Here is a 72,089-nt window from a genome sequence, read left to right as displayed (position 1 = left end):
TGTATATATATATAATACAGTGCCTACAAGTAGTATTCAACCCCCTGCAGATTTAGCAGGTTTACACATTCGGAATTAACTTGGCATTGTGACATTTGGACTGTAAATCAGCCTGGAAGTGTGAATTGCACTGTAGCAAAAAAGAATGTTATTTCTTTTTTTATTTTTTTTTTAAATTGTGAAAAGTTTATTCAGAGGGTCATTTATTATTCAACCCCTCAAACCACAAGAAATCTGTTTGGTTCCCCTAAAGTATTAAGAAGTATTTCAGGCACAAAGAACAATGAGCTTCACATGTTTGGATTAATTATCTCTTTTTCCAGCCTTTTCTGACTAATTAAGACCCTCCCCAAACTTGTGAACAGCACTCATACTTGGTCAACATGGGAAAGACAAAAGGAACATTCCAAGGCCATCAGAGACAAGATCGAGGAGGGTCACAAGGCTGGCAAGGGGTACAAAACCCTTTCCAAGGAGTTGGGCCTACCTGTCTCCACTGTTGGGAGCATCATCCGGAAGTGGAAGGCTTATGGAACTACTGTTAGCCTTCCACGGCCTGGACAGCCTTTGAATGTTTCCACCCGTGCCGAGGCCAGGCTTGTCCGAAGAGTCAAGGCTAACCCAAGGACAACAAGGAAGGAGCTCCGGGAAGATCTCATGGCAGTGGGGACATTGGTTTCAGTCAATACCATAAGTAACGTACTCCTCCGCAATGGTCTCCGTTCCAGACGAGCCCGTAAGGTACCTTTACTTTCAAAGCGGCAGTCAAGGCTCGTCTACAGTTTGCTCATGATCACTTGGAGGACTTTGAGATAGACTGGTTCAAGGTTCTCTGGTCTGATGAGACCAAGATCGAGATCTTTGGTGCCAACCACACACGTGACGTTTGGAGACTGGATGGCACTGCATACGACCCCAAGAATACCACCCCTACAGTCAAGCATGGTGGTGGCAGCATCATGCTGTGGGGCTGTTTCTCAGCCAAGGGGCCTGGCCATCTGGTCCACATCCATGGGAAGATGGATAGCACGACCTACCTGGAGATTTTGGCCAAGAACCTCCGCTCCTCCATCAAGGATCTTAAGATGGGTCGTCATTTCATCTTCCAACAAGACAATGACCCAAAGCACACAGCCAAGAAAACCAAGGCCTGGTTCAAGAGGGAAAAAATCAAGGTGTTGCAGTGGCCTAGTCAGTCTCCTGACCTTAACCCAATTGAAAACTTGTGGAAGGAGCTCAAGATTATAGGCCACATGAGACACCCAAAGAACCTAGATAACTTGGAGAAGATCTGCATGGAGGAGTGGGCCAAGATAACTCCAGAGACCTGTGCCGGCCTGATCAGGTCTTATAAAAGACGATTATTAGCTGTAATTGCAAACAAGGGTTATTCCACAAAATATTAAACCTAGGGGTTGAATAATAATTGACCCACACTTTTATGTTGAAAATTTATTAAAATTTAACTGAGCAACATAACTTGTTGGTTTGTAAGATTTATGCATCTGTTAATAAATCCTGCTCTTGTTTGAAGTTTGCAGGCTCTAACTTATTTGCATCTTATCAAACCTGCTAAATCTGCAGGGGGTTGAATACTACTTGTAGGCACTGTATATATATATATATATATATATATATATATATATATATATACTGTAAATGTGCGTGTGTATAAATATATATATAATATATATATATATGTGTGTGTGTGTGTGTGTGTGTGTGTGTGTGTGTGTGTAAACAACTCTAGTCCCGGTTTAAAAAGAATAAATAAACAAAAATAATAATTAAAAGGGTGTGAACAATAATGGCTTAAAGGGAACCTGTCAGGGGCAGTTCTGGGTGCATATTGCTAATCCCTGCCTAGCCGTCCCAGCATCTTGTAGCATAGATAAAGAGATCTTTAGAAAAAGTATTTCTAAAGACCTTTTATCTTATGCTAATGAGTGCAGGGACTAGTCCCAAGAGTGTTTCTCCTCTTAGCTAGTCGGCCCAAATAGCATGCTAGCACGCCCCTGTGGGTGTACTAACATGCTAATGAATATGCAGCGGTGCCACACATACTTCACTGTTCATGGCTGTTCAAGGATGGATGCGCCCTGGGCATGATCCGGAGTCCTCAGCACTTCTGGTCATGCTCACTGTACCTCACTGAAGCTGGGAAGCTTACACCCGGAATTAGTTTAGTGCTCATGATCGGAAGCCTCGGGTAGTCCGGCTCATGCGCATTGCTCATCCAATCTCCGCCGGCCGCCATGAACAGTGAAGTTTGTGCGGCATCGCTGCATATTCATTAGCATGTTAGTATGCCCACAGGAGCGTGCTAGCATGCTATGTGGGCCGACTAGCTTAGGGTAGAAACGCTCTTGGGACTAGTCCTTGTGCTCATTAGCATAACATAAAAGATCTTTAGAAATACTTTTTCTAAAGATCTCTTTATCTATGCTAGTGTATACAGGGACAGTTAGGGAGGGATTACAAATATGCACCCAGAACTGCTCGTGGTTCTGGGTGCACATTGCACCTGACAGGTTCACTTTAATATAGTGCCAACAGAGCCTGTAGCATTTTATAAAGTGTCATTACACATAACGGTTCCTGTCCTCAATGGGTCTCACACTCTAAACTCTAATTTGCTCCGACAACCGCTTTAATGTCAGTAATTATAGTGCACATGCACAGTTATCATATATAAAACTGGATGCTTCGAAAACGGGAGTTTTGCTGGTTGACTTGACTGGCCTCGTGCAGACGACCATTCTTTTGGTCCAAGTGCAGACTGACAGAACATTAGATCACACTTGGACCAATGTTATTCAATGAGGCAGTGCACATGTCCAATTTTTTTCTTTGGACTGAGTGGTCAGAGGAAAAACAAAATCACTACATGCATGAATTGCCTCCATAAATTGGATTGCACTCAACCATTCAAGTGTTTGGGTCCATGAAAAAAAATGGAACTACACTCGGATGACATCTAAGTGGAGTCCAATTTTCATGGGCTGACAGGAAGGAGAAGATGGGAAAAAATGTTTTTTATTCTCCTAGAAAAACGCACCCCACTGTGATCAGATTCTGATTAGCATAATCACACCGTTTTTCTCAGATGGAGAAAATACAGTTGTGTGACCCTAACCTTATTGGTAGAATTTCCTATAAAATTGGATGTAGAATGTACGTGATGTTAATCAGGACAGACGAATGGAGGAACATGGATCTCAATGGATCAATTTGATGGTTCAATCCAAGTCTATAGTTATTGGATGCTAGCCATAAAGGATTTAAAAATGTGGGGGAACATAGAGCAAACCCTGATTTTTGGTTTAGTTTGCTGTTATTTAAACCACTTAATTAATGCATTTTTGCAGCCTACACCAATCACTAATGAGTCGTATTAATTATTGAAAAGGGAAAATGACAGAATTATTTTTTTCCATAATATTAAATATTATATTATTCTACTCCACATTGTCCAATGTTATGTGCAGGAGACTATATAGTTGTATTCATAACCTCTAAAGGCTCCATACTGTGGTGCAGAAACTCCATATGCTTTGATATTGGACCCTATGTATCACTCTATGTTGGTGACATACAATCCATCAGAGGTAAAAGTCACATAGTGGTACAGAAGGGCTTCCTACAAGGACCATATCAGACGTCCTAAGGTGACTATATTCATGAAGCCCTATACTGCAATGTCCTGTCTTTATACCTTTTGTTGGCTCAGGACAGGAATGGTTCCAATTTTTTTTGTGTTTTCTGAAAAACTTAATTGCAAATAAAATAAAAAATGCACCTAAAACCAGGAGGGTAAACATTTTAAAAGAAGACAAATGGAATACGGCACATAGTACTTTCTAGTTAGAAAAGTTAATTAAGGTAAAAGCTTTTTTTGCCTAATTGCTACAGTCACCTATATAGGAAATACAATGCATTGTGATCATCAGAACGAGCTATCTAGGGTAGAAAGGCTAAAGTCAGAAGAGTTCAATTATAGTAATCAGATTTCTGTGAACCATTTTAACATTTGATCCTCTTTAAATAATGTATTATACAAAAATGATCGCCTGTGTCATGAATCATATGCAAGTTTTTTCATTATTGCAGATAACGTGATTTGTTCTAATTTGTACTAATTTGAAACATAATGGCATTTTGTCTAGTTTCCAGTCTAAAAACAAGTCAAAGCTGAATTGCCATCAATTCAGTAACAAGATGAAACAGAGGTGGTGCTAGGGACCAGGACTTTGTCTCTAAACACCAATATTTTTAAGCATCATCTCTATTCTGCATATGGTTTGTTTTACTGTGCAATGTTTTTCTCATTATAGACATTCTGTATGTCTGTTATAGAGTTGTAAGCATAATCAAGCATAAATTGAAAAAATCTAGCTCCTGATCTAAAACTTCCAATTTGTTTTCTTAAAAAAAAAAAAAAAAAGATATATATTGTGAGAAGGCCGGTATGTACTACATAAGTGGTGTGATCCTCAGGGGTTCTGGTACTTTTAGTGCCACATATTTAACTTTAGTGTTCACAGGGTGAGGATTACAGGTGGCTGGAGAGATGGATGGGTCTGGCCACCTACATACCCCGCCCGTGGGTGTGTCACATGACAGGTCACATGTTATCTATAATAGAGTCTTTTGTTTGGCACAGCCCAGAGTGTATGGAGTCTGAGGAGTCACTGTGAGGAAGCTGACAGGCTTCTATGAGGAAAACCTCCTGGAGAGGAGTGTGAATACTGACCAGGTTCAGTGAGTGGAGGGAGAAAGCTCTACTGGGATACTTCAGCTGAGTGATATCCAAACTTGAGCGGGAGTACCCTGACCGGAAAATCCGGGTTCCTGAGGAAACAGCCTCTGAGAGATAAAGAGGTTGGTAGACTTTATAATTGAGGCACAGGACCCTCTCCGGAGATAACGGACTGGTATCCGTGTGTGTATTTTCCTTTTATGCCAGAAGAGGCTATGTGTTATATTGTTGAAGTGCAGTTTATAAGGTATTTAATAAACTGCTGGACTTTTTAATGGACACTGTTTCCTGTGCTACCTCGCCCCGCAACAAGTGAGCGAGTTCAACCCTCATCACATACTGTGTGAACGGTGTGCAATGTCACTACACATATATATATATATATATATATAGAGAGAGTTAGGTCCAGAAATATTTGGACAGTGACACAAGTTTTGTTATTTTAGCTGTTTACAAATACATGTTCAGAAATACAATTATATATATAATATGGACTGAAAGTGCACACTCCCAGCTGCAATATGAGAGTTTTCACATCCAAATCGGAGAAAGGGTTTAGGAATCATAGCTCTGTAATGCATAGCCTCCTCTTTTTCAAGGGACCAAAAGTAATTGGACAAGGGACTCTAAGGGCTGCAATTAACTCTGAAGGCATCTCCCTCGTTAACCTGTAATCAATGAAGTAGTTAAAAGGTCTGGGGTTGATTACAGGTGTGTGGTTTTGCATTTGGAAGCTGTTGCTGTGACCAGACAACATGCGGTCTAAGGAACTCTCAATTGAGGTGAAGTAGAACATCCTGAGGCTGAAAAAAAAGAAAAAATCCATCAGAGAGATAGCAGACATGCTTGGAGTAGCAAAGTCAACAGTCGGGTACATTCTGAGAAAAAAGGAATTGACTGGTGAGCTTGGGAACTCAAAAAGGCCACGGATGACAACAGTGGTGGATGATCGCCGCATACTTTCTTTGGTGAAGAAGAACCCGTTCACAACATCAACTGAAGTCCAGAACACTCTCAGTGAAGTAGGTGTATCTGTCTCTAAATCAACAGTAAAGAGAAGACTCACATCTAGATGCAAACCATTCATCAATTCCAAAAATAGACAGGCCAGAGTTAAATTTGCTGAAAAACACCTCATGAAGCCAGCTCAGTTCTGGAAAAGTATTCTATGGACAGATGAGACCAAGATCAACCTGTACCAGAATGATGGGAAGAAAAAAGTTTGGAGAAGAAAGGGAACGGCACATGATCCAAGGCACACCACATCCTCTGTAAAACATGGTGGAGGCAACGTGATGGCATGGGCATGCATGGCTTTCAATGGCACTGGGTCACTTGTGTTTATTGATGACATAACAGCAGACAAGAGTAGCCGGATGAATTCTGAAGTGTACCGGGATATACTTTCAGCCCAGATTCAGCCAAATGCCGCAAAGTTGATCGGACGGCGCTTCATAGTACAGATGAATTTTTTTAGAAGGATTTTCTATCTCAGGGAAGGAATTTTTCCATGTCGATATTGAATCCTTGGACATATGAAATGCAACATTATATAGTAAGTTACCGTAGATGTATCATGTTAAAACAGGACAATAGCGACAGTAGTGAGGATGAAAAATGTAACACCTACCTCCATAGAAGTGAGGGAACTAGTTTCCAATAGGTGAGAGGAGTGAGTGCAAAAAGGAATAGAGTAGAGGGAACACTCTGGGTATTGTTTTTTCTCTATTGGTCACAGAAAGCAATTCCTGTAAATAAAGGTAAAAGATTGAGTAGGTAGTAGACCAACATATAGGTATAAGGAACCCATGGCGAAAGTGTGTACATCTGGATTAGATTACCTGGTGGGAAAAGTATCTCAGGGTGCGTCTGCTCTGGAGAGGTCTAATGGGTATGTCCGCAGAACATTTGGGATTGTGGTCCCTATAGTATAGAATAAAGAGTCGTGATGGGTTTCTCCAGAAAAGGTTTAGAGTAAGTATCTATGGGATATGTAGTGGATAAACCAGCTACCTCGTAATATTGTATATCCTTATTCCAATAGTAATGAGAGTAATGCGGAAACCTGTTCTGGATGTGATATTCTTAGTTACAGTGTCACGCTTTTTGTCCTATAAAACAAGGGACGTGTATAGTCAGACATTCATTGGAGCTATGGTGAAGGTTATATAGCAGCAGAAAAAAATACCTTTTTGGATTCCACATATAAGGTATAGTTATTTGGATGTCCTGTGGTAATCCTTACAATATGTAGTTCCTTAAAAGAAACATGAGTAGAGCTTATTTAGGATTATTATACATATGTGTGGTCATACATGTACAATGTAGGACAACGGTACCTTGGAGCAGTCTAGATTATTTACCACCACTTGTTGCAGGGAGTAGTTTGCCAACAGAAACTTGCTATAATCTAGAAGAGGTAGTATGTGTCAGGATTGGAAACAAGTACCAGGTCATATAGTGGAGCTACTCAGCATAGTGTGCATTACCTGTATTGTCCTTACGCAGGAGGTATATAGTTACATAGTTACATAGTTACTTAGGTTGAAAAAAGACCTAGGTCCATCTAGTTCAACCTTCCTCCACCAGTTCTACATTTAGTCACTAAGTCATTTATAACCAACAATGTTTTGTGTACTGAGGAAATCATCCAGCCCTTTTTTAAAAGCTGTTATAGTATCTGCCATTACTACCTCTTGTGGTAGGGCATTCCACAGTCTGACCGCTCTAACTGTAAAGAACCCTTTCCTATTTAGGTTTCGGAATCGCTTTTCTTCCACTCGCAGTGAGTGCCCCCTAGTCCTTAGTACTGTCTTTGGAAGGAATAAGTCATGTGCCAGTCCTTTATATTGACCACACATGTATTTATACATATAAATGAGATCTCCTCTGAGACGTCTTTTTTCTAAGCTAAACATATCTAACTTTTTCAATCTGCCATCATATGGGAGGCCTTCCATTCCTTGTAATAGTCTAGTTGCCCGCCTTTGAACTGACTCTAACTTCTGAATGTCCTTTTTAAAATGTGGAGCCCAAAACTGGATCCCGTATTCCAGATGTGGCCTTACAAGTGATTTATAGAGGGGTAACAATACGTTGGGATCACGGGATCTAATCTCTCTTTTTATACACCCTAAAATCTTGTTTGCTTTAGCAGCTGCTGCTTGACATTGAGTGCTGCTGCTCAGCTTATTTGTAATGAGAATACCCAAGTCCTTCTCCTGTTCTGTAGTCCCGAGTTTACTTCCATTTAATGTATATGCAGCTATAGGATTACTCCGTCCTAGGTGCATTACTTTACATTTATCAACATTAAATCTCATTTGCCAAGTATCTGCCCATTCTGACATCTTATCCAGATCTTTTTGTAATATTGTACTATCCAGGTCAGTTTTTAATATCCTACATAGTTTGGTGTCATCGGCAAAGACTGACACTGTACTATCAATTCCATCCACAAGGTCATTAATAAAGAGAGTAAAAAGAATCGGTCCAAGCACAGATCCCTGCGGCACCCCACTGCTGACTACAGCCCATTTAGAGAATGTACCATTTATGACTACTCTTTGTTTCCTATCTTTTAGCCAATTCCTTACCCAGTTGCATATTGTGTCCCCTAGTCCTTGCTTCTGGAGCTTTAGTATAAGGCTATTATGTGGTACAGTATCAAATGCCTTTGCAAAGTCCAAATAAATCACATCAGCTGCATTACCAATATCCAGGTTTGAACTTACCCCCTCATAGAACCCCAACAGGTTGGTTAGACACGACTTATCTTTCATGAATCCATGCTGTTTGTCAGTTATCATATTATTTTCTGCAATATATTTTTGCATGTCATCCCTTAAAATGCCCTCAAAAACTTTGCATACTACTGATGTCAGGCTTACTGGACGGTAGTTTCCTGGATCTACCCTCTTACCTTTCTTAAATATCGGTACCACATCAGCAATCCTCCAATCCTGAGGCACAAACCCTGTTACAAGTGAGTCTAAAAAGATGAGATACAGCGGTCTGTCGATTACGGAGCTCAATTTCCTCAATATTCGTGGATGAATGCCATCTGGCCCTGGGGATTTGTCAATGTTTAATTTACTCAGACGTAGGCGTACTTCATCTTGTGTTAAATTAATTATATCGGGTGGTGGACTTTGATTTTTCACTTGTTGAATGATCCCTGGTACAGTCAGTTCCTTGGTGAATACAGATGAGAAATGTCTATTTAATATCTCAGTCTTTTGTTTGTCCTCTATAACTAACTTGTTATTATATTTTAAGGGGCCGATACTATCCTTTGTTTTCCTTTTGGCATTAATGTATTTATAAAAGATTTTGGGATTTATTTTAATGTCATTGGCGATTTTTGTTTCAGTAGCTAATTTTGCTTGTTTGATTTCTTTTTTACATTTCCTATTGATATCTTTATACTCCTGCAATGCTATTTCTGTATTCTCAGCCTTTAAGATTTTAAATGCCCTTTGTTTTTGTTTTATTATACTTTGTACAGTATTATTTATCCATAGTGGTTTCTTTTTATTCCTGGACATTTTATTACCACTGGGTATACGTTTTTTACAGGACTCTAGTAGTATATCCTTAAACTTACCCCATTTATGTTCGGTATCCCCAGTTACCATGACTTTGTCCCAATCTACACATTTAAGCTCTTCCCTTAATTTGTTGAAATCAGCTTTCCTAAAATTCCAGGTTTTAGCATTCCCCCTTTGAAATGTTCTATTGAATATTATGTTGAAGCTTACCATATTATGATCGCTGGTGCCCAAGTGCTCCCGGACCTGTAGATCTGAAATTGTATCTGGTCTATTTGACAGGACCAGATCTAGCAAATTATCTCCCCTGGTCGGTTCACCTACCATCTGAGAGAGGAAATGGTCTTGAATGGTAGATAAGAACTTACAGCTTTTAGCACAACCAGAAGATTCTATGTCCCACTGAATGTCTGGATAGTTGAAATCCCCCATAATAAGAACCCGATTATTATTATTAGCTGCCTTTTCAATTTATTCCAGCATTTCACCCTCTATTTGTTCAGGTATGTTAGGAGGCTTATAGCAAACTCCAATTAGCATTTTTCCATTATTCCCCTCCCCATGTACATTTACCCATACTGACTCTACATTGTTGCTGTTCCCCTCAATGTCATCATACAACACAGGTTTTAGGTTAGATTTAATAAATATACACACCCCACCACCTTTTTGGCCTTTCCTGTCCTTCCTAAATGTACTATAACCCTGTATGTTTGTCACCCAGTCATGGCTTTCATCCAGCCAGGTTTCCGTAATGCCCACCACATCATAATCCATGGTTGACATAAGAGTCTCCAATTCATTCATTTTGTTTGCAAGACTTCTTGCATTTGCCAGTAGACATTTAATCCTATTAACACCTTTATTACTCCTAGCCTCCCTACGTTCCTTGTATGTCCCATCCCCCCCTAATCCTTCATTGACCCCTACCGTCTCCCTGTCTCTATCTGCTCTATCTATCCCCTTATTTGCTCCACTACCCTCCCTCCCCCCCGATCCTAGTTTAAAAGCTCCTCCATCCGTCTGACCATTTTCTCCCCCAGCACAGCTGCACCTTCCCCATTGAGGTGCAGCCCGTCCCTACCGTAGAGCCTGTAGCCGACTGAGAAGTCGGCCCAGTTCTCCATGAACCCGAACCCTTCCTTCCTGCACCAATTTCTAAGCCACATATTTATCTCCCTAAGCTCCCGCTGTCTTTCTAGTGACGCTCGTGGCACCGGTAGTATTTCTGAAAACACCACCTTGGAGGTCCTGGACTTCAGCTTCTCTCCCAGTTCCCTGTAATCATTTTTAAGGACCTTCCACCTGCCTCTAACTTTGTCATTAGTACCAATGTGCACCATGACCGCTGGGTTTTCCCCAGCCCCACCCAGCAATCTGTCTATCCGATCCACAATATGCCGAACCCGAGCACCCGGCAGACAACACACTGTTCGGCATTCACGGTCTCGGCGACAGATGACCCTGTCTGTCCGCCTAATTATAGAGTCCCCTACCACCAACATCTGTCTGGGCTTTGCTGCACTCCTATTTCCCTCCTTCCTACAGCAGTTGTTTTCCTGGTTGCTAGGAGCAACATCCTGCTGTAGTGACCCTAGTCCAGGCCCTTCATTCCTAATATCAGCCAAACAGGCATATTTACCAGGTTGTGCCAGGTCAGGACTAGGCTCCCTGACACTTTTCCCCCTACCTCTTCTTCTAACTGTTACCCAGCTACCTACCTCTGGGTCCTGATCTTCCCCACCTCCACCCTCCTCCATATCACTGGCCCCAGCCAGAGAAAGCTCAGTGAGCTCTAAACTCCTCTCCAGGTTTGCAATGCCCCTTAGTGTTGCAAGCTGCTTATTTAGATCAGTTACCTTGGCTTCCAAACACGCAACATGCTTGCATCGAGTGCAGACATAGTCACCCTCGAACGGCTGCTCAAGGCATGCATACATCTGACAAGATACACACCTGGTAGCATTGTCCATGGAGCACCTATCAAATGGGGATCAACAGTAAAGTAGAAAAACAAAGAGAAAAAAACCCAATGGGAAACGTCTAAGGATAAATTCAAACTATGTTCTTGTGTCAAACTATGTAATTGTGTTGAAACTATGCACTTATCTTAAATTCAGCACTTAGGTTCAGTTCAGCACCTCGCTCGCTCACACCTCGCTCGCACTGGCTGGTTTATATAGATGTACAGAAGCTGCTAGAAGCTTCTAGAAACAGGTGTGACTAATCCTACTAATTAAATCACAAGACTACCTTTTTTTTTTCCCTTTTCACAGAATCACAAACAGACACACAATTCCCTAATGAAATTCAACAATTACAGTTATCACCACTATGTAATTGTGTTGAAACTATGCACTTATCTTAAATTCAGCACTTAAGTTCAGTTCAGCACCTCGCTAGAAGAGGTAGTATGTGTCAGGATTGGAAACAAGTACCAGGTCATATACTGGAGCTACTCAGCATAGTGTGCATTACCTGTATTGTCCTTACGCAGGAGGTATATATAGGAGAGTGTTAGGTGTCCCTCTATGGGATAAATGAATGAAGTTAGTAGATTGTACAGAAGGTGCTCCCAGGTGGAGGGGTGTAGTATCGCATCATACCTTTTGGACGCCGTCTTCCCAGACTGTGGCTGCTGCAATGGAGAGCTGCGTTCACCGGCTATTTACCTCCGAAAACCGGAAGTCACGTCAGACGCCGGTGCATGCGCAGTAGCGCTATGCGTTCGTATTAGTGTGATTAAGGTACCGTTAGGTCTGTGATAGAGGCACCGGCGCCTGCGCAGTTAGTGATTTTCAATACTTAGAATAACTGTACTGGGAAGACGCTTTCCTAGTATGTAGATGTTTGTGTCAGTATAAGAGGAGGTTAGATGTTAAAGGCTGAGAATAGGGAATCAGTAATAATAAGCATTACGCAGAATAGTATGTAAGTATCACACTGTAGATGGCATATATACAATATATAGTATAGGAAACATGAATATATATAAGCACTGTGCACAGGGGCATAATTTAACCATATTGTAGCATGAGTAGTATATCATAATGGTTTAATGCCACATATACGTTATTCGTATGACCTAAAAGGGAAAAGTTATTAATGCATATAATATAAGGGTCCCAATATACTACAAGGTGCGTAAACAGTATAGTGTACATAATACTATGTGGTGGTGCCAGTATATACTTTACCATCTAACAGTGGGTGCGTAGTGGAAGCAGAAATGGTGGTAGAAGTTTTTCTTAATTTTTCTGTAAGGAATTACAAGAAGATTAGTACTCAGATATCCTATAGTTTAAGAGAAATAGATAAACACTTGAAAAGCTATTTTTATTTAATATTAAGTAGGCCAATCAATTTCTCTGTTAAGTCCTTTAGGTGTTAGGGTTTGGAGTTTATATATCCAAAAGCTTTCTCGTTTTTTCAAGAGTTCTATGTGGTTACCACCACGTCGAGGCCTGTGTACTCTGTCTATAACTTGGAACCGCAATTGCGCCACACTATGTCTGGCCTCATGGAAATGATGAGGAATGGGAAGCCATAGCTTCCCACATCTAATGGTAGATTTGTGACTAGCAATTCTGTCACCCACATGTTGAATAGTTTCCCCGACATACAGTAAACCGCAAGGGCACTTAATTATGTATACTACGAAATTGCTTTCGCAGGTAAAATGTTCCTTAATATGAAAGCTTTTTCCAGATCTGGGGTGCACAAAATGGTCACCCTTTATCACATTCGAGCAGGAGGCGCAACTGAGGCATGGAAAGGTGCCAGTTCGTTTAGGCGCTAGAAATGTTTGAGTATTGGATTTATCACTTCCCAAATCGGCTTTGACCAGGGAATCTTTTATATTTTGTGGTCTCCTTTTACACATTAGTGGGGGAAGGGTAAATGATCCTACATCTGGGTAAGCCTTTTTGAGGAGTGGCCAGTGGCGATGAATAATGTTATATATTTTGGGCATAGAGGGGTGGTGTGTATGCACAAACGGAATTCTGTCATATTTGATAATCTCATTTTCCGTAGGGGTAGAAAGAAGTGCCCTTTCCTTTTCTGCTCTTAATAAAGTCTCAGGGTAGTTCCGTACGAGGAACCTCTCAGTCATCTCCTCCAGTCTCTGTTCCCTGATGGTGCCATCTGAAACTATACGAGTAATCCTTTTAAACTGTGACCTTGGTAAGCTGTTCTTTGTGGATTTCGGGTGACAGCTGTTGTATAAAAGCATGCAATTGCGGTCGGTAGGTTTGCGGTAGAGGTCGGATGATAGAAGGCCAGTTACATCTTTTTTAATACACGTATCAAGGAAATTGATTTCCCTTGGGTGATGGTTGAGTGTAAATTTTAACTCCGGCCATATACTGTTGATGTAGTTGTCGAAGGTAAAAAGGCTTGTAATATCACCCTGCCATATGCAAAAAATATCGTCGATGTAACGGACCCATACCAGGGCCAGTTCATCAAACGATGGGTAGGAGTAGATATACCGATTCTCAAAAAAGTCCATAAAAAGGTTTGCATACGCGGGGGCTACATTTGATCCCATCGCGGTCCCGTGGCATTGGATATAGAAGTCATCTTTAAATAGGAAGTAATTCTCATTGAGGACTATTTCTAGAAGAGCCATGATAAAATCGATTGAGTCTTGTTCCAGATTAGTGTCATCTAGTGCTAATTTGGTAGCTTTGATACCTTTTGTATGTGAAATAGAGGTATATAGGCTGGATACGTCCCATGTACAAAGGAGATTGTTGGGGGATACTGAACCTATACTTTTGATTTTTTGGAGAAAACTATTGGTGTCTTTGGCACTAATCCCCCACAGGCTAGGGACCCACAGACACCCCCCAATGAGACTAATATTAGAACACTTGGTTTACACAACCCTAGTTCTTTTATGCCGCCCAAAACCTACCATGCAGTGGAAACTTTTATATCACTGGTTGACCGTGACATCAAGGATAATATCCACGAACATAAATTGGGGTTCTACCCGACACATAGTAATATCAGCAGATCTGAAAAACTAGCTATAACCGCATTAAGGAACAACAAAACGATAACCCTCAAGCCGGCAGATAAAGGAGGGGCAATTGTGATTCTGAACACACATGATTACATAAAAGAAATAAGACGCCAACTCGACGATACTACCACTTACCAAAAAATATCATTTGATCCAGTATTCAGAATCCAACAAAAAATCCAGAATCTACTGACCATTTACCAGGACAAAGGCACTATTGATTCCTCTACTCGCTCCTTTCTAACGAAAACACACCCTATAACTCCCGTCTTCTATGTACTACCCAAAATACATAAATCACTCACAAATCCCCCCGGTCGGCCCATTGTAGCCTCTACCGAGTCCATCCTTTCACCCCTATCCATCTACCTCGAGAAGATTCTTACCCCCCTGACCAAAAAGACCAGGTCCTATATATTGGACACCAATAGTTTTCTCCAAAAAATCAAAAGTATAGGTTCAGTATCCCCCAACAATCTCCTTTGTACATGGGACGTATCCAGCCTATATACCTCTATTTCACATACAAAAGGTATCAAAGCTACCAAATTAGCACTAGATGACACTAATCTGGAACAAGACTCAATCGATTTTATCATGGCTCTTCTAGAAATAGTCCTCAATGAGAATTACTTCCTATTTAAAGATGACTTCTATATCCAATGCCACGGGACCGCGATGGGATCAAATGTAGCCCCCGCGTATGCAAACCTTTTTATGGACTTTTTTGAGAATCGGTATATCTACTCCTACCCATCGTTTGATGAACTGGCCCTGGTATGGGTCCGTTACATCGACGATATTTTTTGCATATGGCAGGGTGATATTACAAGCCTTTTTACCTTCGACAACTACATCAACAGTATATGGCCGGAGTTAAAATTTACACTCAACCATCACCCAAGGGAAATCAATTTCCTTGATACGTGTATTAAAAAAGATGTAACTGGCCTTCTATCATCCGACCTCTACCGCAAACCTACCGACCGCAATTGCATGCTTTTATACAACAGCTGTCACCCGAAATCCACAAAGAACAGCTTACCAAGGTCACAGTTTAAAAGGATTACTCGTATAGTTTCAGATGGCACCATCAGGGAACAGAGACTGGAGGAGATGACTGAGAGGTTCCTCGTACGGAACTACCCTGAGACTTTATTAAGAGCAGAAAAGGAAAGGGCACTTCTTTCTACCCCTACGGAAAATGAGATTATCAAATATGACAGAATTCCGTTTGTGCATACACACCACCCCTCTATGCCCAAAATATATAACATTATTCATCGCCACTGGCCACTCCTCAAAAAGGCTTACCCAGATGTAGGATCATTTACCCTTCCCCCACTAATGTGTAAAAGGAGACCACAAAATATAAAAGATTCCCTGGTCAAAGCCGATTTGGGAAGTGATAAATCCAATACTCAAACATTTCTAGCGCCTAAACGAACTGGCACCTTTCCATGCCTCAGTTGCGCCTCCTGCTCGAATGTGATAAAGGGTGACCATTTTGTGCACCCCAGATCTGGAAAAAGCTTTCATATTAAGGAACATTTTACCTGCGAAAGCAATTTCGTAGTATACATAATTAAGTGCCCTTGCGGTTTACTGTATGTCGGGGAAACTATTCAACATGTGGGTGACAGAATTGCTAGTCACAAATCTACCATTAGATGTGGAAAGCTATGGCTTCCCATTCCTCATCATTTCCATGAGGCCAGACATAGTGTGGCGCAATTGCGGTTCCAAGTTATAGACAGAGTACACAGGCCTCGACGTGGTGGTAACCACATAGAACTCTTGAAAAAACGAGAAAGCTTTTGGATATATAAACTCCAAACCCTAACACCTAAAGGACTTAACAGAGAAATTGATTGGCCTACTTAATATTAAATAAAAATAGCTTTTCAAGTGTTTATCTATTTCTCTTAAACTATAGGATATCTGAGTACTAATCTTCTTGTAATTCCTTACAGAAAAATTAAGAAAAACTTCTACCACCATTTCTGCTTCCACTACGCACCCACTGTTAGATGGTAAAGTATATACTGGCACCACCACATAGTATTATGTACACTATACTGTTTACGCACCTTGTAGTATATTGGGACCCTTATATTATATGCATTAATAACTTTTCCCTTTTAGGTCATACGAATAACGTATATGTGGCATTAAACCATTATGATATACTACTCATGCTACAATATGGTTAAATTATGCCCCTGTGCACAGTGCTTATATATATTCATGTTTCCTATACTATATATTGTATATATGCCATCTACAGTGTGATACTTACATACTATTCTGCGTAATGCTTATTATTACTGATTCCCTATTCTCAGCCTTTAACATCTAACCTCCTCTTATACTGACACAAACATCTACATACTAGGAAAGCGTCTTCCCAGTACAGTTATTCTACTAAGTATTGAAAATCACTAACTGCGCAGGCGCCGGTGCCTCTATCACAGACCTAACGGTACCTTAATCACACTAATACGAACGCATAGCGCTACTGCGCATGCGCCGGCGTCTGACGTGACTTCCGGTTTTCGGAGGTAAATAGCCGGTGAACGCAGCTCTCCGTTGCAGCAGCCACAGTCTGGGAAGACGGCGTCCAAAAGGTATGATGCGATACTACACCCCTCCACCTGGGAGCACCTTCTGTACAATCTACTAACTTCATTCATTTATCCCATAGAGGGACACCTAACACTCTCCTATATATACCTCCTGCGTAAGGACAATACAGGTAATGCACACTATGCTGAGTAGCTCCACTATATGACCTGGTACTTGTTTCCAATCCTGACACATACTACCTCTTCTAGATTATAGCAAGTTTCTGTTGGCAAACTACTCCCTGCAACAAGTGGTGGTAAATAATCTAGACTGCTCCAAGGTACCGTTGTCCTACATTGTACATGTATGACCACACATATGTATAATAATCCTAAATAAGCTCTACTCATGTTTCTTTTAAGGAACTACATATTGTAAGGATTACCACAGGACATCCAAATAACTATACCTTATATGTGGAATCCAAAAAGGTATTTTTTTCTGCTGCTATATAACCTTCACCATAGCTCCAATGAATGTCTGACTATACACGTCCCTTGTTTTATAGGACAAAAAGCGTGACACTGTAACTAAGAATATCACATCCAGAACAGGTTTCCGCATTACTCTCATTACTATTGGAATAAGGATATACAATATTACGAGGTAGCTGGTTTATCCACTACATATCCCATAGATACTTACTCTAAACCTTTTCTGGAGAAACCCATCACGACTCTTTATTCTATACTATAGGGACCACAATCCCAAATGTTCTGCGGACATACCCATTAGACCTCTCCAGAGCAGACGCACCCTGAGATACTTTTCCCACCAGGTAATCTAATCCAGATGTACACACTTTCGCCATGGGTTCCTTATACCTATATGTTGGTCTACTACCTACTCAATCTTTTACCTTTATTTACAGGAATTGCTTTCTGTGACCAATAGAGAAAAAACAATACCCAGAGTGTTCCCTCTACTCTATTCCTTTTTGCACTCACTCCTCTCACCTATTGGAAACTAGTTCCCTCACTTCTATGGAGGTAGGTGTTACATTTTTCATCCTCACTACTGTCGCTATTGTCCTGTTTTAACATGATACATCTACGGTAGCTTACTATATAATGTTGCATTTCATATGTCCAAGGATTCAATATCGACATGGAAAAATTCCTTCCCTGAGATAGAAAATCCTTCTAAAAAAATTTTTTTGAAAATTTTTTTTTTTCTAATGTATATATGTAAATATATGTAAATAATTCTTTTTATTCATGTATGTTGATTCTATCCTATTTTGCCCTCTTTACAGTGTAATACGGCGTGAAGAAGGCCGATGTTAAGGCCGAAACGTCCCACCATATGTATTATTATTACTATTTTTCATCTACCTATAGCATTGAAAAATCACTGAAAAATAAAAATACAAAAAATTTTTTTGAAAAAACAAATTTGTTGGTCTTTATATACCTTATTTTGAGTAGAGAGTGCAGTGTCTATATTGTATATGATAGTCTGGACCTTGGTCCACTCACTAGCACCTCCAAATCCATTTATAGCTGAGTGCACACCATATATTTCTATCATAGTACAGATGGACAATGACCCCAAGCATACAGCCAAAGCTACCCAGGAGTTCATGAGTGCAAAAAAGTGGAACATTCTGCAATGGCCAAGTCAATCACCAGATCTTAACCCAATTGAGCATGCATTTCACTTGCTCAAATCCAGACTTAAGACGGAAAGACCCACAAACAAGCAAGACCTGAAGGCTGCGGCTGTAAAGGCCTGGCAAAGCATTAAGAAGGAGGAAACCCAGCGTTTGGTGATGTCCATGGGTTCCAGACTTAAGGCAGTGATTGCCTCCAAAGGATTCGCAACAAAATATTGAAAATAAAAATATTTTGTTTGGGTTTGGTTTATTTGTCCAATTACTTTTGACCTCCTAAAATGTGGAGTGTTTGTAAAGAAATGTGTACAATTCCTACAATTTCTATCAGATATTTTTGTTCAAACCTTCAAATTAAACGTTACAATCTGCACTTGAATTCTGTTGTAGAGGTTTCATTTCAAATCCAATGTGGTGGCATGCAGAGCCCAACTCGCGAAAATTGTGTCACTGTCCAAATATTTCTGGACCTAACTGTGTATATATATATATATATATATATATATATATATATATATATTAGTGCGCCACCTGCTGACCGTGTGTTGCTAGTCTCATAAAGAAATTTTCAATACAGAAACTTTTAACCCTTGCTGTGATACAGAATTTTTTCTTGTTATTTTTTATTTATTTGTAATGGAATCCAGCTCACCCACGCCTGACCTCACCGCACCTCAGACACGGATCCAGCCCTGCCGTGGCCGCAGCAATGAGAAATGAAGGAAAGCGATCCAGCTGAGTGGCCAGGTGATTTATTCAGTGCAATACAGACATGGCATAGTCGTGGTTAACGCGTTTCTGGCTTAACGCCCTTAATCATAACCATGGTTATGGTCGCTTTTCTTCATTTCTCACTTTTTATATATATATATATATATATATATATATATATATATATATATATATATATATATTTATTAAGCTAACATTGCAGGTAAACAAAAAATACAGTTTATGACAAGAGACACAGGGCTGAATTCTTAACTCTCACAGCATGCAGTCTTCAGATTATATACCAAAAAGCTGCTGACAGAGCTCTTTTAGGCCATGTGCGCACTTTGCGTTGAGTTAGTTGCGGTTCTAAACGCATCCTCTGGCAGAAATTGTCTTTGTCAAATTTGGTTGTGACCACAAAAACGCTAAAAATACGCTTGCGTTTTTACCGCGTTTTGGCCGCGTTTTACATGCTTTTTTATTGCTTAAAGTCAGATGCGTTTTGAATACAAATACACTACTAAATAAAGTTTAAACATTCAAACACTATGAAAAAAAAGAAAAAATGATTACAAATATCATGATTAAAATCATATACAAAATAGCTAATTTTATTAAATTGATAACTGTGTTCTAATATTTATGTATAAAATTACGTTAATTTATTGATTTTCATTAACCCCATAGCGACGGCCTAACGTCTCAAGACGTCAGAAAAACAGGGTACTTATTCTGTTCCGACGTCTTGAGACGTCAGGCCGGAAAAAGCTTGTAGCGCCCCCCCCAGTGACAAAATCTCGAGGGTTTCAGCTACCGGGGGTAGCTGAGACCCCCAAGATTATGAATCGGGGTGTTTTTTTTGGACCCCGATAATGTGATCGCCGGTATACACCGTATACCGACGTACACATAAAAAAAAAAATGGCAAATAATACTGATTTCTTTCTCATCTGACATGATCAAACATGTCAGATGATAAAGAAATATAATCCTCTAGTGCCCCCAAAGCCCCCGGTACCGGAGAAATCAACCCCCACCACCCCCACCCCCACCGGACATCCAAAATGGCGCCGACGCGCGCCGAAAACTGATCCCTCTACCGGTACACTGGAGCTGTCTGGTCCCCCGGAGCACCCTCCGGTTCTCCAGAGCGCTCCCCCTTCCCTCCTCCGGAGCGTGCAAGATGGCGGCGCGCAGCGCACAGTAGCGCGCGGCCGCATTCATCCTGCTTTTTCTGCCGCATGTGACACGTCACATGCGACAGAAAAGTTGTCCCCAGGTCCCGCCAGGTCTCCCGCCGTCACCCCCCCTCAACCCCCGGTCTTCCGTTACCTGGCTGCTGCTCCGTCCCCGCGATCACTCCGCCTCCCTCTGGAAAGCTGGCGGCGCATGTGCAGACAGCGGCTGTCAGCTGGATTCTTGCAAGCAGGGACGCTGACCGCGCTGCTTGCACATGCTGCTGTACTGTGAACCGGGGGAGAGTGAGTGCAGTAATCTGCAGCCACACTCCTCACATGGAGAGCCTGCTGTTCTAGAAGATGGGGGGTACGTTCTGTGAGCGTGCCCCTCATATTCTGTAATGAGGTTACTGCAGGTCACTCTGTCCTAGGTTGGACCGGGGCAGTGTGAGTGCAGTATTCTCAGATTACTGCACCCACACTGCTCATGGAGAGCTTGCTCTTCCAGAAAATGGGGGATACGTTCCCTGAACGTGCCCCCCATATTCTATAAGGTCCAGAGTCGTCGAGGGACCTCCAAAATGGATTACAGTGACCGGAATTTGTTTATTTTCAATAAATTGGAGAAAGACGACATGTTTCGGGGAGTGTTTTTTCAAATAAATTTTTTTTTTGTCTTTGTTTTTTTCTATTACTGACTGGGTTAGTGATGTCGGGTATCTGTTTAGATGCCGTGACATCACTAACCCCAGGGCTTGATGCCAGGTGACATTACAGCTGGTATCAACCCCGTATATTACCCCGTTTGCCACCGCACCAGGGCGCGGGATGAGCTGGAGCGAAGCGCCAGGATTGGCACATCTAATGGATGCGCCACTTCTGGGGCGGCTGCGGCCTGCTATTTTTAGGCTGGGAAGAGTCCAATAACCATGGCTCTTCCCACCCTGAGAATACCAGACCCCAGCTGTCCGCTTCACCTTGGCTGGTGATCTAATTTGGGGGGGACCCCACGTTTGTTTGTTTGTTTGTTTTTTTTTAAAAAAACCGCCTGGGGAGCCCTCCAAATTGATCACCGGCCAAGGTGAAGCTGTCAGCTGTGGTTTGCAAGCTACAGCTGTCTGCTTTACCCTAGCTGGCTATCAAAAATAGGGGGGACCCCACGTCGTTTATTTTAATTATTAATTTTTTGGGGGGCTAAATACAAGGGTAGGCACCCTTTAGTGCCACATGAAAGGCACTAAAGGGCGCCAGCTTAGAATATGCAGGGGAATGGGACGTTATATTTGTTTGACATCTATCCATTCATCCATCGTAGCATTTTAGGCTGTGCGCCCACAATCGGGATTTGCAGCGTTTTGGGCGCAGAGTGTTTTCCCTGCATCCATAGCGCTGCGTTGTACAGTAGAAGCACAGTGGAAGGATTTTTAGAAATCCCGTGCCCACTGTGCTTCTTTTCTCCACAGCATAAACCGACCTGTGGCGCAGCTTCCCGAGCCTCAGCATGTCAGTTTATGCTGCGGAGACAAGAGTGTTCTCTGCAGGTAGCATAGAGCTAAAGTCCACAGCAGCCTGAACCCAAATTGTGGGCATGGGCAGTTGCGTTCTCCCGTGGACAACACTCAGATCTCTGCAGGAAGGCTGACACTGTGTACTAGACGCCATGTCGCTGGATCATGGCCACATAGCCTAAAAGTGAGAAATTTGTTGCTACAGCAACATTTTTGTGAAGTACCTGTGGATTCAAAATGCTTACTATACTCCTGAATAAAATCCAGTTTCCAAAATGGGGTCACTTGTGGGGGGTTTCTGCTGTATAGGTACCCAAGGGGCCCTGCTAATGTGACATGGTGCCTGCAATTTATTTCAACTTTTCCAGAATTCCAATGGTGTTTCTTCCATTCCAAGCCCTCCCATTTATCCAAACAGAGGTTTTTGGCCACATGTGGGGTATGGCTGTGCTCATAAGACATTGGATAACAACCTCTTGGGTCCACGGTTTGTTGTTGCCTCTTGAAAAAGTAAGATATTTGATGCTAAAGCAACATTCTTGTTAAAAAAATGAAAATTTTCAATATGGCAACCTAAGCTTATCAAATTCTGTGAAGTACTCTTGGATTCAAACTGCTCAATATACACCTAGATAAAAGCCTTGAGGTGTCTTGTTTCCAGAATGGGGTCACTTGTTGGGGACCTCCACTGTTTAGGCACCTTAGGAGCTTTCCAAATGCAACATAGCGTTCGCTAATGATTCCAGCCAATTGTGCAGTCAAATGGCGCTCCTTCCCTTCCGAGCTTTGCTGTGCACCCAAACAGTTGATTTCCACCACACATAAGGTATCAGCATACTCAGGAGAAATTGCACAATAAATTTTATGCTGAATTTTTTCCTTTTACACTTGTAAAAAAAAAGCTACCTGGTTGAAGTAACAATTTTGTGGAAAAAATGTATTTTTTTATTTTCACAGCTCAACATTATAAACTTCTGTGAAGCACCTGAGGGTTCAGGGTACTCACCAAACATCTAGATAAATTCCTTCAGGGGTCTATTTTCCAAACTGGGGCCACTTGTGGAGGACCTCCACTGTTTAGGCACCTCAGGGGCTCTCCTAATGCAACATGGCGTCCGCTATTGATTCCAGACAATTTTGCAGTCAAATGGCACTCCTTCCCTTCCGAGCCCTGTCATGCGCCCAAACAGTTGATTTCCACCACATATAAGGTATCGCCAAACTCAGGAGAAATTGCACAATAAATTTTATGCTGAATTTTTTCCTTTTACACTTGTAAAAAAAAAGCTACCTGGTTGAATTAACAATTTTGTGGTAAAAATGTATTTTTTTTATTTTCACAGCTCAACATTATAAACTTTTGTGAAGCACCTGGGGGTTCAGGGTACTCACCAAACATCTAGATAAATTCCTTGTGGGGTCTATTTTCCGAAATGTGGCCACATGTTGAGGAGCTTCACTGTATAGGCACCTCAGGGGCTCTCCTAATGCAACATGGCGTCCGCTATTGATCCCAGACAATTTTGCAGTCAAATGGCACTCCTTCCCTTCCGAGCCCTGCCGTGTGCCCAAACAGTTGATTTCCACCACATATAAGGTATCGCCAAACTCAGGAGAAATTGCACAATACATTTCATGGTGACTTCTTTCCTGTTACCCTTGTGAAAAAAAAGCTACCTGGTTGAAATAACAATTTTGTGGTAAAATTTTATTTTTTTATTTTCATGGCTCAACGTTATAAAATTCTGTGAAGCACCTGGGGGTTCAGGGTACTCACCAAACATCTAGATAAATTCCTTGAGGGGCCTAGTTTCCAAAATGGGGTCACTTGTGCGGGGTTTCTGCTGTTTAGGTACCTTAGGGGACCTCCAAATGCGACATGGTGCCCGCAATCTTTTTCACCCAAATTTCCTTTCCAAAATTCAAATATTGCTCCTTCCGTTCCAAGCCCTCCCATTTGTCCAAACAAAGGTTTCACACCACATGTGAGGTATCACCGCGCTCATAAAAAAGTGGGTAACAAACCTTGAGGTCAAATTTTTGGAATTACCTCTTGAAAAAGTGAGAAAATTGATGCTAAAGCAACATTTTTGAGAAAATTATTAAAATTTTCAATATGACAACGTAACGTTAACAAAATCTGTGAAGTACCTGTAGATCCAAAATGCTCACTATACCCCTAAATAGAAGCCTTGAGGGGTCTAGTTTACAAAATGGTGTCACTTGTGAGGGGTTTCTTCTGTTTAGGTACCTTAGCGGACCTGTAAATGCAACATGGTGCCCGTAATCTATTTCAGCCAAATTTGCTTTCCAAAATTCAAATATTGCTCCTTCTGTTCCGAGCCCTCCCATTTGTCTAAACAGAGGTTTCTGATCACATGTGGGGTATCAGTGCGTTCATAACAAAGTGGGGAACAAGTTTTGTGTTCCATTTTGTTCTGTTATTTCTTCTAAAAGTGAATAAATTTGGGTTAGAGCAACATTTTTAGGTAAAATTTAATTTTTGCTTTTTTTCATTCCACATTGCTTTTGTTCATGTGAAGCACCTGAAGGGTTAATAAACTTCTTGAATGTGGTTTTGAGTACTTTGGGGGGTGCAGTTTTTAGAATGGTGTCACTTTGGGTATTTTCTGTCATCTAGGCCTATCGAAGTCACTTCAAATATGATGTGGTCCCAAAAAAATGGTTTTGTAAATTTTGATGTAAAAATGAGAAATCGCTGATAAACTTTGAAGTCTTCTAACTTCCTAACAAAAAAAAATTTTGTTTCCAAAATTGTGCTGATGTAAAGTAGACATGTGGGAAATGTTATTTATTAACTATTTTGTGTCACAGAACTCTCTGGTTTAACGGTATAAAAAATCAAAAGTTGAAAATTGCTAAATTTTCAAACTTTTTGCCAAAATTCAATTTTTTTCATAAATAAACGCAAAAAATATTGTCCTAAATTTGGTACTAACATGAAGTCCAATATGTGACGAAAAAACAGTCTCAGAATCACCAGGATCCGTTGAAGCGTTCCAGAGTTGTAACCTCATGAAGTGACACTGGTCAGAATTGCAAAATTTGGTCTGGACATTAAGGTGAAAATTAGCTCCGTCACTAAGGGGTTAATTTAATTGTCGGACTGTGTATGTGTGTAAAGGGACATATCATGCCCTTAATATAGTGTCAAAAACGCATGCTTTTATTTTGTCAAAAAAGCATGCTTTTCAGCATCAAAAAAAGCATGTAAAACGCAAGGATTTTGATTTAGAATGCGTTTTGAAACTTCTCATTGACTCTAATGTTAGCAAAACGCTGCCAAAATGGCAAAAACAATTGACATGTTGCTTCTTTAAACGCAGAGCTTTTGAGAAATTTTCAGCATAAAAAAGCGCTGCATTTTTAACAGCATTGTGCGCACAAGAAAGCCCAATTTTCCATAGACTTTGCTTGAAAATCAAAACGCATGCATTTTTGCATTAAAACACTGCAGTTGAAAATGCTGCGGAAACGCATGAAAAAAAGCAAAGTGCACACATAGCCTTAAAGTTAGCGCAGTCTTTGCTTTTTGGGTTTTCCAACTTTCAGTTTGTGGCTAAGGGTATGTACACATGTATTAGGATTTCGTGCAGAAATTTCTGCACCATTTTTGCATCTTCTGGCTGCAAAAATACAGCAGTGCATTTTTGAGTGCACCGTTTTCCCATTCATTAGAATGGGTGAAATCTGCAGCAAAAAAACAAAGAATTGATGTGCTGCAGATTTATTTATGCACCAAATACACAAGCAGAAAATAGTAAATGTGTGCACTACACTTCAGGATTCTCATTGACTTTAAAGTTTTGTTACAAATCTGCACTAAAGAATGCATAAAAAAACTATAAAAATGCAACTTGTGCAGACAGCCTAAGGCTATGTGCGCATGTTGCGTTCAGTAACTTGCAGAAATGAACGCATCCTCTGGCAGAATTTGTCATTGTCAAATTTGGTTTTGATCACACAAACGCAGGAAATACGCAAGCGTTTTTGCCGCGTTTTGACCGCGTTTTACATGCATTTTCAGTGCTTAAATTGAGATGCGTTTTCAATACAAATACACAACTAAATAAAGTTTGAACATTCAAACAGTAGGAAAAAAAAAAAATAACCTATGAATCAAACACTAGAATTATAATTTACCGAAAATGATTAATGAGATTTAATAATTGTTCCATTACTATAGGATTGGGACATTACAAGGATGGGGACAATACTATTGGATGGGGACATTACTATAGGATGGGGACAATACTATTGGATGAGGACATTATTACTATAGTATGGGGACATTACTATAGGATAGGGACTAGGATGGGCACATTACTATAGAATGGTGACAAGGCTGGGAACATTACTATAGGATGGGGACAAGGTGGGCACAGTACTATAGGATGGGGACAAGGTGGGCACATTACTGTAGGATAGGGACATTACTACAAGGGGACAAGAATGGGAAACATTACTATAGAATAGGGATAATGCTGGGGACATTACTATAGGGTGGGGACAAGGTTGGCACATTACTAAAGGATGGGCACATTACTATAGAATGGGGACAGTACTATAGGATGGGGACATTGCTACAGGGGGACAATGATGGGGAACATTACTATAAGATGGGGGACAAGGATGGACACATTACTATAGATTGGGACTTTACTATAGGATGGGGACAAGGATGAACACATTACTACAAAATGGGGACAAGGATGGGGAACATTACTTTAGGATGGGGACAAGGATGAGCACATTACTGTGGGATGGGGACTAGGATGGGGTACAATACTACAAGGGGACAAGGATGAGCACATTACTGTGGGATGGGGCACAATACTACAAGGAGACAAGGATGGGCACTTTACAACAATATGGGGAACATTACTAAAAGATGTTGGTCAAAATTTCTATATAGTGCTAATTGTAAGACTATTAGTTACAAGAAAGGAATGAAATATAAATTAAAAAAAAGGTTTATATTTAAACAAAGAATGTGCACGTTTGCTATAACGAACAAGTGAAAATGTTCAAAATCAGTGATCCGAAGGTGTGTAAAAACCAATAAAATATATTTTATATAGTACCAGTAAAAATGGCACTTTGTCCTGCAAAGAATGCGGCCCCACAGATTATTTGTTTTCCTCTGTACGGCCCATACACCCAGCCGAGTTTGAGACCCCTGGCCTAAGGGGTACTTTGCACGCTGCAAAATCGCTAGCCGATGATAGCGATGCCGAGCGCGATAGTACTCGCCCCCGTCGCACATGCGATATCTTGTGATAGCTGCCGTAACGAACATTGTCTCTACGGCAGCTTCACACGCACTTACCTGGTCAGAATCCCTCCTTCAAGGAGGCAGTGCGTTCGGCATCACCGCGACGTCACTAATCAGCCGGCCAATAGAAGCAGAGGGGTGGAGATGAGTGGGATGTAAACATCCCGCCCACCTTCTCCCTTCCGCATTGCCGGCGGGACGGCAGGCGCAGGTAAGGAGATGTTTGTCGCTCCTGTGGCTTCACACACAGCGATGTGTGGAGCTGCAGGAACGACAAACAACATCGTACCTGCGGACGCACCAACATTATGAAAATGACCGACGTGACGCAGATCACAAATAATAACAAAGCTAGTGGCTCATTTCTTAAATTTTGCATTAACTATTTAGAATTTATTAGTAGATTCAATATTTAGAACAAACACCATGCAAGCAGTCCAGTTATTGTTTTCTGCTTATACCCTCCAGTAGCACTCTTCCATTCCCACTCTTCCTGTTAATCACTTTCTCCTCACTGTCATGCTGTACCGTGCACACCTTGGCAGACCACTCACACTGAGGCTGTCACCTATTATAAACCTTCACTTCACGCCATTAGAGGTCCCTCTTCATTTACATAACGAAAAAAGACTGCTGCACTCTGAAATCCTAAAGCATGCAAACATTGAATGCAAGAATATAGATATGCATTACTGCTCAAGGAAATCTAGGAACAATTTAGATATTTAGCATACAAAAATGGCCATTTCATTATATGCCCAGTAGCCATGTCAAAGCATATCTTGTTACTGGGAATCTACAGTAAACTGAAGCCTCTCTCTGGATTACAAACCTCCATGTGTATGGGCATGTAGGAACCTAATGCCACTCTGTAGAACGTAAAAAAAAGCTTCATTATACTCAACTAAGAGCAGTCAGGTCCGATGAGCGTCGGTGATCTCGGTCTGGCCCCTCAAAATCTTGTGCAGTTGCCATCCTCCTTCCCAGCCCTGTGTAGATGACTCATTCGACATCACCTACACAGAGGCCGCGATTGTGCTCCTGTGCATGCACACTTTGATCTGCCCTGCTGAGGGCAGAGCAAAGTACTCTAATGCGCAGGCACGAGGAAAGGTGAAAGCGCCCCTGAGGCTCTGGTCGCCACAGGGTACTGCACCTCAATTAAGGTGTGGTATCTATCTCAGGTAAGGAGGGGGTTAATCACCGGGGGTTCCACATTCACACACTACATACAGCTTAGGAGACTTCACATAGGGTGGCTTGGCTCAGGGTAAGCAGGGGGGTGGTCATAACAGTCATGGGACTTCCTGGTCACTGAAGCCAGCCACCTGGGGGCGGGTTCCACCTGGGGTAGAAATAGGTGCAACACACTCACATTAAAAACAGACCTGTCAGGACTATAGTTCTGGCAAGACATCTCTGGAAAACTTGGAATTTACTGGGCCCTGGGCTTGGAGCGAGACCTCAACCAGGGTACCTAACTGCGGAGGGGGACACTCTAGAAATAGGACTTTCACTCCTTCTCTCTCCGCCTGTGGGGAGAGACACCATCCCGGCTGCCTTCACACCTGCCCCAGTGAGGAACCCTGCAGCTGCGGCTACTTCTGGTCGCATACCACAGGTGGCGTCACAACAAACTTTTCCCAATACCTCGCTTCCCCCACCATTTACTGTACGCCTCGGGGCAATGGAACTGGGCAAGGCCACCCCGTGACAACGCCTGACCCGAAACGGCCCGGTGGCGAGTAGGTTAACCGCCTGCCCCGTGTGGCGCTACACATGCCCACTACAATACTTTGATTTGCCCTCAGCAGGGCAGATCTAAGTGCGCATGCGCAGGAGCGCAATGGCAGCCTTTGTGTAGATGACATAGGGCGCGTCATCCACACGAAGCTGGGAAGGAGGACGGCGATTGCAGAGGGTAGAGGAGGAGCCGGACCTGATCGGCCACTAGTATCCTAGAATTCTGTATGTAAGGGCTTACTGGGGCGATGACCAAGCCTATAAGGGGAAAACGTGGTGACAGGTTCTCTTTTAAGTACTATGTGGATGTACACACAAAGGGAGTCTGTTACCAATTTTTTTTACACCTAATCAGAGACAGCAACATACTGTAGAGACAGAGACCCTGATTCCAGCAATGTGTCACTTTGCTTTGTGTGGTTTTGATAATTTTTTGCTGATAAAAGTGATTTTATCACTAGAGGACTAGCAATCCTGCTGCCATGTAGTTCTCCATAGTCATGAGCTTCATATAACACCAACCCCATTACTGATTGGCAGCTTTCTGCCTATGCTTAGCCTACACAGAAAGCTGCCAGTCAGTGGTGTGGGCTAGGTTATACAGAGCTCAGTATTCAGAGAACCGGTAGATCTGTAGCAGATAAACTTTTCATCAAAACTGCAGCAATTACTGAAATCAGGGTCTCTACATCATGCTGCTCTTGGGAATGGGTAACAAAACCCTGGTGACAAATTCCCTTTAAAACTCCCAGCTCCCATTCCAAATGACTCTTGAACTCCACCATTTATAGAGGTCCCATATTTTCTTCTCTGCCTATTCTTCCTATAGCTGTCCTGTTACTCAGCCATGTCTCTTCCCTATTTGTGTTTCTTCTTGTAAAGTTGTATGGTCTGGCTTCCCATCATTTGCATCAAAAGGAAAGGAACTTTTTATTGCTTGGGTTGAACAGTAACAATAAAAGCCACATATGTCTCTCTCTCTTTGTGTGTCTATATTGAGTCACTTGGCAAGAAAAATCTGGAGTAAAACACGTTTTACCAGGAAAGCTGTCCAATTTCATTGCCAGTAATTCACAGAAGCTGCTTTCTAACCCTCAGTTAAAGATGAAATTCTCCTGCCAATTGCAGATAAAGCTACACAAAACTAAATCATATATTATAAACTTGGCGAGGTTGCTGAAACCTGAGCAGCGAAAATGGGTTTTAAGTGTATATTACATTATGGAACAAAGCAATCTTTCCTTTTTTAAATACATTAAGACATTACACACTGTATCATTTTCCCTATACAAAATGCATTTAGATGGAGTTCACAAAATATTATGTTTGAAGTCCTTTATGCATACACCTTTGCTATTTCTGCTGCAAATATTTAGTTGATTCCAAATAGGGTTGATGTCTGGAGTCTGTGTGAACCAGGCAAGTTCTTTCTCAACAAACTTGCCCAACCATGCTTTTATGAACTTTGTTTTCAGCATTGGTGCACATATTGAAAAACAAAATAGATTTTCCTTGAACAAACAAGCCTAGGCCAAAAGACACCCCCATAGTGATGGGCGAACGAACCCCCCCCCCCCCTTCCCCGATGTTCGGGATCAGAAGCCTCGCCCAAACTTTTTGTAAAGTTCAGGGCTGAAGATCACACGAACTTGCGTCTGAACCCCGAGCTTGTTCTTTACAGTTATGGGATGGAGCGGGGGGCTGTAAAATAAAGAATATAATTAATAATAAACATTATGATTATACTTACCAGTCTCGCAACACGTTTTGCAGACGCGCTATCTCCCAGCCGCTTCTGCTTCCGGTTCCGATCATTAACTTCCAGCGGCGTTCACTGCACTGCTCGTCACTCAGCAGTTTTTGGCTTTTTTCAGTCGTGTTCGCGGTGACGTTGGAGTTCACCTGAGTCCATGGCTGAGCCATGGATTCAATTGAACTTTGACTGTCACTGTGCGAGTCTCGCATCGGTATCACCTGGCACAGCACACACTCTCCTGATAGGAGGGGGTCACCTGTATGTATTTCCATACAGCTGAGGTGCTCCTGTCAGGAGAGTGTGCACCGTGTCGGGTGATACAGAAGTGAGACTCGCATGTGTCATACGCAAGTGGAATCATAACCTCAGTGGCCGCCTGCTTCTCGCTCTGTACAGACCGATGAAGCAGAGCTGACATTGCTCTCCCTATAGACTATGTCAGACTAAGGAGTTTTTTTTATAATAAAGATGGAGTCTCTAAATTTTTTTTTGTTTAATTTCTAATGAAAAAATGTTTCTATGTGTTGTGTTTTTTGTTTTTTTTTGCTGTTTACTAGAAATTCATGGTGGCCATGTCTAATTTGGCATGACACGATAAATTTAGGGCTTCCTCCATCAGGGCCACTGGACGAGCCGGGTAAAGCGCCTGGAAATGGCACAAAGAAACAATGTGTCATTTTCAGGGGCGGCTGTGGGCTGAGTTTTTTAGTATGGGGGGCCCAGAACGCTTGGGCCTTACCACGCTGAGAATCCCAGCCCCCAGTTGCCTGGTTTAACCTGAGTGGCGATCAAAATACAGCGGGAGCCCACACATTTATTTTTTTTTAAATAATTAAAAAAAAAATGAATGGGCTTTCCTGTATTTTGATTGCCAACCAAGGTTAAGCCAGGCAAATGGGGGTGACAGCTCGTAGCCATCCGCTTTATCTGCGCCGAGAGTAAAAAATACCGCAGATCGCTACTTTTTTAAAATTATTTATTTATTTTTACACTACTATATGTATGAGGGACCCAATAGCCAATCACAGACGCTGTCATGCAGAATGGGCATCTGTGATTGACTGTTGGAGTAACCTGGAATCTGCCCATACATTCTAGATGCTAGTTTCAGATTACTCCAGCATCCAATCACAGACACCCACTCTGTGACAGCGTCTGTGATTGTCTGTCTGTTATTTTAACAGTAAAAAAAACAATAACAGAGAAAAAAATATTTTATTAGAAATAAAACAAAAGACATTTAGGACTTCATCTTTATTACTCAAAAAAAGCCCTCCGACGTAATCCAAAGGCGGGCAAGCATCTTCAGCTCTGTTCCATCTGTGCGAGGAGACACATAAGTCTGCTCACACAGACTCAGCTGAGAGCAGTGAGAGAATTCACCCAAGTACATAGCTGTGGCCAGTCAGCTGTGCCCCTTGGTAACCTGCTCAGGGCAGATCAAAGTGCGTTTGCGCAGGACCTCACTGTCGGCTAGTGTAGATGATGTAGAACGCATTATCCACACTAGCTTCAGAAGAAGGACACAGATGGTCGAAAGAGAAGGCGCGGGAGCCGGAGAACGGAGATGCCCATCCAAATAGACATCTCCGCACTGACCGTTAGGTAAGTATTATAAACTTCCAGTGACAGGTTCCCTTTAAGTGACAGAGCGATGATGCATTAAAAGTATTTTACCTATCCCGCAACAAAGTTACATTTTCACTGCACAACTGTTCTGTTAAATACATCATGGTTTGTATAAAATTATTCAAGCTTTGTTATTCAACACTTACTAAATTCAGACCAATAGCGAGTGGTACTGACATCAAGTAGCCAGACGTTATCGTTACATGTGTGGTCAACACCCATACTGACAACCTAAAGTGTTTAGCTCTCGTCCCCCTATTACACGCACACGGTTGAAAATCATCCAGTTTTTGGCGAAAAACAGCATGACAACGGTGTCTTGCTCCCATTACTCGCTTGACCCAGCCCACTGCGACTTCTTCTTATTCCCAAGAATTAAGTGTTTTCAGGACGTAGGAGAGGTCAAGAAAAAAATAGCTGGAGGCACTTAGCAGCATTACTTCAGAAGAATATAAAAAATGCTTCGAATAGTGGAGAAACCATTGGGACAAGTGAAAATCATAAAATGGACAGGATTTTGAGGGGGATTAATGTTTTCAAGCTTTGAATAACAAAAATTTGAAATAAGTCTCGTTTTTTTTGGGGGGGGTACCGCCTCGTAAAAGGATGTAACAGGCCACCATACTATGGTGTCATCAGATGACTTCTAGGTACAGTGCCAATGATCGGCACCCATGATTATGATCACAGGGGGCTGATCTTGCCAAAGTGGGTCTTTTAACCCCTTTTTAACCACTCCGATATTGCTGTCAATCAGCAGTAGTTATGAGGCTAATTGGCCGTTAGAGGCGTTATTTACTTATTTTAAAATGGTGATGGGGAAATAAGGCCCCTTAACAGCCTTCGTGTTCATGTGTCGGCAGTCATTAAGGGATTAAAATGATCTTTGTTTGTGGGAAAACCCCTTTAAGCTGCAGCATTCAGTTGCACACAGCTCTGAACCAAGTGTGAAGCAGCCAATCCTCAGTTGAAAACTATTTGCCCTAAAGCTACTTATGAGGTCTCCCAGAGTGGTACCTTGTGAGTGGGACCCCTTCAGATAAAGAAGTACCGTTGCTGTGTCATAATTGGTTTACAGCACGCTATGTTGATATGCATCCTTAGGGTTCACTTACACAAGCGTATGACTTGGGCAACTGCAATGTGAGAAAATCTCACATTGCACTCAGACCAATGTTATTCAGTGAGGGAGAGCAGATGTTCTACTTTTTTCTCATCCAGATTCTGGATGAGCGAAAAGTCGCAGCATGCTGCAATTGTCAGCGAGAGACGTTTCACACGCACCCATACAAGTCTATGGGTGCTAGTGAAACAACGGACTGCACTTGGATGACACTGGAGTGCAGTGCGATATTCACATCAACTGACAAAAGCGTTGGGGAAATTAATCCCTCCCTTCTCCTCTGCAGCTGTGATCAGATCGCAGGATCAGATCACAGTTGCATGACACTCGGCTCACACTCGCAGCACAGCAGGAGAAAAGAGTCATTAGCATATCGCATCCGATGCACTCGCATCAGATGCCATGCCATACAATCATGTGAATCCAGCCTGAATGTGAGTTTGGGTACTGTTCAGTATAAAGCCATGAACGTTTTAAAGATGTACTTCATTATGTATTTTCTATGCCACCTAGTTATATTGTCATCTACGTTCACTATGCAAGCATCAAATACAAACTAATGTCCATCACAAAATCAGACTGAAGAACACTGGTTTTCCGGCACCAAAATCAATATGAGTTTGATGTAACGTCTCTTATGATGTAGGATAGTCTGTGTTGGAGCTTTTGTTTGAAAGACTCAAATTAATTTTGAAAGACGTCCATTCATTAAGTGCACTGGAAAAAGCTGTTAACGTGCATTGTATTCACCATCACTGTCCAATAATAATGGGATGGAAGAATGTGCATATATTATGCTGTATTGTCTCCACTTAATGATCCCTGGATTTGTGTGTTCACAGGTTCATACAAATTGCAGACACTAGCCATTTAGATATCACTTTTGTCAGCAAAAAAAGCTGCATCTGTGCTTAAATCTGCTTGAACTAATGCTTCTGATATAAGTTACAAAGTATAAATATATATTATATATATTTATATTTATACTTATATATTAAATATAAATATATATATAGTGTCATTTTTATTAACACATTTTAAATTTGTACTTGTTTTTACTGTTGCAGTCAGATATCCTACTGGTTTCCAGTGAGTCACTCGTGATTACAGAGAGGTGCATGCTAGTGCATATATTAGGGCTGCTTCTCACTTGCGAGTTTCTCGCAGTAGAGCAATGCGAGAAAAACTCGCATTGGAATCGGACACATGTTAGTGAATGATTCAGCTCTCATCTGCGATTTTTTTCTCAGTCCAAATCGGACCGAGAAAAAAATCGCAGCATGCTGCTTTTTTGCGAGTTTCTACTGCGAGTTTCTCCAATGCAAGACTATGGGAGCGTGTAAAAAATCGGATGTCACGGGACGGCATTCACACCATCCTAGTGACATCCGATTTTCTAAATACATTTCTCGCATGTTTCCTAAAACACTGGAAACGAGCGATGTCTCCCAATGTCTGTCAATCACTATTCCCTGTCAGTCGGTCTCTCCCTCTCGGTCTCTATTCTCTCTCTGTCGGTCCGTCACTATCTCTGTCCCTCTCTCACAGTCTGTCGGTCAGTTTCCACCCCTCTCTCATACTCACCGTTCCCCGATCCCCCGGTGCGGCGCTGCACGGCTTTCTCACTGCTCCGGCGGCTTTTACTGTTTTGAAAAAGCCGGCCGCCCATTAAACAATTTCGTATTCCCTGCTTTCCCCGCCCACAGGCGCCTATGATTGGTTACAGTGAGACACGCCCCCACTCTGAGTGACAGGTGTCACACTGCACCCAATCACAGCAGCCGGTGGGCGGGTCTATACTGTGCAGTGAAATAAATAAATAATTAAAAAAAATGGCGTGCGGTCCCCCCCAATTTTAATACCAGCCAGATAAAGCCATACGGCTGAAGGCTGGTATTCTCAGGATGGGGAGCTCCACGTTATGGGGAGCCCCCCACCCTAACAATATCAGCCAACAGCCGCCCAGAATTGCCGCATACATTATATGCGACAGTTCTGGGACTGTACCCGGCTCTTCCCGATTTACCCTGGTGCGTTGGCAAATCGGGGTAATAAGGAGTTATTGGCAGCCCATAGCTGCCAATAAGTCCTAGATTAATCATGTCAGGCGTCTATGAGACACCCTCCATGATTAATCTGTAAGTTACAGTAAATAAACACACACACATGAAAAAATCCTTTATTGGAAATAAAAAACACAAACACATTCCCTCATTACCAATTTATTAACCCCGACAAACCCTCCATGTCCGGCGTACTCCACGGACCTCCAGCGTCGCTTCCAGCATGCAGGTGACAGGAGCTGCAGAAGACACCGCCGCTCCGGTCACCTCCAAGCAGCAACTGAGGTGAGTAGCGCGATCTGCTGAGCTGTCACTGAGGATACCCGCTGTCACTGGATCCAGCGGTGACAGCGGGTAACCTCAGTGACACCTCAGCTGATCGCGCTACTCACCTCAGTTGCTGCTTGGAGGTGACCGGAGCGGCGGTGTCTTCTGCAGCTCCTGTCACCTTCATGCTGGAAGCGACGCTGGAGGTCCGTGGAGTACGCCGGACATGGAGGGTTTGTCGGGGTTAATAAATTGGTAATGAGGGAATGTGTTTGTGTTTTTTATTTCCAATAAAGGATTTTTTCATGTGTGTGTGTTTATTTACTGTAACTTACAGATTAATCATGGAGGGTGTCTCATAGACGCCTGACATGATTAATCTAGGACTTATTGGCAGCTATGGGCTGCCAATAACTCCTTATTACCCCGATTTGCCAACGCACCAGGGTAAATCGGGAAGAGCCGGGTACAGTCCCAGAACTGTTGCATATAATGTATGCGGCAATTCTGGGCGGCTGTTGGCTGATATTGTTAGGGTGGGGGGCTCCCCATAACGTGGAGCTCCCCATCCTGAGAATACCAGCCTTCAGCCGTATGGCTTTATCTGGCTGGTATTAAAATTGGGGGGGACCGCACGCCATTTTTTTTAATTATTTATTTATTTATTTCACTGCACAGTATAGACCTGCCCACCGGCTGCTGTGATTGGGTGCAGTGTGACACCTGTCACTCAGAGTGGGGGCGTGTCTCACTGTAACCAATCATAGGCGACTGTGGGCGGGGAAAGCAGGGAATACGAAATTGTTTAATGGGCGGCCGGCTTTTTCAAAACAGTAAAAGCCGCCGGAGCAGTGAGAAAGCCGTGCAGCGCCGGGGATCGGGGATTGGTGAGTATATGAGAGAGGGCTGCTAACTTCAGTTACTCAGGAGATTAGCGGTCACCGGTGAGTCTTCACTGGTGACCGCTAATCAGGGCGCGACACAGACAGAGCCGCAGCATGACAATGAAGTCGGGTGAGGTTCACCCGAGTTCATTCTGACAGTGCGGCTCTGTCTGTGTCTGCTGTCATCTGCCATTCAGCTCTGCTACATGGCTGTCTGTGTCTGCTGTCAGCGGCCATGTAGCAGCGCTGAATGGCAGATGACATAGTAAAAAATACGCATTACACACGCATTACACACGCATTACACACGCTAGTAAAATCTCAGAAATAGCATCGCACTTGCGTTGCACTCGCACCTAACGTGAACTAAAATCAGCCGAGTTTTTTTCAGCCCAGTCGGACCGATTTTACTCGCATAGATGTGTTTCCAGCCTTACACAAAGCTTCCTGCTGTGTTTACTATGCATTTTTTATCTGAAACACACCAAGTGCATTCATTTCCAGAGTCATTAATCATTTCATTCGGCAATTAATAAACCAACAGATTTGCGTTAATGTGGCAATGTCAGAATTAGAGTCAACCAGATTCCTGTGATCTTTCACCTACCTGCCGATATCCCTGGGGCCTCTTATATTTAGTAGTCCTAGCATAACGTCATTGTTGTGGCGCACTCATGGCGTCGCACAGGGACTACTAATCAGAAGTTGCTGTTCGGAATTCCTGCAGACAGGAGAATTTGCAGGACTTTACTACCGATATGGCTCCTGGACAGAAGCATTTGGCTGAACTCTTATCAGAACATACTGTATGTTATACAACACCTACAGTTATGGCCAAAAGTTTTGAGAATAACACCAAAATTATTTTTTTACATGATCTGTTGCCCTCTGGTTTTTAATTGTGTTTGTCTGATGTTTACATCACATACAGAAATATAATTGCAATCATATTATGAGTACCAAAAGGTTATATTGACAGTTTGAATGATTTAATGCAGCAAGTCAATATTTGCGGTTTTGACCCTTCTTCTTCAGGACCTCTGCAATTCTCCCTGGCATGCTCTCAATCAACTTCTGGTCCAAATCCTGACTGATAGCTGTCCATTCTTGCATAAGCAATGCTTGCATTTTGCCAGAATTTGTTGGTTTTTGTTTGTCCACCCGTCTCTTGATGATCGCCCACAAGTTCTCAATGGGATTAAGATCTGGGGAGTTTCCAGGCCATGGACCCAAAATTTCTATGTTTTGTTCCATGAGCCATTTAGTGATCGCCTTTGCTTTATGGCAAGGTGCTCCATCATGCTGGAAAAGGCATTGTTGGGTGCCAAACTGTTCTTGGACAGTTGGGAGAAGTTGCTCTTGGAGGACATTCTGGTACCATTCTTTATTCATGGCTGTGTTTTTAGGCAAGACTGTGAGTGAGCTGATTCCCTTGGCTGAGAAGCAACCCCACACATGAATCGTTTCAGGATGCTTAACAGTTGGCATGAGACAAGACTGGTGGTAGCGCTCACCTCTTCTTCTCCTAATAAGCTGTTTTCCAGATGTCCCAAACAATCGAAAAGGGGATTCATCTGAGAAAATGACTTTACCCCAGTCCTCAGCAGTCCACTCCCTGTACCTTTTGCAGAATATCAGTCGGTCCCTGATGTTTTTTCTGGAGAGAAGTGGCTTCTTTGCTGCCCTCCTTGAAACTAGGCCTTGCTCAAAGAGTCTTCGCCTCACAGTGCGTGCAGAAGCACTCACACCAGCCTGCTGCCATTGCTGAGCTAGCTCGGCACTGCTGGTAGTCCGATCCCGCAGCTGAAACAGTTTTAAGATACGGTCCTGGCGTTTGCTGGTCCTTCTTGGGCGCCCTGGAGCCTTTTTGGCAACAATGGAAGCTTTCTCCTTGAAGTTCTTGATGATGCAATAGATTGTTGACTGAGGTACAATCTTTGTAGCTGCGGTACTCTTCCCTGTTAGGCCATTTTTGTGCAGAGCAATGATGCCTGCACGTGTTTCTTTAGAGATAACCATGGTTAACTGAAGAGAAACAATGATACCAAGCACCAGTCTCCTTTTAAAGTGTCCAGTGGTGTCATTCTTACTTAATCATGACTGATTGATCGCCAGCCCTGTCCTCATCAACACCCACACCTGTATTAATGGAAAAATCACTAAAACAATGTTAGCTGTTCCTTTTAAGGCAGGAATGCAATGCTGTTGAAATGTGTTTTGGGGGTTAAAGTTCATTTTCTTAGCCAATATTGACTTTGCAAGTAATTGCTCTTAAGCTGATCACGCTTTATGACATTCTGGAGTATATGCAAATTGCCATTAGAAAAACTTAAGCAGTAGACTTTGTAAAAATTAATATTTGTAGCATTCACAAAACTTTTGGCCATGACTGTACAGTAGATGTATTTATACAATACATAATTTTAAATCGAAACACGGGCAGCATGAATCAGAGCATGGCTACACTGCAGTGTTACAGGGAAAATAAAATTTAAGAAGCCAACTGAGGACTATTTTGAAAAACGAGACTAGTCCAGTATGGCACTTGACTGGCATCTCCCTGCACCACTCCAGTTGATTGACACATTTCTCCCTCAGTACATTTGAACCGGAACCGAGAATGCAATGGCACAGTAAAAGTGACTCAGTGGTGACTTACAACTGGTATTTATTTCTTAACAGATACAAATAATGTGCTGGGTACAATACAGTTGACTAAAAGAAGAGTAATTAATACACAGTCACTATAAATACACAGACTAAATGTAATATTTTTACATTCCGTTACTTAAGACACTAGATAACAAGTATTACTAAGGTTAACTGTCACTGTTCTCTCTCTGCTTTAAGAGTTTAGTGATAGGTGTTTGGCCTGAGTCTCACTTTCCCCTGGGAGAGACTGATATTTAAATGGGTTTTCTTTTCCTTTGGCAGTTGTAAGGTTAATGGCAGTATTCCCAGCAAGCAAGCCTAGTACCAGTTCAGGTGTTTCCGGTCTGGACCACACCCAGTCCCTTTATATACCCTCTGCTACCAGCAGAGGGAGTCAGTTATTCTTGATTCATTTGGATGCTGGTCTTGTAGCTGGAGGGAGCTGTTTGGAACCCTCTGCTGAAGTTGCTGGTGTGGCTGCAGTCGTCGTGCTGATTGCAGCAATCTGTTATGTTTTCCCCCTGTCTGTCTTCCTTTTCCGGTATGTTGATTCAGTGTGGCGATGAGGCTAGCATCTGTCACCTGCCTACTCCATAGCCAGGGACTATCATAGGGTTGTCTCAGGGCTTCACGTTCCAGCTTGGTGATAGGTGAGGAAACTGTATAGGGACTGGGTAGGAGTGTAGGGTACAACAGCGAGTAAGTGAGGAGGTGTCCATCTTCCCTCAATAGTGCTAGGGCCCACTGTTGTTAATGTGTCCCTAGTGTACCCCTTGTTTGTCTTGGTGTTACCCCTGGATTGTTGTGTATTTGGCTTCATGCTGCACCTCCCCTAGTCCATGGGTGACATTAAGTTAATCTCTGTCTCTCTGTCAGGGAAGCTTCAGTGTCTCCATCGCTCTTCTCTCAATACCCCTCTTAGTAACAGCTCATTATATTGACACACAAGCCTAGCTGAACTGACAAAACCCATTATGTCACAAGTCCAATTTCAGAAAGCAACTTTCTCGCTTAGTACAGTAAGGCAAGGCAGGAAGCAACTGCCCACAGGAACAGTCTTCTGTTGCAGCCAGATCGTCTCCCAGACCTTTTTCAGATCTGGTCACGATCTTTTTCTGGTGCTGGTCACAATCTTCTCCAGGGTCAGACACCTCCCAATATTGTCTCAACAGTAGAGATGAGCGAACCCAAAGTTCGGTGCTCATACCGAATACAGGCTTTACAAAGAAAAACAGAGTTTGGGTTTGGAGTGCAGATGCTTTATGTATGCAACCCACTCATGTGAGTATCGCTATGCTCTGGTACGCTCGGTGCTCAGCGCAGTGCAAGCCGCCCACAGTGTTTTGAAAGGCTTACACTGGGGGTAACAACAGTGTGCTCAGATGTAGTGTGCACAAACAAAACAAAAAAAGAGAGAGGAAATACCCTGCCCACCCTCTCCAGGAAGTGGTCTGTTTATGGCTGACTGGCTTTATCTAAAGTCTGGCTGAACCCCCCAGCTCATCTACTTGTCCTACTTGCCTGGGAGAGAATTCTCTGAAATCTAAGATTTCACAGCCATCTCTTGCTTCGTCCCTACTCTTCTTTTCATTGAGCTATATTGACAAAGTCTATGGGTCCCCTTTCACAGAAGTCAGTTTTATAGCATCGGACCATGTGAGGTCTTCCAGCATCACGTACACTTGAGTAACTTCCTTCTTGAGAATTAGCTGCAGAATTGTCCCACACAGGTTAGCACACCTCACAAGCACACGTTCTTAATGCACGGTCGCCAGTGTGCGGGCCACCAATAGTCCTAGTCTCACTTCTCCTTCCTCTGGGGGTTCAACCTGAACCTCCACTCTTTCCAATGACACCCAGGCTCGGACTGACATGGTGAGCGTTGTCTGTTCCAGTGGCAGAGTCAGTGTCGTGTTGGGAGGCACACCTACTTTTTCTAAAGATTGGGATGCAGTAGGAAGCTTCTGGATCTGGCTGACTCGGTTGTGCTGTTGGAATATTTTTTTTACTTGGGTAATGTCAAGTTGTCAAGCCCAGTCACTTCCTCATTGACTAGAAAAAAAACAAGGAGAAAATTGTAGAAAAAATACCCTGACTATAAATAAATAAATTGCAAGTGCTTAATAAACAGGGTACTTAGTATATACATTTTTGCAAAAAGGTAAGAAGCTGTCTCACCTCGTCACGGTGTACCCATCTGAGACAGTACCTAACCTACTAAAGTTAAAAACATATTCTGTACCTGACTAGTGTCATGTCAAAACTTCAATATGGATGGTAAAGTGGTTAGCTGGGTCCCAGATTAAATACACAGCAAAAAGTGAGAAGCAGGTAATTGTTCAGCCTCAGTATCAGGAGGGCTGCACCCCCAACTTGCATTAAAAAGATAACAGACAAAAAAAAACCAAAAAACTGAGCTGTGACAAATGTTCAATAAACATGCAACATTACAAGCATGTGAATTGCAGCCTCAAGACTAGAAAAAAACCAAGGAGAAAATTGTAGAAAAAATACCCTGACTATAAATAAATAAATTGCAAGTGCTTAATAAACAGGGTACTTAGTATATACATTTTTGCAAAAAGGTAAGAAGCTGTCTCACCTCGTCACGGTGTACCCATCTGAGACAGTCCCTAACCTACTAAAGTTAAAAACATATTCTGTACCTGACTAGTGTCATGTCAAAACTTCAATATGGATGGTAAAGTGGTTAGCTGGGTCCCAGATTAAATACACAGCAAAAAGTGAGAAGCAGGTAATTGTTCAGCCTCAGTATCAGGAGGGCTGCACCCCCAACTTGCATTAAAGCAAGATAACAGACAAAAAAAAAAACAAAAAACTGAGCTGTGACAAATGTTCAATAAACATGCAACATTACAAGCATGTGAATTGCAGCCTCAAGACTAGAAAAAAAACAAGGAAAAAATTGTAGAAAAAATACCCTGACTATAAATAAATAAATTGCAAGTGCTTAATAAACAGGGTACTTAGTATATACATTTTTGCAAAAAGGTAAGAAGCTGTCTCACCTCGTCACGGTGTACCCATCTGAGACAGTCTCTAACCTACTAAAGTTAAAAACATATTCTGTACCTGACTAGTGTCATGTCAAAACTTCAATATGGATGGTAAAGTGGTTAGCTGGGTCCCAGATTAAATACACAGCAAAAAGTGAGAAGCAGGTAATTGTTCAGCCTCAGTATCAGGAGGGCTGCACCCCCAACTTGCATTAAAGCAAGATAACAGACAAAAAAAACGCAAAAAACTGAGCTGTGACAAATGTTCAATAAACATGCAACATTACAAGCATGTGAATTGCAGCCTCAAGACTAGAAAAAAACCAAGGAGAAAATTGTAGAAAAAATACCCTGACTATAAATAAATAAATTGCAAGTGCTTAATAAACAGGGTACTTAGTATATACATTTTTGCAAAAAGGTAAGAAGCTGTCTCACCTCGTCACGGTGTACCCATCTGAGACAGTCCCTAACCTACTAAAGTTAAAAACATATTCTGTACCTGACTAGTGTCATGTCAAAACTTCAATATGGATGGTAAAGTGGTTAGCTGGGTCCCAGATTAAATACACAGCAAAAAGTGAGAAGCAGGTAATTGTTCAGCCTCAGTATCAGGAGGGCTGCACCCCCAACTTGCATTAAAGCAAGATAACAGACAAAAAAAAACAAAAAACTGAGCTGTGACAAATGTTCAATAAACATGCAACATTACAAGCATGTGAATTGCAGCCTCAAGAATAGAAAAAAACCAAGGAGAAAATTGTAGAAAAAATACCCTGACTATAAATAAATAAATTGCAAGTGCTTAATAAACAGGGTACTTAGTATATACATTTTTGCAAAAAGGTAAGAAGCTGTCTCACCTCGTCACGGTGTACCCATCTGAGACAGTCCCTAACCTACTAAAGTTAAAAACATATTCTGTACCTGACTAGTGTCATGTCAAAACTTCAATATGGATGGTAAAGTGGTTAGCTGGGTCCCAGATTAAATACACAGCAAAAAGTGAGAAGCAGGTAATTGTTCAGCCTCAGTATCAGGAGGGCTGCACCCCCAACTTGCATTAAAGCAAGATAACAGACAAAAAAACCCCAAAAAACTGAGCTGTATTCTACAATTTTCTCCTTGGTTTTTTTCTAGTCTTGAGGCTGCAATTCACATGCTTGTAATGTTGCATGTTTATTGAACATTTGTCACAGCTCAGTTTTTTGGTTTTTTTTTTTTTACTTCCTCATTGACTGCCTGCCAGAATCCGTCCCACTTCCCTCAGAACAACCATTCCCAGAGTCACAATGGGTCCACCCCTTACGGGGTCTTTCACTACCACAGTTCCCTTCTATCTACAAATCCGTATATTCCATATAGGCCTAAAACACACTTCCGCAAAAAAAACGTACGTGTCTTACGGTTTGTTTTTCGGGTCCGTGTTCCGTTTTTTAGGGGCGTTTCTCCGGTACGTATGTCATCCACGTGATGGCGTATGCGAGCCGTGTGTGCGTGTGGAATGTCCGTATTGACATAAAAAACGTACGTGTGCTGTCCGTCTTTCCGGATCCGTATTTTCACACAAATAACCTTGTTAGCCCATCATTATGTGCTCCTGGTGTGTTAAATTGGTCAATTAACTACCCAATTTGGTTAGTTTGCTTAAAAAACCTTAAAAAACATGGCTTCTGAGCTCATTCTCACATTATACACACTCCAAAATGTCTCTCTCCAATGAAGCAACCATGTATTTGCTCTGGTTGATATCTAGGAGATTTGGGGTTAGGCGACATATGATTGAAGAAGAGCCACCACTGGAGAGAAGGATGTGGATTCACCCCCTTGTAAAGCTAAGGAAAACACATGGGCATTTTAATATTCTCTATGGCGAAATGCGGAAATTTCCACCAAAATTCCAAGCCTACTGCCATCTCACCATGAATTCATTTGACAACATCCTTGGCCTTTACATAGTCACTGGTGTGCATACCTTATCTCCCCATAGTGATGTTTTTTTAGGTTTTTGCACCCAGTTCGGACTTAGAATGGTGTTCCAAACGTTATTCCTATTTGTTAGTATTTTTTCGTTTGTGAACCCTCCCCAACCACACCTATTGCCAATCCATATCATACGCATAAATAGCCTGGGTCTCAGCTTCCCATACACGGTAAGTTTTTTAACTGCATGAGAGGACACACACAAGCTAGGGACCCCAACGTAGAGAAATACTTTGGCGTAGTGTTGGGGCTCTATTGCATTGATCAATTCAGTAGCTAAATTTCTCTTGATTCACATGTTCATGGCAGTAATGCAGATTCCATTTTTCACATTTTCACTCTTACATATAGCTATTGGATTTTTCAAGTCAGTATTCACACACCAGTTTCTGCTATTTTATGTATTCCCCTTACATAGTCACTGGTGTGCATACCTTATCTCCCCATATTAGCCCATACAAAACACCATACTTTATTATGCAATAATGTCACGCAAACATAATTTGTTTGACACTATTGGAATACAAGTATGGGACCAGACCATATGCAGATACTGCATAGTGGCTGGATTTTTAATAATAAAGGTGTCTGAATGTTAGTGTAGTAGTTTATGTGGATGCATTTTTTCCCTAAACCCAGTTTATTATAATGGATGGTCCAAACAACATGTCCAGAGCAAGGCATCATTCTAACAGGCAGGTAATGTTTTTTAAGTGATAGAGTAATTTCTATTGAATCTTTGGAAAGGAAAACACAAATATGACCCCATGCATATAGAGTAAGTAATGTGTTACATTTTGAAATGTTTTCCGACCAGCAATACCCTAGAAAACATACCAAAATGTAAAATAATACATACAATATCACATTATGATTCAACTAAGGGCGGCTTTGCACGTTGCGACATCGCACGAGCGATGTCGGTGGGGTCAAATCGAAAGTGACGCACATCCGGCGTCACTTTCGACATCGTACTGTGTAAATGCTAGATGATACGATGAATGAGTGCAAAAACGTCGTTATCGTATCATCGTTGCATTCACCGACATTTCCATAATGCCGGTGCCGCGACAGGTACGATGTTGTTCCTGCGGCAGCACACATCGCTGTGTATGAACCCGCAGGAATGAGGAACATCTCCTTACCTGCCACCGGCGGCTATACGGAAGGAAGAAGGTGGGCGGGATGTTTACATCCTGCTCATCTCCGCCCCTCCGCCGCTATTGGCCGCCTGCTGTGTGACGTCGCTATGACGCAGCACGACCCGCCCCCTTAGGAAGGAGGTGGGTCGCCGGCCAGAGCGACGGTCGCAGGGCAGGTGAGTGCATGTGAAGCTGGCGTAGCGATAATTTTCGCTACGCCAGCTATCACACGATATTGTACCTGCGACGGGGGCGGGGACTATCGCGTGCAACATCGCAGCATCGGCTTGCGATGTCGCAACGTGCAAAGCCCGCCTAAATCCTCTAGGCTACTGATGCTTTCCTGTGTAGTCTCCATTGCATTGACACCTACAGAATATGTTTGCTGCACAACACTAGATGTTGTAGTGAGTGACTGATCAGTGTTTCCACTAGTAACAGTTGTTGTACTTGAGACAAATAATGATGCAGTTGTTTGAGCAGATGGAAGACCAAGTGTAGGTGGTACATATTGATGTGTTGGAAGATGCTGAGTATGTGTGTATGTGAAGTTAGTTGGGTAAGGCTGATGTTGAAAGTACTGTTGTTGTGGATTATTAGGAACTTGGTAGGATGTTGGTTGTTGAAACATTTGAGGTAGTCTATGAACATTACTAACAATACTAGGATAGTTTATAGAGGTTTGCATTGGTGTCTGTTGGGGTACGTGTGGGACAAATGATGGCTGTTGAGATGGCCTTTGTGTCATTAATGTTTGGTGTGGGACAATTGTTGGCCTAATTTGTACATCACTTCCCATAGAAGAAGATGGACACTGTATATGTGTTTGTTGCACTACAGGATTTAGTTGAAAATTAGAGTAATGTTCATCATCTTGGGTTTCCACAGTTTGTTGGGTTGTGTTTGTGTGTGGACCACGTGGATTAGCTCTCCATTGCTCTATCACTTCAAAACAATATATGGGTTCTGGCTCACGTTGGGTAGCAGATATCAATGTTATTAAGGACGCCCTCAATCTGTCCTGCCTATCAGCATGAACCAATGCAAGAGAGGGAGAAAGGGAGCGGCAAAATCTCTCTCCATCACTCTCTGGTATCAGTGAATTCATCATGTGTATTATTCTGGTATCAATGATATCTGGCATGGAACGTAAATCTTCATAACGCCTATGTCTGCGACCACGGATAGTTTGGGCTACTGTGGGCATGGTATTAGTTGTTATTCTTGGCTGTGTGCCTGCATGTTGCTGTGGACTACTCTGTGCAAGAACTGGTGAAGGGCCACTTTGTTGCCCTGTAGACTGGCCTGAAATTACATTAGTGGATTGACTTGTTCCCAAACCCAAATCAGAGGACATTTCTTCTGCGTCTGGCTGGCTGGTGTTGGGGATTGTTGGTGGTTGATATGAGGTAGGCTCCATCTCGGAAGCAGAGGTCGCTGTTAATACTGCTGACTGGGCTTCCTCACTGTCTTCTAGATTATCCTCTGTACTTTGAAGAAAGAAAAAAAAAAAACAATGTGTGCATTTCAAAAAAAAACACCATGTGATGTAATGGTTTAAACTTACTTTGGTACTTCCATAATGGGCATGAGGAATCTGAGTCTTTCATAATGGACATATTTTTTCTTTTTGGCTGTGGCAGCTGAAGTTGCCACTGGGTTATATTCTCTTCTGAACTGGTCACGTGCTGAGCGCCATCGCCGTTTAACAAGATCCACTGTTTAAAAAAAAAATGAATTGTAAAATAAGGTCACAAATTATAACAATTGAACAATAAAAAAAAAACATTATTCTTGTATTGCAGCAGTTTAAATAAATTGGAACACACATACATGTGTATGAACACAACAACCCATGACACTCATATAGTGACATAATAACACAATAAGCATGACAAAATAAGCAAGATCTCCAGTAAAAAGATTAAACCACTGTATAATCATTTATCTCCTTTTTTACTAACAAAAATAAGAAAAACACCCTTCAGTAAGCCATGAGAAACAAAATGTCTATAAACCCATGAAGTGCCATATGTTCCTCAAAGATTTTCAATTATACACTACACATTACTGTTAACATTCCAGACATGGTGACACCAAGGGACATGCATAATAAACCAAACATGAAAATACAACTCAAAATGTATAGACATTTCACAGCACATTTGCAAAAGAAATAGCAAAAAAATGAAAACAAAAATATATTTCAAACATGTTTAATTGTTGCTTGACCACCCTGAAATGCCTTTTGTACATGCACAAAATGCTTTGCAGGCCACATATACACATGCTGACATTACTAGAAAACTGCAATGAATAGTTCAAAAGGCCAAAAAACTACACTATCCTGTTTGTGAGTCTCCAGTGTAGCTCAAAATGAGTCAAGCCCATTAATACATGCCAAACAAACTATACAAATATGGATATAATCTGCCTACAGAATGAGCACATGTAGGTAAAGACAGAAGCAATGCAAATATCTGTACTCACCATATCTATTTTTCTTTCCAGGGGTAAATTGAAACCATCCATTCCTAGGGTAGACTAGCTCTGCCACAGACATCCATGCTCGTTCCACCATTAACCAGTCATGGTAGCCATCAACACGTGTGTCCCACAGCTCTGGATGCCTCTCTACTTCTCCAATCAGCCTCTCTCTATCGAGTCTGGGCGCCATGCTCAGTACCTGTGTTGTTCTCTGTGCTCAAAGTTCCCCTGCAGTGAGAGGACAGGTGCCCAGCTGCTGTCTGGCGTGCAAATGAGACAGGAAATGTATGTTTGGCGCCAGAATTAATGGCCATCAATTGACCTGATAGATTGGTAACAAGTGTTTTAGATTTTGTGATGAAAAATGGACACGGACGATACGTGCTGAACACGGACATACTCCGTGTGCGGTCCGTGCAGGCACGGACCCATAGACTAAAACGGGTCTGTGCCTGCGTGCTGCCAGCCAAAAACGGACATGTCGTCCGGGTAGAAAAGCGCACACACGTACTTACCACACGGACACACGTTCTTTGTGATTTTACGTGTGTGTGCCATCTACCATTGAATAACATGGTTCTCCGTGTCTACGTGTCTCCGGTACGTGCAAATACGTACCACACACGTACAAAAAAAACGGATGTGTGTTGCGGGTCATAGTCGGTCCCTTTTCTACTGGCGCTGGTCATGGACTTCTCCAAGGTCAGCTCACTCACAGGTAGTTCTACTGCAGTGGGGGGGAGGGGCACGAGCCTGCTCCACCACTCACACATCCACTTCCCATCAAGTTTTGACACCAACTCCTCCACTCCTGTACTGTCCAAGGCTTTTATATTTAGTAACTCCCCCAAAGCTGTCATCTTCAAACTCTTCCCTTGAGGAAACATAGTTCAGTTCCTGCCTTGCCTGTCCGACAACTACATGGTGATATTTACTTGCAAGTACTGCGAGATGTTGGCTGCATTCATTTTTCTTTCATCATTCCCTTCACATACACACATAGGAAAGACCCATACTTGAGCGAGATCGGGGGTATCAAGCAAAGAGGCTACACTGGACTAGTCAGGTCTTACAATGTAGTCCCCAGCTGACTTTCAAACTATGTTTTCTCCAAAATACATTAGTATTTGTGAGTAAAACATTCCTGACTGCAGTCGCACTGTCATGCTCTTCACGAAGAAGAGAAGAATTGGCACATCCAGGAATATATTCCTGGATGTGCTGATTCTTTTCTTCTTCGTGTTGCAGTCTACCTGGTGGACTTTATATCGCAGAACTCCATGGATGTATGGTGACTCACATTCTCGGGCATGTCCAGTTTTCCCTCTGCCCTTTGTTTTGTTATGCTCTTCATTTTTGCTAGCACGCAGCTCTGGCAGCATGAACCTAATAACATATTCTCTTAAAGAGAGCCTGTTAAGTTAAACAGTTTCTTGTTTTGTGTATTTGTTGTGTTTTTTGTTTGTTACATAGTTGCATAGTTACTTAGGTTGAAAAAAGACCTAGGTCCATCTAGTTCAACCTTCCTCCACCAGTTCTACATTTGCTCACTAAGGCACTTAGAGTATAACAACAATGTTGTGTGCACTGAGGAAATCATCCAGACCTTTTTTAAAAGCTGTTATAGTATCTGCCATTACTACCTCTTGTGGTCGGCATTCCACAGTCTGACTGCTCTTAGGCTATGGGCGCACTTTGCGTCGAGGTACTGGCAAAAACAATTGACATGTTGCTTCTTTAAAAAGCAGAGTTTTTACCCAAATTTCTGCAACAAAAACTCAGCGTTTTGAACAGCATAGTGCGCACAAGAAATACCAAATTCCCATAGACTATGCTTGAAAAGCAGAACGCATGCATTTTGGCAGTAAAACACTGCAGTTGAAAGAGCAGCGAAAAAGCAGGTAAAAAACCAAAGCCTAAGGCTATGTGCGCATGTTGCGTACTGGCCCTGCAGAAATTTCTGCAGCGATTTAAAGAGCACACGTGCACTTCAAATCGCTGCAGAAACAGTCCATAATGAAAAAAAAGCCGATTCCATGCGCTCTGACTGCAGCCCCTCCCATAGACGGGCGGGGGATGCAGGCAAAGCGCAGGAAAGAAGTGACATGTCACTTCTTAGAACGCGCGCTTCGGGCAGCAGCCGAAGCGTTTCGCTCCATTACGCCACGTGCGCACGGCTCCTGCACAATCTCCATAGATTGTGCAGGGGATGCAGGACGCATGCAGTTACGCTGTGGTGCAGATCGCAGCGTAACTGCATGCAATTACGCAATGTGCGCACATAGCCTTACTGTAAAGAACCCTTTCCTATTTAGCTGCCGGAATCGCTTTTCTTCCACTCGCTGTGTATGCCCTCTGGTCCTTAGTATTGTCTTTGGAAGGAATAAGTCATGTGCCAGTCCTTTATATTGACCACACATGTATTTATACAAATAAATGAGATCTCCTGTTTTCTTTAGGGATGTTGTTTTCTTCAGGGATTGGGGAGACTTTATTAAGACTGCTTTTAATATAATGTTACATGGAGAAAGATATATCCAATGTTTTATTTAGGCACATTCCTGTTGCAGAAACTCAAACTATGCCAGCAGTGAGCTGATGTGGAGTTACACCAAAAATGTACATAAATTTTAGTGTATGTTTGTTATGATTCCAAAGGCTACTACAGCCACTCAGTTAAGCCTTAAAGGGAACCAAACATCAGGATCTTGGTATATAAGGTAAAGCCAGTGCAGTGCTGGCACTATCAGGCACAGGCTGTACATACCATTAGTGGGCAGCTCGGATGTTTAGTCAGTGAAATCCAAGTTTATGAAGTTTGAAAATTCATCCACTTTTTGATTGACGTGTGCACCTCTCCAGATAATATCTGGGCGGGTTATTCACATCATCCCCCCCCCGCCGCCTGTTCCTCCCTCTCTCTGGCTATATGCAAATTTATCTCATCAGTTACACGGCATCGGAGTTGGCGCCTGCGCATAGCGCTTATCTCCGACGCCATGTTTTTGAAGCCCGCATTACACAGTTTGGTGTCTGAGAGGGCGGCCCATGCGCCCTCGCTTCTTCACATCTTGTTTTGACCGCGGGAGCGCGCGCGGTCACAACAGGACTGGAGAACAGCTGATGTTACCGATTAGCTGCAGCAGACGTCTGCTACGATATTGTCTGCTGCAGCTAATCGGTAAGATCAGCTGTTCTCCAGTTTTGTTGTGACACCGCGCGCACTCCCGCTGTCACAACGACATCTGAAGAAGTGAGGGCGCATGCGCCACCCTCTCAGACACCAAGCTGTGTAATGCGGGCTTCAAAAACATGGTGCCGGAGATAAGCGATTTCTATAAATCTCATCTACTTTGTGTGGTGCTCCTGAGGTTTCAGTCGCCACAGGGTACTGCATCTCACTTAAGGTGCAGTACTCATCCTGGGTAAGGAGAGGTTAATCACTGGTGTTTCTCACATTCACAAACCACACACAGTTAAGTGCTTTCCCACCGGGGGGTTGGTTTGGGGTAGATAGGGGGGTGGCCATCACGAGGCATGGGACTTTCCCGGTCACTAGAACAACCACCTGGGGGGCGGGCACCACTTGGGGGAAAAAGGAAGGAGCATCTTCACACTTAGGCAGTCAACCCTTGGCACAGCTTGGGGTGAGGGACACAGTTGGGACCTCGGTCCAATCTTCTTTTACCTCACACTTCTGTGAGCGCCATAGGACCCACGGCTTGGAACAGGTAGCTCAGCCCGGGTTCTCTACAGCTATACGGGATTTCAGGGTCTGCAGAGAGTGCAGGAAACACCCGCAGCCCATTCCACATTCCACACACCGGGATTGGAGGGACCCCGACCAGAAAGCACTCACAGTGGGAACACCGGCGGTGACCTCGAATTACTCGTGATCGACTGGGGCCCAGCATGCCGAAGACCGGTACTCCGGGAGTGGCAACTGGACTGTAAGTAAAGAAACCTTGAACCCGCAGAGACTGTCCGCCTGTCCTTGCCGGCGCTGGACAGCAATTGTCAGACATCTGTCCGACTTTTTTGCCACTTGTCGTTGTGCATCTATTTTAGAGCTGTGATTCTGTTGGGAAAAATAGCCAAATCGCAGATCTGTTGCATACAAGCCTCAGTTGCATGTGTAGCACCCACGGGGCAGGGGTTAAATGTACTTGTCGCCGGGCCGCTGATGTTGAGTCTGGAATGTCACGGGTGACCCTGCCCGGCTTCGTGGTCCCAAGGTGTACAATAAAAGGGAGGAGGATGGATGGGAATGATGGTGGGATGCTGGAGGTTGGAAGTAATAGTTGTCTTGTGATGCCACCTGTGGAATGCGGCCAGTGATTAGCCGCCACTTTGGGAGATGTCCTCTGGGGCTGGTGGTGTTGCAGCAAGGATGGTTCTTCTCCCCACAGGATGAGAGACTGTAACGGCCTTTGGCGCCGAAGTGCGGGGCGATGGCAATAAGAGGCTGAGTCAGCTACTGCGGTTCCAAGTCTTTTTACTCACAATTACTCACAGTTCAAGTGCTGCCCTCAGGGTACTGGTCTCTGCCGTCATGGGCCCCAGCTGATCCCGGATCCTTTGAAGTTCAGAACCGTTACTGTAGTCTGTGGGCCCTTCTTGCGCTTTTAAAGATTGATCCCCATGGCCTGAAGCTACTTGGGCACCCCGGTTCTTGTAGTGTTAGCTCCCATCCCGGGTTCAGGTGACGCGGGTGTGATGGGGCCTGACTTTGATTACGACTCCAGACCCTATGTGCCTCTGTTCTCTGGGATCTTGTGGTCAGAGGAACATACAATCCCCCTGTCCTGCAGATTCTGGTGATACAACGTAAAGTCTGTTCCACCCTAGGGCTCTGCACCCTGAACTGCGCCGGTCCCGAGAGAGCAATGAAACTCTCCCCTCAGCGACCATATTGTCTCTTCTGTGCCACAGGAGCTACCGAAAAACCCGTCCGCTCCTCTCCTGCTGGATAACTCGCTTACTGCTGTGTCAGCTCCTAACTCCCCCTGGTGGCTGCTCCTTCCCCAGTTCCCTGTCACTAGTGGGTGGCAGCCCCCCATGTTTGGTGACTACCTTAAAACCCGAACCTAGCCCGGTCCCCAATGGGGAGGGCAACATGACTGTGTGTATGAGTTTGTGTGTTGTGGAACCAGTACCGACCTCTTCTGGACCCAGGATGAGGACCGCACCTTAAGTGAGGTGCAGTACACTGTGGCGACTGAAGCCTCAGGGGCACCATACATGTGACATGCACTGCAGTCTATGGCAAGTGAGTCAGATGCAACTTGTGACAGAAAATCCAACACATGTGGAAACATTTGCAACTCTGTGAGGCAGTGGCATGATGTCACAGGTTGCAGTATGACACCATAGTAAATAATTACCTGCAATATTGCAATGCGACACATGTCACTGTGTAGCTTTAGCCTAAAATTGCAAATATTTTACATGCTCTATATCAGTGATGGTGAACCTATGGCACGCGTGCCAGACTGGGCACGCAGAGCCCTTTTTGCTGGCACGCGCGCTCTCGCCACACTGCGCCACTTTGAACTGCCGGTGTGATCGCGCAAGCAGATCAAAGTGGTGTTTAGCAGAGGAGACATTTCTCCTCGCTCTGACATGCCTCCTCTCCTGGGCTGCAGGCCTGTTGCCTAGGAGACGGAGGCGTCAGTAGGCGGCGCTGGTGTCTTGTGGCCGCGCGGGAACTGAAGTGACTGAGGACGCAGCAGCGGAGGAGTGGGGGCTAGAAGGTGAGTTTTTTTTTATTTTTAAGCTCTGTGCGGCTGTGCCAAGGTGTGGGGGGACAGAGCCAGCACGGGGCAAACATGGGAGCACGGGGCAAACATGGGAGCACGGGGCAAACATGGGATTACGGGGAAAACAGAGCACGGGGCATACACAAACAGAGTACGGGGCAAACAGAGCAGCATGGGGTGAACAGAGCAGCTCGGGGCAAACAGAGCACGGGGCAAACATGGGAGCACGGGGCAAACAGAGCACGGGGCAAACAGAGCACGGGGCATACAGAGCACGGGGCAAACAGAGCACGGGGCAAACATGGGAGCACGGGGCATACAGAGCACGGGGTATATGCAAACAGAGCATGGGGCAAACATGGCTGCAAGGATGGGGGAAACATGTAAAGATGGAGAGAAACGTGCAAAGAGGGAGAGAAATGTGCAAAGATGGGGGAAACATGGCTGCAAGGATGGGGGAAACATGACTGCAAGCATGGGGGAAACATGCAAGGATGGAGGAAACATGGCTGCAAGGATGGGGGAAACATGCAAGGATGGGGGTAAACATGACTGCAAGGATGGGGGTAAATATGACTGCAAGGATGGGGGGAAACATGACTGCAAGGATGGGGGAAACATGCAAGGATGGGGGAAACATGCAAGGATGGGGTACATTTACCAGTATGGGGGATACATTTACCAGGAGGGGGGGATACATTTACCAGAATGGGGGGGATACATGAAAGGATGGGGGGAAACATGCCAGGATGGGGGTACATGAACATGCCAGGATGGGGAACATTTAGCACGAAGAGTGACATTTTCAGGATGGGGTACCTTTACCAGGAAAGGGGACATTTACCAGGATAAGGGAACATGACTGGATGAGGTACATTTACCAGGATGGGGTCATTTAACAGCATGGGGGAACATGCCAGGATGGGATACATTTACAATGATGGGGTACATTTACCAGGATGGGGTACATTTACCAGGAATGGGGTACATTTACCAGGATGGGGAATATGCTGGGATGGGGTACATTTACCAGGATGGGGCCATGATGTGGACAAATATACCAGAATGTAGGAAATATATATCAGGATGGGGGACATGTTTACCAGGAAGTGGCCAGGAAGGGGGACATAACTACACAATGAAAGGGGAGGGGAGCAACTCGTATGTCTTTATGGGATTTCAAGATGTTCATTCAGACTTTGAAATGTAGATGTGGATTACAGGGTGAAATCTGATTGCATTCCATGCTAAAATCTCTGTCTAATATGCTGCAATTTTTTCCAGAAAGATCAATCCAACTGCTGTGTCTTGAAAGGGCAGGGGCTCAGCTTCAATGTGCGGTAATCATGCATGAGCGTGATGCCCCCTGCTGAAGAGAAGAGAAGACGGCAAAGGTAAGGTTAAAATCAACTATTTACATAATAGGATTGGTTGGCACTTCGGAAAAAAATGGGTTTAGGGCTACAGTTTGGGCACTCGGCCTGTAAAAGGTTCGCCATGACTGCTCTATATGATGCTGTGCGTGTACATATGTGATTTAAGTGATTGTGCTGCAACCAACAAGTTGCCATCCCTACATACAAGTCACAAACAATCTAAATTTTGGATTTGGATTGGTGTAGCTGCTGCTTTAAGGCTGTGTGCGCATGTTGCGTTTTTTTCATGTGTTTCCGCAGCATTTTGAACTGCAGCGTTTTAATGCAAAATTGCATGCGTTTTGATTTCCAGGGAAAGTCTATGGAAAATAGGGCTTTCTTGTGCGCACAATGCTGTTAAAAATGCAGCATTTTAGGTGCATAAAATTTGTCAAAATCTCTGCGTTTGAAGAAGCAACATGTCAATTGTTTTTGCCATTTTGGCTGCGTTTTGCTATTATTGAAGTCAATGAGAATTATCAAAACTCATCCCTAATCAAATTTCTAGCGTTATACATGCTTTTTTTGATACTATAATGATGTCTTGACTTCTGCTTTCACACACATATCTAGTCCGAGTATAAAAAAAATAGTAAAACTATAATTTAACGTTATTTTATACATAAATATTAAATCACATTAATATTTTTAATAAAATTAGCTATTTTGTGTATGAATTAAAGTATGGAATTTTTTTCTTTCTTTTCATTTTTTCAATAGTGTTTGAATGTTTAAACTTTATTTAGTAGTTTATTTGTGTTTAAAACGCATCTGTCTTTAAGCACAGGAAATGCATGTAAAACGCGGTAAAAACGGATGCGTATTTCCTGCGTTTTTGTGGTCAAAGCCAAATTTGACATTGACAAATTCTGCCAGAGAATGCGTTTACAACTGCAAGTAACCAAACGCAACGTGTGCACATAGCCTAATTGTTTTGTCTACTCCTTTTGGGAATTCCCCATACAGTGTGAATCTGCCTTTATGGCACTAGTAGGCCACTATAGTTTTACTAAGTAGAAATATTTGCCATCAAGGCTGTAAGTGAACACCTGGAAGAGATTGGAAAAAGAGTACATTCAACTGGTGAGCTGAAATGTATTTATATTTCCATGTTTATTTTTATTTTAGCATTGCAAAGTCTCCACAATGGATGTGATTTTTAGGTTTGCAATGAGCTCACGCCTGAATTGTATATTTATGTCCTTTCCACTTATTTGATGCTTTAAGGAATAATCTGGAGATAAGGCTGATATTGCAAAATTTCAGATGCAGTTTCTTGTGTATATTGTCTGTAAAATTAGTATGGTGACCTCATAAAAATGCATTTCCATTGCACGATGCGCAGCGTTAAACGACGGGCAGCAGGCAACACATTTACCTCTGTGGTTGTTTAATAGCCTGTTTATTCAGATGTGTGCTGCACCATCTGTAATAGGCTGCCATTGTTGTCAGCAGCACAAGTCCTGTCCTATTACCTAAGTATTTCATCACGTTATATCCATCTTTTACTGGTCTATTGTTAATAGTCAATAGTTAAATGAAAGATCAGGCAGTCTGAGAAAAAAAAAACAGATGCAAAATTGAAGCCCTACCGATGATGTGGAAAAAATTGTCCATTTTACACCAATGGAAAAATAGCTAGGATGTGCGAATGTAGCCTTAAGGCCATGTTCACACAGTTTTTGGAATTTTTGTTTTGCAGTTTTTTTATCTAAATAAAATATACATTGTACAGTACCAGCAAAAGGTTTGAGGTTTCAGAAATCTCATGCACTGATTCATTTTTTTTCCTGCTTGAATTTGAGAGCTGCAGCTATTTTAAAATCTGTAGCATGTTAATTCTTTCAGAGTTTTTGCAGCCTCTTATCACCACGTACGATGGCTGTAGGACCTGGCGGTGATCACCTGATGCGGGCACCTGACGCATCAGCTGATCGTAAGTCTTGCGGTTCCCCTGGTCGGCTTAAACTGTCATCTCATGTCGTCAGGAGACTTCATCAGCTGATTACCAGCAGCTCCTGCAGCGATCGGACGGGAGTGAGCGCGGATGTATGGTTTGGTTTTTTTGCACTGATGCATCAGCTGATTGTATAAACGGCGTTTAGACAATCAGCTAATGTGTGATGTGATTCAGGCCCTTGAACCTGACACGTTATCTGATCGCTTTGCCTTCCAGCAAACCGATCAGATGATATTGGATCTGTATTGAATGGCGCGGGACCCTTGACCCAGGATTACTGCGGGGAAGGGGGGGTGTTCTTTATTTCAATAAAGATGGAGTCACTAATTGTGTTGTGTTTTATTTCTAATAAAAATATTTTTCTGTGTGTTGTTTTTTTATTTTATCTTTACTAGAAATTCATGGTGGCCATGTCTAATATTGGCGTGACACCATGAATTTCGGGCTAAGGGCCAGCTGATAATATACAGCTAGCCCTAACCCCATTATTACCCAGCGAGCCACCCGGCATCAGGGCAGCTGGAAGAGTTGGATACAGCGCCAGAAGATGACGCTTCTATGAAAGCGCCATTTTCTGGGGTGGCTGCGGGCTGCAATTCGCAGCGGGGGTGCCCAGAAAGCTTGGGCACCCTGCATTGCGGATTCCAATCCCCAGCTGCCTAGTTGTACCTGGCTGGACTCAAAAAGTGGGCGAAGCCCACATAATCGTTTTTTACTTATTTCATGAAATTTATGAAATAATTAAAAAAAAAATGGCTTCCCTATATTTTTGGTTCCCAGCCGGGTACAAATAGGCAGCTGGGGGTTGGGGGCAGCCCGTACCTGCCTGCTGTACCTGGCTAGCATACAACAATATGGCATAGCCCACGTCATTTTTTTGGGGGGACGAAAAACTCATGCAGTCCTGGATGGAGGATTCTGAGCCTTGTAGTTCTGTAGCTGCTGTCTGCTCTCCTGCATACACTAGTGGATGGAGTATGCTGAGCCTTGTAGTTCTGCTACCCCTGCCTCTCCCTCCAGCATACAGTCCTGGATGAAGCATGCTGAGCCTTGTAGTTCTGCAGCTGTCTGCTCTCTTGCATACACTAGTGGACAATGAAGAACATATTGAAGAAGGAAATGACATCAGACCATTTTTTTTTACAATCTTTAATGGCATTGTTCACTGATAAAAAACCGCATAAAAATGCAGTAAGCAAAAGCGCAGCAAATAACGCACCAAAATGCGGCAAAAACTCATGCGTTTTTTTGCCACGGGTGTGTTTTTTGCCGCAAAAAACGCAGCGTCAAAAAATGCAGTGTGTGAACTTAGCCTAAGGCGGGCTTTGCACGCTGCGACATCGGTAACAATGTGTTACCGATGCTGCATCGATAGTCCCGCCCCCGTCGCACGTGCAATATCTAGTGAAAGCTGCAGTAGCGATTATTATCGCTACGGCAGTTTCACACGCACATACCTGCCGTGCGACGTCCCTCTGGCCGGCGACCCGCCTCCTTCCTAAGGGGGCGGGTCGTGCGGCGTCACAGCGACGTCACACGGCAGGCGGCCAATTGAAGTGGAGGGGCGGAGATGAGCAGGATGTAAACATCCCGCCCACCTCCGTCCTTCTCATTGCAGCCGGCGGCAGGTAAGGTGAAGTTCCTCGCTCCTGCGGCTTCACACACAGCGATGTGTGCTGCCGCAGGAGCGAGGAAGAACATCGCACCTGTCGCTGCACCGGCATTATGGAAATGTCGGAGGCTGCAGCGATGATACGATAACGACGCTTTTGCGCTCGTTCATCGTATCATCTAGGATTTACACACTACGACATCGCAAGTGACGCCGGATGTCCGTCACTTTCGATTTGACCCCACCGACATCGCACCTGCGATGTCGTAGTGTGCAAAGCCGCCCTAAGGCTATGTGCGCATGCTGAGTGCTTGGTGCAGAAATTTTATGCATCAAATTTACATCTTCTGGCAGAAAAACGCACTAAAATGAGGTGCTTTTTTGCCCCGTATTTTTCCCAGGTGTTTCTCATAATGAAATCAATGGGTGGAAGGGTTGAAAAATGCACCAAAAATTGACATGCTTCAGATTATTTTCTGCACCAAATATGCTAGGAAAAATAAGTAACATGTGCAGAACACTTCAGAATTCTCCTTGGCTTTGCTGGCATAAAGATATGCATGCAGTTTTGTGCCAAAACTGCACCAAAAAATGCATTTAAAAGTCACTGTGTGCACCTGGCCTAAACAGGCTGCCATCCACCCTACAAACAAGCAATGTCAGGTGAAATAATTTTGGTTTGCTCAAAAAAATCATTATTCTCATCAGTGCACCAAGACCTGCATGCCAAGAACAATGGCAGCCTGAACAATCTACTAATGGTCATGTGCACGTCTGAAGTAGGTCCTGCCTGTGTAAACATGTAGTATGCAACAGCTAAACATGTTACTGGTCAGCTGTTGCCGCACATCACACAGTGTAAATCAACTGTAATTCATACATATGTAACATGCCCCGTGAGGCTTAAAAAATGCTAAAAAGAATAAACATATGCACTGCAATGTCAAAGTGACTTGCTGTGCATATATTCATTCTTTCTGAGCTTCTTTTAATTGCTTCAGGTTATTAAAGTTGTCAAACAGCTTAAAGAAGTGATCTGACTAGTTTTTTTTATATATACAGCTAAAAAAAAAAAAAAAAAAAAAAGACGCCAGCAAAAACAACCAAAAGATGCCAAAAGGAAAGTGAGCTGATACATCGGTGTCTTAAAGATGGCGTACTGTTAGGCCTCGTGCACACGTTGAGTTTTTGATGAGGTTTTTTCATCAGCACTTGTAGCCAAAACCAGGAGTGGAACAATCAGGGGAAAAGTATAATAGAAACACGGGCACCACTTCTGCATTTTTTTACCCTCTCCTGTTTTTGTCTTACAAATACTGAGTTTAAAAACTTACGAAATACTCAACGTGTTCATGTTGCCATAGAGGGATTTTCTTGAGGAGTTAAAAAAATGATGGGTTTTCTAGTGGAAGCCACTAGAGAAAATGCTCCTTCTTTGGGGTATGGACACGTTTCCTGAAGTGGTTTTGAAGAGTTTCTGAAGCATTTTTGAAGCTTTTTTTGCAGTCTACTGTTTAACAGTGCTGACGTTAAAGAGGTTTCTTTCAGGATCAGCATAAAAGAAGTAAAATGCACTTTCTTTTTTTCGAGTCAAGAAAAAACCTAAAGCAGAAGATAAAAGTTTAAAAGACAGACGTGGGACAAGCAAAGTGGTTTTGTAGTAGAAATGAATAAGAATGTATGTGGGCTCATACTGTATTTAGAAAACTGTGGGGGCTCAGACTGTATATAGGTGGCTCTGTGGGGCTCTTAATAAAAAGTAGGCTATGCTGGGCTGATATGTATATGGGCTGTTATGTTGGAGCTCAATATGTATATAGGAGGCGATGTGGATCTCAGAAGAGTATTTAAGAGGCAATGTGGGGGCTTACTAACATGTCAATGAATGCGCAGCGACGCGCACATAGCCTACACTTCAAGGCGGTCGGCGGAGGATGGATGCGCACTGCGCATAATCCAGAGTCCCCTGGGGCGTATTAACATACTATTCAATGCAGCGTCACCAGCGTACCCGTGTCCGCTATGAATGCTGATCTGAATGCCCCATACTTCCGGTTAGGGCTGCTTCTCACTTGCGAGTTTCTCGCAGTAGAACAATGCGAGAAAAACTTGCATTGAAATCGGACACATGTTAGTCAATGATTCAGCTCTCATCTGCGAATTTTTTCTCAGTCCAAATCGGACCGAGAAAAAAATCGCAGCATGCTGCTTTTTTGCGAGTTTCTCGCACTATTTGTCCCAATGATTTCTTATGGAAGGGGATTAAAAGTAGCATCACACACGCGCACCACCGTTCACATTTGCGAGTGTGGCAGTAACTTCGCTCATTAGATAAATGTGACAGCACATTCCCATAGGTTAATTAAATGACACATGTGTAATAGCTTTTATCTAATTAAGATGTTGCATGAAACTAGCATCGCAATCGCAACACACACGCGAGCAAAAAGCATCGCACTTGCGTTGCACTCGCACCTAACGTGAACTAAAATCAGCCGAGTTTTTTTCAGCCCAGTCGGACCGATTTTACTCGCATAGATGTGTTTCCACCCATAGGCGCAGTATGAAGCCAGGTGTACACGTCCTGGCTTCAGAGAGGTCTAGTGCGCATGACCAAGGCATTCAGATCAGCATTCACAGCGGACACAGGTATGCACATCACCGCTGGTGACACTGTCTTGAATATCATGTTAGTACACCCTGTGGGCATGCTTACATGCTAAGGGGGTGGACTAGCCAAGGGAAGTAATGCCCTTGCGACTAGTCGCTGGCCTCATTAGCGTATCATAAAGGATCTTTATAAATGCTTTTTCTAAAGATCCCTTTATCTAAGCTACTACAGGGACGGTTAGGAAGGGATTAGTAATATGCACCCAGAACTGCTTGTGGTTCTGGGTGCATATTGCACTTGACAGGTTCCCTTTAACCCCTTCACGACCTTGGACGGATCTATCCGTCCAGGATCGTGTCCCGTTAAGCCCCGCCCCCTGCCGCGGGCAGGCGGCGTGGATCGGCACACATATCAGCTGTTTTCAACAGCTGACATGTGTGCCTGCTAGCCGCGGGTGGAATCGCTTCCACCCGCGGCCATTAACCCCTTAAATCTTGCTGCCAAAGTCTGGCAGCAAGATTTAAATGCGCGCGGCCATGTTTGTTACTCACCGCCGCCCCCACCGGAAGTCACGTGTGTTATCACGTGACTATCGGTGGTTGCCATCGTAGCACAGGGTCATGTGATGACGCCTGCTGCTACGATGTTTCACTTTCATTTTCCCTCGGCCGAGAGCAGAGGGAAAACCAAAGTGACTGAATCTGCTGATTACAGCGGTATAGCTGTGATCAGCAGATAGCGATCAGCAATCGGATTGCTGATCGCTATAGCCCCCTAGGGGGACTAGTAAAATAAAAAAAAAAAGTAAAAAAAAAAGTTTTAAAAAATAAAAAAAAAACAAAAAACCTAAAAGTTCAAATCACCCCCCTTTCCCCCCATTGAAAATTAAAGGGTTAAAAAATAAATAAATATACACATATTTGGTATCGCCGCGTTCAGAAATGCCCGATCTATCAAAATATAAAATCAATTAATCTGATTGGTAAACGGCGTAGTCGCAAAAAAATTCCAAACGCCAAAATTACGTTTTTTGGTCGCCGCAAGTTTTACGCAAAATGCAATAACAGGCGATCAAAACGTAGCATCTGCGCAAAAATGGTACCATTATAAACGTCAGCTCGAGACGCAAAAAATAAGCCATCACTGAGCCATAGATCCTTAAAAATAAGAACGCTACGTGTTTCGGAAAATGGCGCAAAACGTGCGCCACTTTTATTGGACAAACTTGTGAATTTTTTTTAACCCCTTAGATACAAGTAAACCTATACATGTTTGGTGTCTACAAACTCGCACTGACCTGAGGCATCACATAGATACCTCAGTTTTACCATATAGTGAACACAGTGAATAAAATATCCCAAAAACTATTGTACGATCACACTTTTTTTGCAATTTTTCCGCACTTGGAATTTTTTTGCCGTTTTCCAGTACACTATATGGTAAAACTTATGGTTTCATTTAAAAGTACAACTCGTCCCGCAAAAAACAAGCCCTCATATGGCAAGATTGATGGAAAAATAAAAATATTACGCCTCTCAGAAGAAGGGGAGCAAAAAACAAAAACGCAAAAACGAAAAGTGCCCGGGGGCTGAAGGGGTTAAAGATGTCATTGCTTGACTTAAAATGTGTCTAATTCATTAAAAGACAGTGCACCCCCACCAGAAATGTTACTCCAGTAAAGGACCAGAATACATTTCTGGTGTAACTTACATAAATGGCATACAATTTTATTATTCTGTTAAGCGGGCTTTGTCATGGAAAAAGGTAACAATTCTTTTGCGCAACTTAATTTTCTTGTGACATTTCTAGGTGTTTTATGCCAGAAAACGTGAAAACACATAGGTGAATTGGGCCCAGTATCTGTGTAAACCAAGCATAATGCCATTTTTGTACCATAAAATATGACTGCTACCAAAATTCAGCTTTGAAAAAGACATTAAAATAAAGGACAGTATCAATAAACATGGAGTTGAACTAAGCTACTAGTGTTGTTCCTTAGCAGCGATGTTGCTTAGTGTGACGTGGCCTTTAGGCTATTTGTGAGGTTTTTTCTTTCCTTATTGCACCCTGCTTTCAGCACACTGACTACTAAACAAAAGACAGAAATAGTATCTAAGGGGAAACAGCAGGAGTGTTCTCTGTTGTGATTGTCCTGCTTTGTCATGACCCCTTGTGCACAGTATGAGCAAAGAGCCACTAAATAGTGTGATTGCTCTAGATGCAGTTGCAAGGATTGGAAAGACAAGTCACTGGATATGGCAGCTGGGGGGTAGTTTGGACCATATGGAGGGTCAATTCATTTCTGCAATGGAGTAAGGTTTTCTCACCTTCTGCTGCTGCCTAAAGAAAAGAAAGTAATTTGTAATAAAGCAGACAGCTGCTGGCTTTGTAACTTTTCTTTGCTGACTGACAGTTCTTAGCTATAGATTTTTACTGCAAATAAAACTGAAGACAGCAACATGTTTGACAAAATGTGTCAAATGACATATTATGATACTGTAGACAAAGTCACTGGTGTCTGGTGAGGTTCTCTGGGACCTGGCATAGCTGTCATGATCCCATAAATCTGAGCCATGAGCCAAAGTTCTCTGCAAAGCTCTGCATTCAGATATCACTGGTTCATGGACTTTTCTTTATTTTTAAGCTGAGGATGTACAGCGACTTTGGCCACCACTAGAACTGTACGGCCAATGATTGCCATGTGCACCAGTGCAGTATGGTGCAAGTGAATGGATTCACATTATGGCCCGCAAGGTACTGAGACAAGCAAGTTGCAAAACAATACAACTGGTTCTGATGTTTTACAACTTGCTTGCTATCGTAGCTTGTGGGATTCACTTGGATTATGCAGCAATGTTGAGGTGGCATAAAGTGATCTTTTGCCGCATGGCCATTTGCAATCAGAGTTTTATAGCTCAAGCCTTAAGGGTGCTTTACACGCTGCGACATCGCTAACGATATATCATCGGGATCACGGTGTTTGTGACGCACATCCGGCGTCGTTAGCGACATCGCAGCATGTAACACCTCTGAGCGACCTAAAACGATGGCAAAAGAGGTAAAAATCGTTGGTATTGGAGAGGTCGCTCCAACACAAAAAAATCGTTGACAGGTGAGTAGCGATGTTGTTCGTCGTTCCTGCGGGAGCACACATCGCTATGTGTGACACCACAGGAACAAGGAAACACACTGTACCTGCGTCCCGCCGGCAATGCGGAAGGAAGCAGGTGGGTGGGATGTTTGGCCCGCTCATCTCCACCCCTCCTCTGCTATTGGGCGGCCACTTAGTGACGTCGCTATGACGCCGAACAAACCACCCCCTTAGAAAGGAGGCGGTTCGCCAGTCACAGCGACGTCGCTAGGCAGGTAAGTATATGTGACGGGTGTAAGCGATGTTGTGCGCCACGGGCAGCGATTTGCCTGTGTCGCACAACCGCCGGGGGCGGGTACACTCGCTAGCGATATCGCTACCGATATGGCAGCGTGTAAAGTACCCTTAACACTTACTGATCCTATTTATAGTTACATAGGTTGAAAAAAGACCTAGGTCCATCTAGTTCAACCTTTCTCCACTAATTATATATTTTTGAAGCACCAGTGGTGCAAATAGGCGCCTAACATATACGTAATATGATGTAAATTATTGTTATAATATGCGCCTGCTGATGACACCTCTGCTTTGATTGCTTATTGTTGATGTAGCAGTCGGCCGACACTCATCCATCCTACTCTACACTGTTAAAAAGGTATGTCTGCACTATTTACATAGCTCAATGGTCAAACGCTTAGTAAATGTGTTTTTGCATTGTGGCCTGATATATTTATATTTGTTTAGCTGCTGCTACTGTACATCTACAGTGGCATGTAAATGTTTTTGCACCCCCGGTTAAAATTACAGTTATTGTGAACAGTTGAGCTGGTTGAAGATTAAATGATCTCTAAAAGGCATACAGTTAAAGATTACACATTTCCTTTGTTTTTTAGGCAAAGGAAACATGTTGTTTTCTTATTTTACATTTTAAAACTAACAAAAAAGGAAAATGGGTTGATGCAAAGGTTTGCGCACCCGGCATGGTTAGTACATAGTAGCACCCCCTTTGTCAAGTATCACAGATCATAAACCCTTTTCATAGCTAGCCAAGAGTCTTTCAATTCTTGTTGCAGGGATTTTCATCCATTCTTCCTTAGAAAAGTCTTTCAGATCTGTGAGATTCCTGGCTCATCTTGCATGCACTGCTTTTTTGAGATCTAGCCACATATGTTCAATGATGTTCAGATCAGGGGTCTGTGAGTGCCTTTGTAAAACCTTCAGCTTGCAACTTTTGAGATCGTCTATTGTTCATTTTGATGTGTGTTTAGGATCATTAGCCATCCTCTTTTCAACTTCAGCTTTTTTACAGATGGTGGGGTTTTTTGCATCAAGAATTTGTTGAAATTTCATTGAATTCAGTCTTCCCTCTACCCGTGAAATGTTCCCCATACCATTGCCTACAATACAACCACAAACCATGATTGATCCACCCCCATGCTTAATGGTTGACGAGATATTCTTTTTCTGAAATTCTGTGCCCTTTTTTCTCCATACATGTCTTTGATCACTGTGGCCAAGGAGTTCTGTTTTAACACATTGGTCCACAGGACTTGGTACCAAAATGCATCAGACTTATTCTTTTGCATACATCTGATGCTGAATTTTATAGGGAAGATGCAGGAGAGGTTTTCTTCTGATAACTCTTCTATGAAGGCCATGTTTGTACAGGTGTCTCTGAACAACTCCAATGTACCACAATTCCAGAGTCTGCTACATCTTTCTGAAGGATTTTGCAGTCAAGTGGGTGTTCTGATTTGCCTCTCCGACAATCATATGAGCAGCTCTCCCAGAAATGTTGCTTGGTCTTAAAGACCTTATCTTGACCTCCACTGTTCCTGTTAACTGCTATTTCTTAATTACATTTCGAACAAAGGGAAAGGGCAACTTGACAACGCTTTGCTATCTTCTTATAGCTTTCTCCTGCTTTGTGGGCCTCCACCATTTTCATTTTCAGAGTGCTAGGCAGCTGCTTAGAAGAACGCATGGCTGCTGTTTTTAGCACAAGGTTAGAGGAGGCTGACTTTTTATAAAGCTGTGAAATTTGTGTCACCTGGCCTTTTATAACAATGATAGTGAACAAGGTATAACACTAACAAGCTAATTAAGGTTCTGAAACTGTGGTCAAATTTATCTGAGTACTCAAATCTCCAAGGGCGCCCAAATGTTTGCATTGGCCCATTTCCCTTATTGTAATTTTTAAAATGTAAAAGATAAAAATAATGTATCTCTTTTGCCTAAAATACAAAGGAAATGTGTCATCTTTAACTTTATGCCTTTTAGAGATCATTTTGTCTTTAACTTGCTTAACTGTTCACAATAACAGTAATTTTGACCAGGGGTGCCCAAACGTTTACATGCCACTATATACTATAAAAGTAGGCATCCCTTATGTGACCCTTGACTGAATCACATTAAATGCCCTGAAACCTCTGCTATGTTTGTAAACAGCAGAGAGGTGGCTGCACTTAGCTGATTACTCTTCACTGGTCTATGGGATGTAGTAGCAAGCCACAACTAATTGCATATATGTTGATGGAGCACAAAACTCCTTTTTTTTCGGGGGGAGCCCATTAATAGGTCCCTATTGATCAAACGTGTACTGCAGACATGAACAGTATACAGTATACCACAAAGGTGAGTACACCCCTACCTGAAAATGGCAAAATTGTGCCTAATTAGCTATTTTATCTCCTTGGTGTCATGTGACTCATTAGTGTTACAAAGTTTCAGGTGTGAATGGAGAGCAGGTGTGTTACATTTGGTGTTATCTCACACATTCTCTCATACTGGTCACTGGAGGACAACATGGCTCCTCATGTCAATGAATTCTCTGAGGATCTGAAAAAAAAGAATTGTTGCTCTACTTATATATGACCGAGGCTATATAAAGATTGCCACCACCCTGACACTGAGCTGTGGCCAAGATCATGCAGTGGTTTAACACGACAGGTTCTACTCAGAGCAGGCCTCACCATGGTTGACCAAAGAAGTTGAGTGTGTGTGCTCAGCGTCCTATCCAGAGGTCGTCTTTTGACAATAAAAGTATGAGTACTGCCAGCATGGCTGCAGAGGTTACAGGGGTGGGGGGTTCACCTGCCAGTGCTCAGACCATACGCCGCACATTGCATCAAATTGGTGTGCATGGCTGTCATCCTAGAAAAAAGCCTCTTTTAAAGATGGTGCAGAAGAAAGTCGCAAACAGTTTGGTGAAAAGAAGCAGACTAAGGACATGGATTACTGGAACCATGTCCTATGGTCTGATGAGAACAAGATAAACTTATTTTGTTTAGATGGTGTCACCCATGTAAAGAGTACAAAGAGAAGTGTGTCTTGTCTACAGTCAAGCATGGTGATGGTGGTGTCATGGTTTGGGGCTGAATGAGTGCTGTGGGGAGCTACAGTTCATTTAGTGAACCATGAATAGCAGCATGTACTGTGACCTAGTGAAGCAGAGCATGATTCCCTCTCTTCGGAAACTGGTCCGCAGGGCAGTATTCCAACATAACCCCAAACACACCTTCAAGACGACCACTGCCTTGCTATAGAACCTGGGGGTTAAAGTGCTGGACTGACCAAGCGTCTCCAGACCTAGACCCTATGGAGCATCTGTGGGACATCCACAAACGAAAGGTGGAGGAGTGGAAGGGTCTCTCTAACATCCACCATCTCAGTGATGTCGTCATGGAAGATGGAAGAGGATCCAGCGACTCCTATGAAGCTCTAGTGACCTCCACGCCCGAGAGAAGTAGTGCTTGTAAATAATAATGGCAACACAAAATATTGACACTTTGGGCACAATTTGGCCATTTCACTTTGGGGTGTACTCACTTTTGTTGCCAGTGGTCTTAACATTAATTGCTGTGTGTTGAGTTATTTAGAGTGCATCAATTTTACATTGTTATACAAGCTGCACACTGATTATTTTACATTGTATAAGAGTGTCATATCTTCAGTGTTGTCCCATGAAAATATATAATAAAATATTTACAAAAAATGTGAGGGTGGTCTCACTTTTGTGATCTATTGTATGTTGTCAAAAAAAACCTATGAATATTGCCTAAGATCAATGCAACTAACAGCAGGTCAGAGCTTTAACCAATAGAAAAAATTACCTAGTGGGGCTGAATACCATCTACTAAATAATGTATGGTTCTCCCTACTGCTTTGCATGTTATAATATATATCTGTGTGTACACAGGACTGCAGAACGTCCAGTAATAAAGAATTGTGAGTGCATAGAATTTTGCTGTGTAAACAAGAGGGAAAATGGAGTCAAGGACCACAATGTACACACCTGAGGGCCACAGCTGCCATTTGGCAACCATTGACTAAAGGCCCAGTCACACTAAACAACTTACCAGCGATCCCAACAACGATACAACCTGATAGAGATTGCTGGTAAGTTGCTAGGACTGTGATATTGCAGCAATGCAAAGTCATGTAGATGTTTGGTGTACAGGGCAAAGCACCAGTTACTATTGGTTTTTGGTCTTGAGTTATATATGGGCAAAGTTAGGCATACATTTTATGCAAGTCGTTTTACAAGCTACTTTGACACAAAATTGCGGCCAAAATATTGTTTTGTCATAGCTGGTAATAGTTTTATCGTGTTTAGCAGCAAAAGTTGAGCTAGTATGCCAAATTTCAGCATCATAGCCAGTATAGAACTCTAATGGCTATGTGCCAAAGTTTGCAAAATCCTCTTAGCTGAAGCCGCAGGCTTGGTGGACCCTCCAGTGAAAGGTCAACAGTGCCCAATGTATTTGAGATCTGACCCTAAAAATTTACAGAACCTCTTTTCAAACATACATGTACATCCTTATAAATTTTCAACAAAATCGGAGAAGGTCGAGTGGGGACGATTTTTAAAACTGGTCCACTTGACATGGAATGACCCGATATTTACATTAGTTACCAGCGTCCGCAGAAGCCGGCTCCTGCTCACTGCACATTTAGTTGTTGCTCTGTTGCTGTCACACACAGCTTCACAGTGGGAGAGCAACAACTAAAAAATGGTCCAAGACATTCAGCAACAACCAACGACCTCACAGCAGGGGCCAGGTTGTTGCTGGATGTCACACACAGCAACATCGCTAGCAAGTTATGCCTCAGCAGCGATGTTGCTAGTGATGTTGCTTAGTGTGACTGTACCTTTTATACAGCAAGGTTTTTGTGCTGGAGCCCAGGAGTCACATATGACACGTCTGTCTACAGGAGCCGATGTGCACAAAATCGGATACAAAACTAAACCACCTGCAGCAGACAAAAGCACTTAGACCCGTCCAACATTTCAACACATCCCGAGAAATATTATCCAAGCTCTGTGAGCCATTAACCTTCCTCTGAGCTGAAGGCAACTTTCTGTTTATGAAATTGATTCAATAAATCCTCAGGCCTCTAAATGAATGAGTTTGTTCATGGGAAATTAAAGCTTTAAATAAAAACCTGCAAGCCTGCAGTTGGCATCTTTTGTGATTTCATCCACATAAAATGATTGATAAATGTTTTTCATTGTGTTTCTTTTTCTCTAGAGTTTTAATTTTTAGTAAACCTTAGGAATTGATAGCATGGAGTGTTAATAATTGAAACCTTCGATACCGTCCTACTGTGCAATGATTAGATTGATTCATAAAATGACCACTTTCCTCTGCAGCAGCTGGAACATTATCCCGTCCTCCATGCTCCAAATGGATCATTCTTTACATCTGTTGCTCTCTCTACGGGAGAATCCTAGGAGAATGGTCAGCTTTGAATAATTAGGCAAATAAATTGGTTCTGAGTAATTGGAATCATTTCTGGCAAACTCTCTGGCTTGTAAATGAGATCTTTTGTTTTAGAGCGTATGTTGAGCGGCAGACTTTGCTTGATATGCAGTGTGGAGGTAATTACAATCACTGTTTATACTATTATATACACTTACTATCTGGCTTTACATCTTAAGGGATTTTTTTTATACTTTGAAATTAATAGCCTGTATTTAGGATAGGTAATCAATATTAGATAATATGTACAGCAATCCCCCTTGTTATTAGTGGGAGGCACCAGAGGATCTAGTCAGTATGGTATTTCCAGGGTGATATAGTTGGTTTTGCGATGAAAGAAGTGTGCATATATTGCCTTAGCCCGAGCTGTGACACTGATTAGCTCAGTATGAGCGGATCATTGCAAGTTCGATTCTGCAGGTTCAGTCAAACTTTTCATTAAGATCGGTTTGACACCCAAACCTGACTTGGACCCCAATGGAAGTCACTACTTGGGCAGTATGGGTCTCCTTCCAAATGCAGATCTCTTCTGGGGGCGGGTGAGCAGGGTTTTTCTATATTTTATTTTTTGTGGGTGTACACTACATCTGATCATGCTGTGATTACCCCCAGTGCGAGCCGTTCAAACACTGAAAGCAGCTCACACTGGGCTGAGCATCGAGCATACCCAAGCACAGCGATGCTCGTGCAAGTGATGTTCATACGTGAAGCACCCGAACTCCGAATCCAAACTGTTTTTTGGGGGGGGTTTTGTAAAGTTTGTTTGGTGCGAACATCAAACCTCGGGTTCGCTTTTCTCTACTCAGTGGTTAGATTTTTGCTGCAGGTAACAGAAGTGCCTTAGGGGAGTTTACATCATAGACATCAAGTCACTTTTTTATAAAGCTGTTGTAACCAAAGCATGTGTTTGCAACCAGTGGAAGTGTTGACTTGTGACGCCAATTTGCTTTTTTGAAAATGACCATCCACCTTAAAAAAGTTTGTTTAAAAGAACTGAGAGTCCTCAGTAGTTGGGACTTGAAATTCCCTTTCAATGAAATTGCTGGTATTGAAAGGGAATTTCAAGTACCAGAGAGACAGGAGAGTCTGGGAGTACAAACTTATGATGACCTTTGACACATTCAGAGCAGGAATGAATGTGTCTCATGGATTTATGTTTTTTTACATCAATTAAGAAATGTGCTCTTCATAGCATCCAGGGGTATCACAGCCCGGACCAGACCCCAATCAGAGGACAATAAATCTTTCACACTGCTTATCTATGAACCACAACAATATTTATGGCCACAACAGTTTGCCACCTTGCCATAGTGATAGTTCTGCTTCACAAGTTTTTTTTTTTGTTTTTTTTTTCCACTGCACTATTCTATGTCCTGTTGTGTATAAATATGTGACTCTTCAGATTTTGTGTTAAACCATGCCTGATGAAGAGTCCTGAGTAGTCTCGAAAGCTTGCTATTATTATTATTATTTATTATTATAGCGCCATCAATTCCATGGCGCTTTACATGTGAAAGGGGTATACATAATAGGGACAAGTACAATAATCATAAACAGTACAAGACACAGACAGGTACAGGAGGAGAGAGGTCCCTGCCCGTGAGGGCTCACAGTCTACAAGGGATAGATGAGGATACAGTAGGTTAGGGTAGAGCTGATTGTGTGGCGCTGTATCAGACTGAGGGTTACCTCAGGTTGTAGGCTTGTCGGAAGAGGTTGGTCTTCAGGTAACTTTTGAAGCTTGGCAAGGTAGGCGAGAGTCTGATGTGTTGTGGCAGAGCATTCCAGAGTATGGGGGAGGCACAGGAGAAATCTTGGATGCGATGGTGGGAAGAGGAGATGAGAGGGGAGTAGAGAAG

The sequence above is a fragment of the Anomaloglossus baeobatrachus genome, chromosome 12, assembly GCF_048569485.1.
Source record: "Anomaloglossus baeobatrachus isolate aAnoBae1 chromosome 12, aAnoBae1.hap1, whole genome shotgun sequence".
Classification (NCBI taxonomy): Eukaryota; Metazoa; Chordata; class Amphibia; order Anura; family Aromobatidae; genus Anomaloglossus; species Anomaloglossus baeobatrachus.
The sequence above is the reverse complement of the archived record's forward strand: the minus strand, read 5'-3'. Positions refer to the sequence as shown.